At 36.0% G+C, this 72,089-nt stretch overlaps 1 protein-coding gene and 1 pseudogene across 1 annotated transcript; both read left to right on the top strand.

The window, feature by feature from the left end:
- The first annotated feature begins 24,358 nt into the window (after positions 1 to 24,358).
- LOC148566184 (uncharacterized) lies at positions 24,359 to 26,138 on the top strand (annotated as a pseudogene).
- A 1,576-nt stretch (positions 26,139 to 27,714) lies between these two features.
- Positions 27,715 to 31,657, top strand: LOC107644408 (putative lactoylglutathione lyase, chloroplastic). Its single transcript, XM_016348251.3, has 9 exons — positions 27,715 to 28,759; positions 29,069 to 29,267; positions 29,370 to 29,494; positions 29,595 to 29,659; positions 29,834 to 30,049; positions 30,142 to 30,189; positions 30,755 to 30,862; positions 31,214 to 31,354; positions 31,450 to 31,657. Exons 1-9 carry the CDS (start codon positions 28,033 to 28,035, stop codon positions 31,489 to 31,491), a joined length of 1,671 nt encoding a protein of 556 aa, XP_016203737.1. The 5' UTR covers positions 27,715 to 28,032; the 3' UTR covers positions 31,492 to 31,657.
- The last annotated feature ends 40,432 nt before the right edge of the window (positions 31,658 to 72,089 follow it).

Genomic DNA, 72,089 nt, shown 5'->3' with positions numbered 1-72,089 from the left:
GCAAACTTAAGTCTCAATTCATGTTACAATTTAGTGAGGAAGAAGCTATAGTAAAACATTACACAAGAAGAGGTTAAAAAAATATCAATACAAATGACATTGCAATAAAAAAAAATTCAATGGATAATAAAAAGACAAATCTAACCCAAAAATTGATGGTGTTTTTAAGTTTGTAGTGAAAGAAGAAGTGTATTAGTGGTTAAAACTTAAAACCTTGAGTCTAACGAATGAAGTGGGCATAATTAGAGAGAAATTGCTAGACCAATTGACGGTGTAAAAAGAGTATTTATCTTGATAAAGAAGTGGGTTAAAAGAGTAGCATTAGTAGTCCACACTTAAGAAATTGATGGAGTGGTTGTATTGAAGTAGAGGTGAAGCTCTTGGTAGAATAATCGAATGGCCTAGAGTTTGGAGGTTATATACTTATATCTAGTGTTTTGTTTTGGTCTTTAATAATTTTTTGTAATTGTTCATATGTGTCTCTTGTGTTTGTTTTTATAACGTATCGATGACCTTTAATTTTTTTCTTAATGGTTATGCCGAAAGGAATAAAATTATAGGTATTTTGATATTGCTTGTTCTCTCTTTTGAGGTCGAGATTATAACTAAAGACCTAACAAAAATTATGTTACGTCTATATAAAAAATAAGTCACCAAATTTAAGTGATTATATAAAATATACGTTAAAATATAAAATATATAAAATAATATTTATAAATAGTTTTTAATTTGGTCAATTATTTTTTTATACATATAATCTTTTTGTAATCATAATATTAGGTATCTCGGCCATTTATAATTGTAGTGTTTTAACTAATTCATAAATTGAAAGAATAATTTTAAAATAAAAAAGATAAATCCTTTAAAAATACACTTGAATTGTCTTAGTATTTATGGTTTTTTTTAGAGTAAACTACTATTTTTATTTTTAAAATTTTTAAACGCAGACAAAATTATCCACGAAACAATAAAATTAAAGTTTTGTACCCATGAAAAATGAGTTTCGTACGACAAAATTATCTAAACCATAAAAAATTACCCAAAATTTCAAATTATCTCTTTTTAGTGTAACCTAACTCATCCTAATCCCTAACCCTCAATGGCTTTATCACCACTAAAATTTTTTCTCTCCAATTCTCATCTACGTCTACTACAACCGCCAATGTCATCGTCTCCACAATTACCAGTGTCGTTGCCTCTTTCTCCTTACCACCATCATCCTCCCAACAAACAACCAGATTCAAAGGTCAAAAGTTAGATAGAACTATAACAATACCACGAACCCATAACCAAATACTAGTCACTGTCACCATCCCCATAACCACGGTCCTTGCCACTTCTATAACCGCCACCTCCATTGCCACTGTTTATGTTGTATCCACCTTCACAACGGCCACTACCGTGGCTAAATCCACCACCACCATATCCACGGTCTCTTCCACTTTTGAAGCCACTGCCATCACCTTCGCCATCGCCACGAGGCTGAGGTTTGTTGACAATGATGTTGTAACCGTCGAGGTTGGAGCCGTTAGTAAGGACAGTGCCTCTAATGGCGAGTTCTGTCGACGGTGACAGTAGGGGCGGCGGTGTCGGAACAACTCATCCTCCATTGTATCCCTCCTCTTTCTCTCTAGTTAACCTAAGAGCACCTCCAATGGTGAGTTCCTCTTTGACTTTTTTCTGACATATAGGAACTCTAACCATTGGAGGAGAGAAGGAGTGAGTTCCCGCACAAGGATCAAAGTAAGGGAGTCTCTCTAAGCAGGGACTCAAATTAACCAATAATAACTTGTCATTTGGCAAATTATTATAAAAAAATAATAATATAAAATCTGAAATAATTAAATAATTAAATAATAATTAAATTAGTAATAATTATAATAAAAATTATATTAAATAATTATATTTTTATTTAATTAATAATTTATATTAATTATTTAAATAATAATTAATTAAATAATTAATTAAATTAAATAATTAAGTTTTTATTTAATTAATAATTTATATTAATTATTTATATTATAATTAATATTGAATATTATTTATATTATTATATTAAATTATAATTAATTAAATTTACTTACATTAAAAAATAAATTTAATTTTTATACCTTATAAAATAATTTTTAGTTGAGTTGGTTATTTTTATTTTTAAAATTTAAAATGCTAATGATATTATTAAAATTAGCAGTTGTAAACACAAAACTATAAATTAGTATAATCTCGAATTATATATTGTGTATTATTATTATATATGAATTTATTTAATATTAATATTTTTTAATAATGAATTATTTTTAAATTTATAAATTTAAATAATATTATTGAAAAAAATTAATTATATTAATTTTAAGTATTTTAATTAATTAATTAAGTGGGACCACAATAGGGACTAAAGTTAGTTCCTCCTAATGAAGAAGAGATAGATGCTTTGAGTTCCTATTTATTGTTTATGATGCAAAAGCTGATGTGGAGTTACTTTTTATGACAGGTGGACCATAAACAGGAACTGGGATGAGTTCCCTACTGGAGATGGTCTAAGCTCTCCCTTTCTTCGTTTTCTGTGCCTCCAGCTACGACGGCGATGACGAAGTCCTTCTCTGGCAACAACGACAGCAAAGGAAGTTTCAGCAACGACAGCATAGCCCTTCCTTCCTCTCCTCGCGTTTTGTCGTTCTCTCTCACTCTCTGTGTCGGCCTTCTCTCTCAATCTTTCTCGCTTGTTTGATGGCAATGGCGACGGCCGCTCCTAGTCCCGCCAGCACCGCCCTTCCTTCTTCTCCTAGTCTTTGATAATTTTATAAAATTAATTGTGTTACTTACCGTATTTGAGTGGAAATAGCGAGGGGAATAAGGGTAATTTGGAGTTTTTGAATAGTTTTTTAAGGTTTAGATAATTTTGTTATACAGAACCTATTTTTTATAATTACAATCTTAATTTCATTATTTTGTAAATAGATTTATCAACTTTTAAAATTTTCATGGATAAAAATAATTTTTTTATCCATATTAACATTTAAAAATATTTTCATTATATTTTTAAAATAATTCAAACATATTTCTGGTAGTTAATCTAAAAAAAATCACAGAAAGGCTCTTACTTTTTCAGGACTATGGTTACAATGTGCAAATAAATATTACTTCTTGACAACATATTATAGGAGAAAAAATGTGACATGGCTGAAATTTTGAAGAACAATAATGCTAAAAGTATTAGATATTTGGATCCATCTTTCCGTCTTCTTTGCTGAAATAATCCATGGAATTGGAAAGTTGAGAGCAAAATAGTAGAAGAAAATAGAGAAAAAAAATAAATATATTTTTTGTTTCATTATTTTTTGGTGTGGGTTGGGGATGGTTTGTAGTACAAAATAAAGTTCGATTATATTGAGTAACTTCCACAGTAAACAATTGAAGTGGATGTTAGATCTTGTTGGTCCACGTGAAAAGAATGTTTTGACAAGATGTAAATCAGAATGAAGAAATAACAATGGTGGCAGTCAAAGATATGAATGATAAAACATGATAGTCGAACAAATTAAACAAGTGAAATAAGGTCATGATTATTAACATGTGCTTGAAATAAAATCTAATTCTGATGTACAAATACTCTGAAACATGGGGTATATTACTTGACTCGTAAGGTTGGAATAGAAAGTGGGGATATGTTCTTGAAAAACAAGGAAAGAAAAAAAGCGGGTGTGACTGCTAAAAAGGCTCTTATGAACCAATAATTTTCTCTATAAATAGGCAAAGCAAAAAATAGAAAGGAAATTTCTATTTAAACACTAAAAAATCACATCAAAATTTTGCAAGTGATGCCAGGAAAAATTATAGAGTGTAAATGCATGTGAGTATTAAAAATTAATTTTTTTTTATTTGTTTATTTCTTTTGTTTCCATCTTGTTTAGCATGTTGTTCAAGCTTTGTTTTTTTTTTTCTTTCATTTTCAGTATTTTATTATTTTATTTCTTGTGATTCCACGATTAAAGTTGTTTAGTCTTATATTGTTGTTTTCGATTCATGTTAACATCTGTTTACATTAATTTATTTTTAATAATATAAAAAATTTATTATTCCACTAATGGTAAAATTAATTTTGACATTAAAATTGATAAGTTTTTGGTCAAGCTCATTTTTTTAGAAAAGTTGTATCTATTCTCTAAATTAAAATTATTGATATAAACTTGATCAGTACATATGTCGAAATCAAACAAAAATCAACCAAAACAGTGATAAATGATATTCACATAAAATAAACGGAAATGTTTGGTAACCAAAGAAAATCAGCCAAAAACAGTCATAATTTGTCTTATTTAGTATTTATTAATTGTTGCGATAATTAATTAATGCTAAATAAGATAAATTCTGACTGTTTTTTTTGTCTATCTAACATTACCCAAAATAAAATATAACATTTTTTTAAGGAAAAGGAGAATTTGAATATCTAAACTTTTATTTTTAGCAATGTATGTGGTTGTTGTGTTATTATTAATCATCACATTTGCGAATGAGACAATAAAGTTTAAGGCATTTATTTTGTCAACAGATTCAACTAAAATTAAGTTAATGAAAACGTAAGTTAACGTAGAATTTAATCACTTTATCTTTTAAGATCTCTGATTTCACATGTTAATAATAAATTAATAATGAATGCCTACCTTATTCGAGCTAGATTGGGTAACAAACGTATAACCTTGATGCTTTTTTGTTAGAAAGTGGTATTAACTATTAAACATAAATAAATCCTCTAAGAAATTTTAATCAACCACGAATCCTTTTGACCTAAACTCAGTTTATTATACTCGATTGGAAAAATAGGAGACTCGAATCCGCAACCTCTTAATTGAGTATGGGGAGTCTATGCCATTTAAGTTTGACCACTTTTCCTGTGATCACCAAAAATATTAAAATAATCAACAAAAATAGATAATCTAGGGATTAAAATACAAAAGTTGGGATAGAAAATTAACATATATAAATAAAAAATTAGATAATAGATTTTTTTTTCACTATTCTATTTAATTAAGCTATTAATTTTTTTGACGAGCATTCGAGCAAGTTGGACACTAATAAAAATATAAAATTAACAATAACAATTTTAAATTTGACGACGATACTAAAATTTGAGAAAGAGGTATTCATTTAAGTTCATTTTAAAGTTGAAGTTTTTAAAACCGTTTTCGTAAAAGCTAAATTAGTATGAGATTATTTGCGTTTTGTCTTTAAAGTCAGAACAAAACATAGTAGAAAAGGAGAGAAGCACACAAGTCTGTATCTTGATTTAACTTCCATATGCAACGAAATTTATATTTAGTTTTCACCATAATCACAGTAAAATTTTAACTATAAGCTAATTTATTACATATACCAATACCAATGAATTACAACATAATTCATTTAATATCCACCAAATACTATTCTAACTTGGCTAAGAAGAACCCAAACTAGTTTAATAGCTACCAAATATTATCCCAACTTAACTAAAGGAAATCTAACTATATTCAACAATCATCAAGTACTATCCCAACTTAGTTAAGAGAGACTAATTCTAGTTCAATAAAATCTAAATACACATAAATTACTTTGACTTTTTTCAATTTATTTCTTTTGCCTCTTTTTACTCATGATTTTTTTTTCATTTTTCTCGCTTCACCATGATTAGCTAGCTTTTTTTTTCAATTACAGAAAGATAGACATCAGATAGTCATAATAAAGAAATTTTAAATGAAGCTTAAAAATGAAGCAAAATATTGATGAAACATGTGTATGAGATGATACTCTAATCTCACTTTATTTTTCTTGTCTTCAAATATTGTTTTGCGACCAGCTATATAATGCAAGGCTTGCACTCCAAAATGTTTCAATGCCTTTTCATTTTTTATTTTGTCCGTTGCTATAATAATTCTTGCCATGCATTGCTTTTTCATTTTGTTTCACTACTTTTTTCATGGTTGTTAACACTCTCGACCACACAAAAGTGGGAGAAAATAGTTTTAAAAAGATCTAAACAAAATAAAAAAAGTCAAAACGACCTAATAGAAGCAATAAAGAAGAACAACTTCTATAACCAAAATAACTACACCCCTGCCACATTGCCATCGGGGAGAAGCAAATTTAGTTGACAATAAGAACCAAAGAAAAGCATAGCTATTTAACACCATATAACACTATTATAGTTTTTCTTGCTACAAGTTGTTTCCATTTATCAATGAAGTTAAATTTCTTTTGTGATGCTTACACAAACTTCAAAGTCCTACTTGTTCCAACATGTTCTTCAATTTATTCTTTTGGAAGTTTAAACTTGACATGCCATTATCCTGACCTTTAGACTAATTTATTAGGAATAATTCATTAGTTTTAATCACCAGATTATGTAGAAGTGTCAAGAACTCTTCAAGAACAAATTGAACAAATATCTCAACTCCTTTCAAAAGTGCATCCAATCTTAAACTTGAACTATGAAATTCACAAATCAGCGCCACTAGTTTATTCTCAGCATCTAGGAAGTACCCTCCTATTGTCATACAAATTCTGCACCACAAATTCTGCACAAAGCCACCCAGCCACCACCGAAGATTGCTCCATAATAGTGAGGCCCTTCACGGCCACCCCATTCTTAAGAGGAATGTTCAATTTTGAATTTTTTTATAGAGTAACTCGCATTCTTTTCAACGTACTAATATCTCCTCCTAAGCAACATTTGCTTGAATACTCCTATTATCAAAAGCTTTTTTGTTCCTAACTCTCTAAGTAGTCCAAACAATTGCAAACAATAAATTCAACTATTTTCTTCTACCACATTTTACACCCTGATTACACCAAGATTCAAAAAAAATTCTCTAACACCTCTTGGCCTAACCCAACTAATCCCTCCAATCAACATTATTCTAGACCATAACATTGACACATAATTACAATGAACAAACAAATAATCTCCATCCTCCTCATCCAAACCACACAATATACAAGTCAATTGATTTTTAGCAATTATGTTAAAATTTGCTAACCTCTTTACAGTGTTTAATTTGCCAAGGACCACGATCAACTCTACCCTTGATGGTATAGCACTTTTCCAGATATTATCAAACGTATGCCTTGATTCTGCCTATCCCGGTGTCATTGCTACTGTGAAGTTAGTAAAAGATTTGATCGAGAAGGTTCTATCCTCTGAAAAGCTTTAAATGACTTTATCCTGAGTACTTACATTTAAAACCACAGTTTGAAGCAAAGTATGTAAATTTTCACAGTATTTATACTCCTACTCAAAGAAACGACAACTCTATCTCAAGTTCCAGTTCCAAGATAAACCATCCCAAAAGCCACAATTTGCAATATAGTCCAATTTTTTAGTAGAAATATCGTAGAGCCTAGGAAACTTCTCCCTCAAACTTAAATCACCAAGCCATCTATCCTCCCAAAATATAGTTTTCTCTCCATTTTTCACACACAATCTCAGCCCCTTCAAACTTACTTTCTTACAGAACCGATTCTCACATGCACCACTAAAGATATCCTTCCATAGACCATTAGATTTTGGAGCATCATGATTATGGATAGGCTTTAGGAGCGACACCCCATTACAAGATGAAACTGTTCTCTTCCACATTGGTTTATCTTCTGTTGAATACCTCCAACACCATTTGAATAATAATGTTGCGTCTTTTATTGTAATGTCGCCAACCCCTAGACCACCATACTCTTTCGGTTTTTGGATTTCACTCCAACTAACTGTAGGAAGTTTTGACCTCCCCGCTTTCTCACCCCAAAAAAACCTTGACTAAATAGATACAATCTTTTTTGCCAGAGCTTTGAGTAGCTTGAAGATGCTTAAGTAGTTCATAAGAAGGTTATTTATCACCGCTTTAATAATCGTAAGTCTACCCGCTTTAGATAACACCCTTGCTTTTCACTTGCACAACTTCTTCTCCATTTTCTCAACCATCGGCTTCCATGTATCAATCCTTTTAGGATTAGCCCCCAATGGAATCCCCAAGTAAGTAATAGACAATATCCCCATCGGACAATTCAGCTCTTCTGCCAGGAAAGTAGCTTCCTCATTGTGAACATTGATTAATATAAGTGTAGACTTTTGATAATTGATCACTAAACCAGACATCATACCAAAACATGTTAGGACCCTCCCATAGTTTCTCAGAATTCTTCTTTCTGGTGGACAGAACAGAATTGTGTCATTTGCAAACTACAAGTGTGATAAAAGCACCTTGTCTTTCCCTACCTGTAACCCATTCACCAAACCTCTATTTCTTGTTTTTATTAGCATTTGATTCAAAACTTCAGCCACTAATATAAATAAAAATAGAGACATTGGATCACCTTGGTGCGAGCCTCACTCCATGGAGAATGGTTCGATTGGAGTACCATTAACAATAATGGACATTGCCGCCGTGTTAAGCATTCCTCTTATCCATTTTCTCCATACTTCACCAAAGCTCATGCATTCCAAGATATGGTCCACAAATACCCATTTTACCGTATCGTAAGCCTTTTTGAAGTCAAACTTGACAATGACACCTTTCTTCTTACTTCCGTTTCACATGCAATCAGCGCACTATCTAAGATTTGTCAATGCTGGATAAAATTCGATTGCACCTCCCCCACCAATGTACTCATCACACTCTTCATTCTGAAACCAACACATTCGAGATTACTTTGTAGACACTCCCAATCATGCTAATTGGTCTAAAGTTCTTCATCTCTTCTAGCACATCTATCTTCGATGCTAATGTTACCCACGTCATATTTAGGATTCAACCTCTTTAATGTTTTTCTCTCGACATTTGTTTCCAATATTCTCCTTTTATTTTTCTATACCAAATTTCTAGCTGACTCGCAATAGCCTTCCTCCTACTCAGATTCACATCCACATCTCTACCCACATCTAGGTTCTCATCCACCTTCACTATCTCTTCCTCAAATTTTCTTATCCTTTCATCAATATTTTCAAACACTTCTCTATTTCATTTCGAGATGCTTTTATTTATCACCTTCATCTTATCTGGAATCGGCATATTACCTAACATACTCCATTCATTCTCAAGCATAGGGATATGATGAGTTTAGAAAACTCTAAATTAATATTTGTGATGACTAAACATTATTAAAAGTAATTAATTACAAAATTATTAATTTGATTCCCATTTAATATATATTGATTAATAATTTTGTTACAGGTTTTTAATATTGGGCCGAAAATGAAATTCTGGTGCAAGCCCAATATGCCTATGAACACTCAGCCTTGATATTAATCTAATTGTGATCATAGTGGCTGAAACAATGTTGTGTTTTATTTGGGCCAAATTGAAGCTATTATTACTACAAGCCCAAATTAATTTTGATGCTACAAGAACCAATGCTTGATCCAAAATCCATCAGAAAAGCAAATATTATCATTTGCCTCATGCTTTCCCAGGGATCCCATTTCTTTACTTTGGATGGATTTCAAATTTAATTTGCTAGCATTGGAAACATAAATGTGAGAGAGAGAAATTGATTTGATGGGTTTAGTAACTCTACACGCTACCTTATGCAAGGGAAGTTGGACTTTAATTTCACTTTATCATTACCCATTAGCTAGTGTTCGAATTTCTCTCTTCTCTTTCTCATCTTTGCTTCTCTTCTTCGGTTATTACACAGGAAACCATGAAAGCAAAACTTAGCAACCAAATTGAAGAAAGAGCAAGCTACAAGACCATCTCATTGATGGCAAGAAAACATAACAAAATAAAAGTGTGCTGTGGCTGAGATTTTCACCAAATATGGTTAGATTTGGTGAAGTATTCTTGAGCTCATCATGCTCAAAAAGAAGGAAGAAGATTCGGCCAGCAAGGAAGAGACTCTTGGAGGCGTGACTTGTCTTTGATTCTGCTCAACCACCACAGGAAGTAGCTAGAGTGGCGAAGTGATGGTAGAGGCAGAGATTGAAGCAGATGAAGTCATCATCATCATGAAGCATCAAGGTCTAGAAATCCATCTTGGAGAGCAAGCCAAGGATGGAGAGCTCGGATTGATGAAGAGTGATGACCAAAGAAGGACTAGAGGTAATTGCATGTTGGTTATTGCATGGTTATCTCTTCTCTCTCTGTGTGGCCAAACCGGATCTGTTTCTTGAAGGAAGAAGAAGTTGGCTTGGGTTTTGGCTTCAAGTGTGGAGGCTTCCCTCTTCTATAAAAAGAGAGAACAACCACTGTTTGGAGCAAGGAGTTAGAAGCAAGCAGTGAGAGTGCAAGGCACAGGATTCTCAGAGCTACCTAAGCTTACAGATTTTCTTCTTCTTCAATGTATTCTGTTTAGTATTTTTCTGTTTAATTTTGTCATGTCTTGAGTCTCATGGAAAAAGGCAAACAGTGAGGTTTGTATGAAAAAGCCATAGAGCAGAAAAAGGCAGAGAGTGCAAAATTAAAAGAAAAAGCCATAGATGTCCATAGAGTTCCTTTATTCATCTATGTTGTGTTTCATGATTCTGTGGGAATCCTCTTGTAAGTTGGGTTAGCACTTTACAGATTGTAATCAGGAAGATTATAGTGAAATTCCATCATGTTTGTGATGGAGACTGGATGTAGGTTACACTGCACTTAGCAGCTGAACCAGGATATATATGGGTGTAATTTTCTCTCCTTTCTACTACATTTCTGTTTCTACTGCACAGGAGCAAAAATAGAAAATATCTCGTGCCAAGTGACGAGACAAAAAGAAAAGTCTCGTGGTTGGAGACGAGACAAAAGAAAAAGTCTCGTGTCTAGCTACGAGATAAAAGGACAAAAGGTTTCCAAACTTGGTTTCGAAGGTCAGCAAGTATTATCAAGCAAAAATGGGGCTAAGATTCAACCCCTCCTTCTCTTAGCCACTGATTACCATCAATTGGTATCAGAGCTTGGTCTCAAAGAGATCAAGCTTTGCAGCTTGGAGTAAAGATCCTCATGGCAGAAAATAGTGGCTCAAATGTGGTGTCCTACAATCTGACCAAAGGACAATCAAGCAACAGACCTCCTCTTTTCAATGGAAAAAACTATACCTATTGGAAGGAGAGGATGAAGATATTTGTACAAGCAGTGGATTACAGACTTTGGAAGATCATATTGGAAGGGCCTCAATATCCAACCGTTACAAGTGCCGAAGGAGTTGTCTCTCTCAAACCAGAAGCAAGTTGGACGGATGAAGATAGAAAAAAGGTGGAGCTCAACGCCAAAGCCATCAATCTGCTCAACTGTGCTATCAGCTTTGAGGAGTACCGACGGGTATCACGTTGCACAACAGCAAAGGAAATCTGGGACAAACTCCTAGTTACTCATGAAGGAACAACCATTGTGAAAAAGACCAGGATTGATATGTTAAACAGAGAGTACGAAATGTTTGCAATGAAGAAAGGAGAATCCATTGATGAGATGTTTGAATGCTTCAACACCATCATTGCTGGCTTGGATGCTATGGGAATCAAGTATCCTGAATCTGTGCTAGTGAGAAGAGTGTTGAGATGTCTCACAAAAGAGTGGGAAACAAAAGCTTTAATTATTTCTGAGAGTAGTGGTCTTGACTCTATGACTTATGATGATTTGAGAGAAAATTTACTTACTTTTGAAAACACCTACTTGAAAAAAGATTCAAAAAAGAAAGGAATAGCTTTTTCATCTATCACTAACCCTCTGGATGATGAATCTAGTGATAACTCATCTGAAAATGAATTTGTTTTGTTTGCAAAAAAATTCAGGAAAATGATGAAGCTCAAAGGCAAAGGCAGCAGCTCAAGGAAAATGAAGAAAGACCTTAGCAAAGGGACTTGTTACAACTGCAAGGAAATGGGGCATTTCAAATCTGATTGTCCCAAGTTAAAAAAGGAAGAGAAGCCAAAAAGAGGAAAGAAGAAGGGACTGATGGCTTCTTGGAAAGATTTGGAAAATGACTTGGATGATGATGATGAGGAATCCAAGACCAAGTCACAACCTTGTCTCATGGCAGATCACATAGATCAGGTAGTCTTTCATAACCCTAACACTGAAGATCTTCATCTTATGATAGACCACCTTTCTGAAAAAATAAGATGCTTTTTGTTGGAAAATCAAGAACTTGAACAACAAATCACCATTCTTAAAGCTGAAAACAGTTTTCTTAAAGAAAAAGTGAGAGAGGCCGAAACTGCCTGTGATCTTGTTGAAGAAAATAAGCAGTTAAAAGCCCAAATTAAGAGCTGTGAAAGTAATCATTCCGTTCTTGCATATGTAGACTGTTTTAAAAGAAATGAAGAGTTGCTTAAAGAGGTTAAAAGGCTTAAGGAAGACTTAGCCAAGTTCACCCAAAGTTCTGAAAATCTGAATCAAATCTTGGCTAGTCAAAAACCTCTTTATGATAAGGCTGGGTTGGGGTTTTATAAATCTGCTGAAAAATCTCATTTTGAAAACCTTGCTTCATCCTCTAATGATACAAGATTTCAAGACCCCACCTACTTTAACAAAACAGCAACTCCAAGATTTTGTAGACTATGCAATCGAAATGGACACTTTCCGATTCAATGCTTTTTTGGTGAAAGAATGATTGGTGATAAAGTTTGTAAAGTTGTCTTTGATTATAATGGCTTAGGACATAAGAGATGATTTAACGTGAAAGGATCCAAGAAAATTTGGATACCTAAGGTCACTTGAGCTTGTTTTGTAGGTGTGCCTAGCATCCAAACAGAAGGAAAATATGTGGTATATGGATAGCGGATGCTCTAGGCATATGACCGGAAAGACAACCTTCTTCATAAAGCTTGATGAATATGATGGAGGACTTGTCACTTTTGGTGATGATGCAAAAGGAAAAATAGTGGCTATTGGAAAAGTTGGTAAAAACTTTTCATCGTGTATAAATGATGTCCTTCTTGTAAATGGTTTGAAACATAATTTGCTTAGTGTTAGTCAACTGTGTGATTTGGGTTTTGAAGTTATTTTTAGGAAGTTTGTATGTTTGGTTGTTTGTGAAAAAACTGGAGATATTTTATTTGAAGCTAAAAGATGCAATAATGTGTATGGATTGACTCTTGAGGACCTAAAAGAACAAAATGTGATATGCTTTACATCTTTTGATTCTGAAAAATGGCTATGGCATAGAAAGTTGGGTCATGCAAGCATGTACCAAATTTCTAAGCTAGTTAAGAAAAATCTGGTTAGAGGAATTCCAAATATCAAATTTGATAAGGATCTTACTTGTGATTCTTGCCAATTGGGCAAACAAGTAAAATCCTCTTTTAAACCTAAAGATGGAATCTCAACGAAAAGGCCATTAGAGATGTTACATATTGATCTTTTTGGACCAACAAGAACTCAAAGTTTAGGAGGTAAACACTATGGTCTTGTGGTGGTAGATGATTACTCTAGATTTGGTTGGGTACTTTTCCTTGCTCATAAAAATGATGCTTTCCATGCCTTCTCCACTCTTTGCAAGAAAATCCAAAATGAAAAGGATTTAAAAATTGCCCATTTAAGAAGTGATCATGGAAGAGAATTTAAAAACTAAAATTTTGAAAAATTCTGTGATGACTTAGGAATTTCTCATAACTTTTCATGCCCAAGAACCCCCCAACAAAATGGGGTGGTTGAGAGAAGGAATAGAAGCCTTCAAGAGATGACTAGGGCTATGCTTTGTGAAAATGAGATTCCTAAATTTTTATGGGCTGAAGCTGTAAATACAGCTTGTTACATTTTGAATAGGACAATCATTAGAAAAGGGTTGAAGAAAACCCCTTATGAGCTATGGAAAGGAACCCCTCCAAATCTTAAGTACTTTCATGTTTTTGGATGCAAATGCTTTGTACTTAACAATAAAGAAAACCTTGGAAAGTTTGATCCAAAATCCTATGAAGGAATGTTTGTTGAATATTCCACCACAAGCAAGGCCTATAGAATTTATCTCAAAGAGCATAGAACCATAGAGGAATCCATACACGTTACTTTTTGTGATTCTAACTTAATTCCCAGTGCTGTGATAGATAATGATTCAGATAGTGAAGAGGCTGGAACAAGAGAAGAAAATCCCAAATCTGCTCAAAACGATGAATCTGCCAGTCCAGTTTTGTCTCGTCAGATTGGAGGAGATAATTCCATTTTATCTCCTGAACAGACACGAGAAACTGAGACAGTGAGACCACCAGAAGCTCATCAAAGCTCAACACCACTTAGAAAGCCCAGAGAATGGAAGTCTATGAGGGGTTATCCTCATGACTTCATAATTGGTGATCCCTCTCAAGGAGTAACAACAAGATCCTCCACCAAAAGGCAATCCGAACCAAGCAATTTTGCCTTCTTGTCACAAATGGAGACCAACAATGTCAAACAAACTCTTGAAGATCCATCTTGGATCAAAGCAATGCAAGAAGAGCTTGCTCAATTCGACAAGAATGAGGTTTGGACACTAGTACCTCATCCGGATGGTAAGAAAGTTACGGGTACTAAGTGGGTGTTTAAAAATAAACTTGGTGAGGATGGACAAGTTGTTCGTAACAAGGCTAGATTAGTGGCCCAAGGTTACGATCAAGAAAAGGGTATAGATTTTGATGAGTCTTTTGCTCCAGTAGCTAGAATGGAAGCAATTAGGTTACTTCTTGCCTATGCTTCCCATAAAGGTTTCAAAATGTTTCAAATGGATGTTAAATGTGCTTTTCTTAATGGCTTTATTGATAGAGAAGTGTATGTGGCTCAACCCCCCAGTTTTGAATATAAAGAGTTTCCAAATCATGTTTTCAAACTATCGAAAGCTCTTTATGGTCTTAGACAAGCTCCAAGAGCTTGGTATGAAAGGTTTAGTGCCTTCTTGTTGGAAAACCAGTTTCAAAGGGGTACCACCGACACTACTTTATTTATTAAAGCATCTAATGATGATATACTCCTTGTTCAAGTTTATGTTGATGACATTGTTTTTGGATCGGCCAATGTATCCTTGTGTGAAGAGTTTGGAAAACTTATGACTAGTGAGTTTAAAATGAGTTTAATGGGAGAGCTTAATTTCTTTCTTGGCCTACAAATCAAACAAACTCCTAGTGGTACTTTTATTCACTAAGGAAAGTATGCAAAAGAACTTATCAAAAAATTTGGCCTAGAAAATTCCAAACCAATGGGTATACTAATGCATCCCAACACAAAACTTGAAAAGGATGATGATGGTCAAGATGTGGATGAAACAAGGTATAGAGGAATGATAGGTTCATTAATGTACCTTACCTCCTCTAGACCGGATATTGCCCAAAGTGTGGGTGTATGCTCAAGGTTTCAATCTCACCCAAAGGAATCCCATCTTACGGCCATTAAACGCATCATTAGATACATTAAGGGGACTTGCAATTTTGGATTATGGTATCCTAAATCTGAAGATTTTTGTGCAGTAGGGTTTTGTGATGCAAATTATGCAGGAGATAGAGTGGATAGACGAAGCACATCAGGCATGTGTTGCTTCCTTGGAAGCTCACTCAACATGTGGTCAAGCAAGAAGCAAGCCACAGTGACTTTATCCACAGCTGGAGCAGAATACATTTCCGCATCTGCATGTTACTCTCAATTAATTTGGTTAAAAACCCAATTAGAGGATTACAAATTAAAGATCAATAGTATACCCTTGTTCTGTGATAACATGAGTGCCATAAATATTTCAAAAAATCATGTTCTGCACTCAAGAACTAAGCACATTGAGATAAAATATCATTTTATTAGAGAACATGTGCAAAAGGGTACTATTGATATTCAATTTGTAAAATCTGAAGACCAAATTGCTGATATTTTTACAAAACCCCTCTGTGAAGATAGATTCTGTACATTGAGAAAAAGTTTGGGAATGTTTGATTTAAGCTCTATTGATAACTTGTGAATATTTGACTCTGTTCAGTTTTGTCTCGTAGGTTTGGACGAGATAAAAATGAGGGCATGATGGAAGAGCTACAATTAAGGGGGAGGCAACGCAGAATTTAAGTTTCATGGGTCCCACCAAATATCTTTTGACCCCACCATGATAGTTTTGTTAGTTCCTCATTTTTTTTGAAAAATAAAATCACAAAATTCCTTAGTTGTCTTATCAAATCTTGTTGGAAGAAGCATGTTGTCAAATCAAATCTTTCCTTTCAACTAATCCCTTGATTCAAGGAAACTCCCTTTTTCAGTTTTTGAAAAACTTCCCTGGTTAATAACCGCGCCATTAATGGTTCATAACTCCCTCCACTATCTCTCTCCACTCCACATTTATTGCACCACTAACCTCCCTTCTCCCTCACATCTTTCGGCCCTCCTCACCCTTTCATATTCAACTTCTCCACTCTCCCAACCATGAAAAAGAAAACTGCCCCCAGGAAAAGTGAAAGGATCCTATTCTCTCAAAAACCGTCCACTCCACAATCTCATACTCACATCCATATTCACTCTACATCATCATCATCACCCTCACCTCCCTCAAAGCAAACCGACACCATGAGAAGGAAGGTCATTGCCACGAAAACCTCTTCAAGAAAGAAGAAAGGAAAAGGTCCCGTGGAAGAAGAAGAAGAGTCTCACACATCACCCATTCCGTCTCCACCACCTTCACCACTGAAGAGATCCACTCCCCATGCATCCGAAAAGAGCTCTCAAAAGGCCAAGGGTTTCGTGCTTCATGAGACCAGAGAACCCACGAACCTTGGTTCAATGGATTTCAAGAATAAGTTTCACAAACCACACTCACATTTTGATCCTTCAAGGTTCTCTACGTGTGCTTTCTATGAATTCCACAAAGAGATTTTAGAAAAGCGACATCTGTGCCCCTCTTACTTAGTGAATCTCGAATCTCTGGCCTCCAAAGGAATCAATCTACAGCCCCTATTTGATAGTCTCAAATGGTCACCATTGCTCCTTATTCACAAAATGGTTTACCCAGGGTTGGTAAGACAGTTTTATGCGAATCTGAGATATATTGATGGCAGCCTTCACTCCTACGTGAAACGTGTGCACATTACTCTGAATACTGAGACCGTTGCTTCTGCCCTTGGTTATATTGATGAAGGGCCGAAGGTTTACATGAGTGATAAATGGGATTCACATGTTGGGGTTGCATACAAGCAAGTTCTTCATCAAATCTGTGAAAATCTGTCTGGCCTGGATGGAACAGTTCCTACTCACAAGGCTTTGGGTCCAACCAACTCCCTGCTGCACCGCATCATAACTCACATCCTCACCCCACAAAGTGGTTCTCATAACAGGGTAACTGTATCTGATTGCCTCATAATTTTTGCTCTTGTTACTTCATCATCTATTTCATTTAGCTATCTCATGATTAGACATATGTGGGAATCTGTAAAGAGTACAAAAAAGGCTAATTTACTTTATGGAATGTTTCTCACATGCATCTTTGAGTACTTTAAGGTAGACTTAACAAATGAGGATGTAGAGAACAAGGTCTCTATGATTAAAGGAGGCGGCGCTACAAAAAAGGGGAAGAAGTCTATGGCTTCTGATGATGATTTCGAAAGTAGGCCAAAATCCTCCAAGGCTGCCGAATCCTTCAGAAATGTTCTCACAGAATTCTCCAACATGTCCGACCTCATGGTTCAGTTTCATAAATCTGCTCGCAAGTTGTCATATGAAAATGAGTCGGCCTGGAAGAAATGTAAGGAGCGAGTTAGCCTAATGCTGGAGAGCCTTGTTGATGAAGTTGGTAGTGAAGCAGAGGCAGAGGACTTGGATTTTAATCTCTCGGATGATTAAATTTCTGTTTACTGTTTGATATTGGCACACTTTGACTCAATTAGTTACTTTATTTTGTTAGGTTGGAGACTGACAGTTGCATAACTATATGATACTCTGATGACACTTTTTGATTATGTTTTGGGATATATTTTGCATACTCTATTTTCTATGATAATCATTTCTTGCAGGTGCCCCTTTGATGACAAAAGGGGGAGAAAAGCTGAAAATTGAAATCTGAAAAACAAGGGAAACAGGGGATGAAATTTTCAGCTGAAAATTCATGATCACCCTTGTTAAAAAGATATATTTTGATGTTTGATAAAACATGTTGATAATATTGAAACTGCATTTGCTTCATTGTGACTGCTGCTACTTATGATGTTTTGGCAATGCATTTGTTTTTGATATTATGGCTGCCTGGTTGTTAATTGATTCTTGTGATAGTTTATCTTGATGAATATGCTATGCTTGCTATCAATAGATTAGGAATATTCTGATTCATCTTGATAAATATGTTTGTAGAATACTTTATTTTTGGCAGTTCCTTTAAGCATTGAGTGTGGAAATAAATGTTGAAAATTGCTGTGATCATGATGTGGTTAAAAATATTTTCCTACCATAACTATGTTGCTCTGATTTGATTGGAAAATATTTTAAACAACAATTGATTTTCAAAAGATTTTTGGTTGTTGTTTGAGCAGAAAATCAATTTATTAATAACAAATGAGTTTTGTATATCATTCAAATCTGCTCATAAATCAAGCATCTAGCATCATGTAATAAAAATGCTAAATAACATTGTTACTTGAAGCTTGATTAAACTGTTACAGGTTAGTGCTTCCCTTGGTAAAAATGACATATATTAAGGGGGAGCCATGTGACAATTTGAAAGGGGGAGAAATTCAAATTCAAAGGGAGTATTCTTTACTCAATCTTTAAATCTCTTTCCATTTCAATTTTAATAGTGTTTGTCATCAAGGGGGAGATTGATGAGTTTGAAAAACTCTAAATTAATATTTGTGATGACTAAACATTATTAAAAGTAATTAATTACAAAATTATTAATTTGATTCCCATTTAATATATATTGATTAATAATTTTGTTGCAGGTTTTTAATATTGGGCCGAAAATGAAATTCTGGTGCAAGCCCAATATGCCTATGAACACTCAGCCTTGATATTAATCTAATTATGATCATAGTGGCTGAAACAATGTTGTGTTTTATTTGGGCCAAATTGAAGCTATTATTACTACAAGCCCAAATTAATTTTGATGCTACAAGAACTAATGCTTGATCCAAAATCCATCAGGAAAGCAAATGTTATCATTTGCCTCATGCTTTCCCACGGATCCCATTTCTTTACTTTGGCTGGATTTCAAATTTAATTTGTTAGCATTGGAAACATAAATGTGAGAGAGAGAAATTGATTTGATGGGTTCAGTAACTCTACACGCTACCTTATGTAAGGGAAGTTGGACTTTAATTTCACTTTATCATTACCCATTAGCTAGTGTTCAAATTTCTCTCTCCTCTTTCTCATCTTTGCTTCTCTTCTTCGGTTATTACACAGGAAACCATGAAAGTAAAACTTAGCTACCAAATTGAAGAAAGAGCAAGCTACAAGACCATCTCAATGATGGCAAGAAAACATAACAAAATAAAAGTGTGCTATGGCTGAGATTTCACCAAATATGGTTAAATTTGGTGAAGTATTCTCGAGCTCATCATGCTCAAAAAGAAGGAAGAAGATCCGGCCAGCAAGGAAGAGACTCTTGGAGGCGTGACTTGTCTTTGATTTTGCTCAACCACCACAGGAAGTAGCTAGAGTGGCGAAGTGATGGTAGAGGCAAAGATTGAAGCAGATGAAGTCATCATCATCATGAAGCATCAAGGTCTAGAAATCCATCTTGGAGAGCAAGCCAAGGATGGAGAGCTCGGATTGATGAAGAGTGATGACCAAGGAAGGACTAGAGGTAATTGCATGTTGGTTATTGCATGGTTATCTCTTCTCTCTCTGTGTGGCCGAACCGGATCTGTTTCTTGAAGAAAGAAGAAGTTGGCTTGGGTTTTGGCTTCAAGTGTGGAGGCTTCCCTCTTCTATAAAAAGAGAGAACAACCACTGTTTGGAGCAAGGAGTTAGAAGTAAGCAGTGAGAGTGCAAGGCACAGGATTCTCAGAGCTACCTAAGCTTACAGATTTTCTTCTTCTTCAATGTATTCTATTTAGTATTTTTCTGTTTAATTTTGTCATGTCTTGAGTCTCATGGAAAAAGGCAAACAGTGAGGTTTGTATGAAAAAGCCATAGAGCGGAAAAAGGCAGAGAGTGTAAAATTAAAAGAAAAAGCCATAGATGTCCATAGAGTTCCTTTGTTCATCTATGTTGTGTTTCATGATTCTGTGGGAATCCCCTTGTAAGTTGGGTTAGCACTTTACAGATTGTAATCAGGAAGATTATAGTGAAATTCCATCATGTTTATGATGGAGACTGGATGTAGGCTGCACTGCACTTAGCAGCTGAACCAGGATATATCTGGGTGTAATTTTCTCTCCTTTCTACTCCATTTCTGTTTCTACTGCTTAGGAGCAAAAATAGAAAATATCTCGTGCCAAGTGACGAGACAAAAAGAAAAGTCTCGTGGTTGGGGACGAGACAAAAGAAAAAATCTCGTGTCTAACTACGAGATAAAAGGACAAAAAGTTTCCAAACTTGGTTTCGAAGGTCAGCAAGTATTATCAAGCAAAAAGGGGGCTAAGATTCAACCCCCTTCTCTTAGCCACTGATTACCATCAGGATAAAATTTGGATTGGAGAACTACACATCCAGGGAGCAAAATGGTCTTGGCCCCCAATTCTGCTTCTCTGCCATCAAACATAAAGGGACATGGTCAGACTTTGAACATTCAACAACCTCAATCCGAGAATCTGAAATCTTATGTAGTCAAATGGGATCCACACAAACTTTATCAAGTCTTCTGGCTTGGCTTCTTTTCCTCCAAGTATATTTTCTTCCTGGAAGGGGAAGGTCCACCAAACCCATGTTATTGATCTAGTCCCCAAATTCCTTCATACCCACCACGCTACCATTGCTACTGCTTCATTCCTCCACACCTAATACCTCATTAAAGTCTCCTACAACAATAAACAAAAACATCAGATTATTTTTCAGATTCATTAAATCATCCCAAATCACTCTCCTTCCTTTAACTGAATGCTCACCATAGACCACCGCAAAAGCAAACTCACATCTATGTTGTCTTAAGCATCCACCAATGCAAATCCATCTATAACCTTTATCTCTTCTATACACATCTAGCAATTTCTTGTCCCATATGTACAGTAGTCCCTCACCACCTCCATCAGCTCCCACATAATCCTAATCAAAATCAGTATTACCCCATATTTTTTTCACCAAATTAACTATAAAAGAATCAATTTTTGTCTCCACTAAACCAACAAACCAAGGATCACATTTTCTTATTAACTTCTTAACCGCACCTAACTTTTCCTTACTCCCCAACCCTCTACAATTCCAACATAAAATTATTGGTACAAGTTTGAAGCTCTTACCTAAGCCCTTGCTCTAGATTTTTTTCCTCTAGTTCTTGTTGAAAAACTGATTTCTTCTAATACATTGCCTTCTTTTTGGTGGATTCTGATGTAGTTTACAACCTCTTCATCATCAGAACATACCAAGTTTAGCTGCGTTCCAAGCCTCTATGTCTCCGTAGCTTCACTCTCTGAAATACTCTCTTCACTATCACTTTCGCTGGCTTCAATTAGATTGACTGCATCTTTCTTCTTCTTTGAGCAATCTCTAATTTTATGTTTTCCTGTGATATCACCCTTATTCCTCTTTTTTCTTTCTTTTACGGTTTGAGAGACCCCTATTTTTTATGCTTCCTGTATTCTCTTTTTGAGATTAATTTTTTTCTCTCTTGCTCTTTCATAAAGGGCTTTCTTTTTTAGTTTTAATTTGTTGATGGCTCTTCTTTTCAATTGGGCTTTCCTCTTTTTCTTATTAATGGACTTGAGATATTTCTTTTAACAATATCCTCAAATCCAGGAGAAAAATCAGGTACTGAATTTGATTGAGAGCCCAAGTCTATATGTGAGGTGTTTTGCATGGTCATATCTTCCTTTGTCCTCACCTTCCTTTGGGCCGTTCTTCATGCCCATTTTTGTTTCATTAATTATTTCTTCTGAATTTCTATTATCAAACAAGCACCTACACCTTATTGAAATGAGTCCTCATTGTATTTCAAATCCTCCATTAACTGCATATTTAGGTATTCACCCTCTCTTCCTTACATTCTTCTTCTCGATACATCACTACCTCGACATAACTAATTATCACTTCCTTCTCACCATTATGTTTGTTTTTTCCACTATTAGCGTCCACGTCACCAATGCCAACGCTCCCATTCAAGTTCAGAGTGTTCACACTGTCATCGGAGCCACCCTCCACCGCCGTGTCTATCTCAACGATTTTCGCCGCTTCATGCATGTTCACCAATTTTTTTTCAAGGTTGAGATCTTTTCCAGATTCATTAACAAAAAATCTTAAACTTATTACCTTCCAATTCCAACATAACCCTATCCTGGATGTATGGAGACCATGTTGTGTCAACCAGGGCCTTGACCAATGAAAGGTCCTCACTTTGAATGATCTTCAAATCTAATTTAATCACCGTCCCCCAAACATCAACAATCTTAAGAAAATTCTCTTCAGACCAACCATGTAAGGGCATTCCATGTATGTTAATCCAAACCCTTCTAGATCTATTTGTTTCTTCTTTCACCCAAGGCCTTATCTCTCCAAAATGGTTCAAAAGGAGCGGGGAGTACAAAGCTTCTTTTATACTTTCTTCCGTTTCAAACACTAGACCAACTTAAAGGACCCCAATCTTTTAACTTCAGACAAAGTATACTAAGTTTTGAAGAGATTGGGAGTTATTTCCTCATAGTTAGATAGAAAAATAGATTTCCCAATAATACTCTTCTTTAGCTTTTCTATCATTACCGGGTCCACCCTCCCTTTCATTACCCTTAACATCACTGGTTCTTTCTTGCTGAAGTTCTCCAAATTATTCATTTCATCCTCCTTTGGCTCCTCATATCCCACCAATACATTCTTGAACGTTCTAAACCGCTGATTCTGGTGATGTTTTACTACTTTCGCCCCTTCATTTTTGTTCTCCCTTATTACTTGTTGGAATACCTCTCTTTGTTGAGTTCGGTTTTGATCCATCCCACTTCCTTCATGTTGTCTATATCTTCTATATTTGGCTTCAGTGACACAAAGTGTATAGTTATCCACAACCCGTCCATGCAAGTTTTGTGTCGCACGTTGGGCATGGTTTCTAAATGCAAATCTTATCTGAGTCTTTATCCTGTTTTTTCTTGAAAGAAACACATCAACTACCTTTTCTCGTTGCTAAAAATCTCCCACAGCCACTCCATAGTAACATTCTTAGATAAATTATTGACAAACATTGAGTGAGATTTCATCTCAAGATTCTTGAAATTTTTAATTGCTTCTAGTGTTTTGAAATTGCGGTTATGGTGGCACCATAAAGATATGGCATGGCAGGTTTTGGCCCTGCCACCATATAGTGGGTGCCGCATTGAGGTTTTCACGGGGGCACCATGGCGGCCGCAATTACAGTAGCGCCATGGCAGAACGCAACTTAAATGTCAGAAATTGCAGAATTTTTCAGATTTTCCAAAAAATTTGAGGATGTTTTGGGTAATTTAGGAAATCTAAGTGATCCCACTAACCACTAACTCTAATAATCAGCCTCTCATTCAAAAACTCCCTCCTCTGCCTCATCTTCAACAAAATTCTCTCTGTCTCTATTCTCTACGATACTCTCTGCGATGCTGCTCTTTGCGCCACCCATCACCACCGCTCATTGCTCCACTGCTCGTCACCGCCGCCGCCGCTAGTGGCACCGATCATCACTACTGCTCATCACCATAGCCACTCCTTGCTACCACTGCTAACCACAGTTCCTTCTCTGTTTCGTACATCTTGTTTCAACTTCTCTGATCCTATTTTTTTTCTTTTCTCTCTTTTTACTACCCATTTTTTATAGACATTATCAATAATTAGTGTTAAACCTCTCCTCTTCCAATTTTTTTCCATTCAGTTCACTATGTCCACTTCTAGAAAAGTTTTTTATTCTAATGCTCCTACCCCTGCCTCTGCTGGTTCTGCTGCTGGCACTGTCCTTGTTGGTCCCACAGCTCCTGTCCATTCTAATAGAATTGACCCAGTTGAAAATATATTAGTATTGTAGAAGAAGAAAATACCAATGACACTGTATGTTTGTGAAAAATTATGAAAAGAGACATTACACGGGTAAAAGAGTACTTAATGATCAAGCCTGAAAACGTTGTTGGATGTAAAATGGTCCCAAAGGATGTTGTTACTGAATTATGGGAGTATTACAGTCAGAAAAAAATCGAGAAAGACAAAGTGTCACACCGGAAAGCATCAAAGAACAGAGTGTCGATGCTAAGAAACTTGATTTAGAGAGTTTGGGGTTCGAATTCTCAGAGGAAGATGCTCAAAAGATTGATGAACCTCATAATCCAACTCTAATGGCATAGCTAGAGGGGTGCAAGTAGTGCTAGAGGAGTGCAACTAGTATGAGAAGTCCAATGGACTTGTTTGTTAGAAGACCTGAAACTGCCATTGCAAGAAATAAAAGAGATAAATTGAGGCAGCAGAACATCAAAGAAGCATGTAATAAGAAAGCAGTTCGTAGAGTTCATCGATACATAGCACGGTGGTTCTACCAAGCTAGGATTCCATCGATCCCAGTAAAGTTGAAGAATTTTCAAGATATGTTGTGGGCTGTTGGAAGCTTTGGTCCCAATTTATTTGCTCTCAGATATCATACTCTAAGGATTCCGCTGCTTAATGAGGAGTTGGAATACACCAAAGAATTGTTGAAGGGTCATAAAGAATAATAGAAAAAGTATGGCTGCTCTATTATGTCAGATGCTTGGACAGATAAAAGGCAAAGGAGGATTATTAATTTTCTTGTAAACTCTCCAGCTGGGACAATGTTTTTGAATTCTATTGATGCTTTTGATTATGTGAAGACTGGTGAGAAATTATTTAAGCTTTTTGATGATGTGGAGAAAATTGGTGAGCAAAACGTTGTTCAAGTTGTAACTAATAATGGGAGCAATTATGTTCTTATCGGTAAGTTGCTTATGGAGAAAAGACCAAATTGGTTTTGGACCCCTTGTGTTGCCCACTGTTTGGATTTGATGCTTGAGGACATTGGGAAGCTACCATTAATTCATAAAACTATAGAAAGAGCTATTCCTTTGGTTAGATTCACTTCTAGTCACTCTAGCACATTGTTTATGTTGAGGCACTTCACAAATGGCAAGGAGTTGGTAAGGCATGCAGTCACCCGAGTTGCCACTTTATTTCTCTTTTTGAAAAGGCTTTATAAGGAGAAAGGAAATATGAGAAGAATGTTCACCTTGGATGAATGGACAAAGAATAAGTTGTCAAAGGAGGCAAAGAGGAGGGAGGCAACAAAGATTGTTATCATGCCCTCTTTTTGAAATCATGTCAAGTACACCCTTAAGATCATGGACACTTTTGTTCGGGTGCTTAGACTTGTTGATGGGGAGAAGAAATCACCAATGTGATATATTTATGAAGCAATAGAGAAGGCAAATGAATGCATCATGAAACATTTCTTAATGATGAGAGCAAGTACAATGATGTTTTTAAAATCATTGACAACAGATGAAATTGCCAACTTCATCTTCCATTGCATGCAGCTGGTCATTTTCTAAATCCCGAATTGTTTTATAATAACCTTCGCATTGGGCTAGATTTAGAAGTTACAAAGGGGTGGTTTGAGTGCATCACAAGATTGGTGTCAAATCAAGGTGTGCAACAGAAGATATTGGAGGAGCAAGTACTATACAAGGCCGTCTATGGACTTTTTAGATCAGATTTTGCAAAATTCCAGAGGAAAAAGATTTCACCCAGTAAAATTGTTATAAATTTTACAAAGCTTTATAAATTTTGCTCGATTAAAATCTTAGACAAATTTATTTTAATTTATAGCATTTTGGTAGCGGACATATGGACATGAAACTCCAAACATGCGAGACTTTGTTATCAAGATCTTGAGCTTGACTTGTAGTGGTTCAGGATGTGAGCGCAATTGGAGTATATTTGAGCATATTCATACTAAAAAAAATTAGGCTTGGTCATGAAAGGATGGAGAGTTTGGTCTTCATAAAGTATAACCAACAATTCATCGAGAGGTACAATCTTAAAGATGAAGTTGACCCTATTGCACTCAATGACATTAATGAGTGTAATGAGTGGTTAGTTGGAGAAATTGGGACTGCCATCTTTCGAGATGATGATAATGTGGATGATGATGCTGATTTGGTTCATTAAGATGACAAAACTTTGAGCTGAAACCTTGTGTTTGAAGCAATGGAGGACATGAGCCTACGATAAATACTAGGAGAAGATAATAAAATAGAAAAAAAAAAAGAACCTACAACTGCAAGGGGTGATGCAAAGAGTGGACCAAATGGGTCTAAGGCTTCAAAAAAAAAAAAAAGATAATAATTATGGAAGAAAAAGAAAAATCAGAATTTGAAGATGAAGAAGAATAAGAAGGGGAGATTCAATTTAATGATACTAAGTCAGAGGATAATGAAAAAACAGAGGGACACGATAATAATCATGTTAATTTGGATGAATTTAATGTGAATTTGAATTTAAATGGTTTATAATTTTTATGTTTTATATCTTCTGTTTTATGGCTTCTTTATAATTTTTAAATTATGATTTGAATTTGATGTTATATTTATTTACTAAATTTACTATTATATTTACTACATTAATTAGATACTTTATGACTAAAAAATTATCTATATAAATAAATTTTATAATTTATTATATTTATAATTTTTCTATATATTTTTTAAGTAATCTGCCATTTTTACTATTATTAACAACACCATTCGTTATAACTTTATGACAAATTTTTAGTTCACCGCCATGAGCCATCATCCACAATCAAAAACTATGATAGCTTCCAATCTTCTTGTTTCATCTATTCTATCCCTCCTTGTGGCTAATGATTATGTGACCATGGAACTTGATGATTATTGACGTATCTATTCTTATTTCTACCTCTCACCTCAACCCATTCATGCCCCTCCTCGTTCGCTCGCGCTCTTTGTTTTTCACTCTCGCTCTCGCTCGTTTTCTCTCGTTCATTTGGGGGGAACATCAATTTGTTCCACTACTTCTGTTGTCTTTATTATTACACTGCATTTTATTTTGTTCCTTTATTTGCTATTCTTTGTGCAGTGTTATTGTTGTCCTTGTATCCTTGTGCTGTCTCTCATTTTTCTTGAAGATGCCAAGTGTCCAATTTACTTTTTCTTCCTTGATCATACCATGATTTGCATAACCTTCTCTCTTCGTATCATGATTATGATTTATCTCATCATTTACATTGGACTGAAACTTTGATGTTAGAATGGTTGCTGATGCTATACAATGTTGGGCTTGTGTGTTTTCTTATTTTGGGTATGTATCCCTAATAAACTCGTTAACATACTTATTAAACTTTTAACCCAATAAAAAAGCTATCATATACTAAAATTAATTCTAGACTCAACAAAACTAATTTGATACTAAAAGAATTAGATTTATTTGATAAAATTAACTAAATATTAATATATGGGATTAGTTTTCTCAAACCAAATCAACGTTCTTAAATATGGAACACAAATATTTGATAAAATAGATTAAATTATTTTATTTTATATATTTTACATTTCTTAATTAATTATTGTTTTGAACAACTGTAATATTAGTGATAATAAATATATAATTAAAAATGTCATATAGATCAAATTATAAACGTTAATTTAAATAATATAATTTAGGTTTACATTGCCATTTAATACATAAGTGGTAATTAGTTAATTATTATTATTATTGAGATAAAATAGCGATTTTGGGAATGACATGGTGGTACTCTGAACTCACACCCGTTACTCGCATCCTCTTTTTTATTTTGGCGCGCTTTTTCTTCAACCTCCGTTCCTTTCCGATTCTCTTTCTCTCACCTTTTTCTCTGCAATTTCCTCTGAAATCACCGGTCGCCGTCGACGTCCGCTAGCAACAACAACTGCGGCGTCGCGGCGGTGCCGGCGGCGGCAACTTCACAATCCACAATAATGTATCTTCCACAACAATCATCATAACCGTCCCTTCTTTCTCACTCCATCAAGAAACAAAGAAAAAGAATGAAACCCTAAGAGAGAGAATGCCGATGCAGGAAGAGGAGCGAGTATTGGAGATCAACTTGATCTCCGCACAGGGACTCCAACCACCTTCTTCTCCGCTTCGGAAGCTCCAAACCTACGCTCTCACGTGGATCGATCCCTCAACCAAGCTACGAACCAGACTCGATAGTCTTGGCGGTCAAAACCCTACTTGGAACGACAAGTTCCTCTTCCGCGTCACGCCGGAGTTTCTCTCCGGCGACACTTCCGCCGTCTCTGTTGCCATTTACGCCGTTGGAACATTCCGCGATCACCTCATCGGCACCGTCACTTTCTTCATCGGGAACGTCCTCTCTGGCGGCGCCGGAGTGCCTTGCTTCAGCGCGTTTCAGATTCGCCGTCCCTCCGGGATGTTCCACGGCGTCATGAACATCGGAGCCATGGTCGCCGACGTCTCCGATTTTCCGGCGCTGCATAAGATATCGGCGATAGGGTACAGAGACCTGATGGGGATGAAGATGAAGGAGCAGAGGAAGAAAAAGAAGAATAAGAAGGCGCCGGAGGAGGAACTTTCGAGCGATTCTTGCGAGAATTCTTGTGCGGATTCGGTGGAGGAGGCGGATTCATCCTCATCTTCGTCGTCGCTGTCTCCGAGTGCGACGGGGGCTGGGGCGGTGTTGAAGGAGTGGAACGGGGTGAGGGAATTGGCAGGAAACAAAGGACTTGCCGCTTCTGGATTCTTGTGCTGCTTCATGGTTGCCCCCAGAAGTATCCAACTGAACTAACTTGCTATATTTGCAATTTGCAATAATAATATCGTAATTCTGAGATTTCATGATTGGCTAAATAATGTTGTGTCTCATTTCATTTGATGAGCGAAAATTTTTTCCATTTATTGTTATTATTTGAGGGATTTAATTAAAAAGCATGCTAAATGGAAAGTTTTGAAGTGTTTGACGTATACAATGTATTGAAATTTTCAAAAGCCCTTCTTTTCAATGTGAATTTTTCTTAGCAAGATCCTAATGTATATTAGACGAATAATATATTTTTTTCCTGGGTTGATATATTATGCAGCTGTTCCAGAGCACCATAGTTTTTGCACGAAACCAAGGAGGTTATTGAGGAAAGATGGTAACTCAATGCGAGAGATTGCATCTGAGGACTTGTCTCAAGGTAGTGCCACAGAGGAAAACGTGATGGATTGGGTCAAGCATGACAACCGAAGAATGCTTCATGTTGTATATCGTGTTGGGGACTTGGAAAGGACCATAAAGTACGTTGTAAACCTAAGTTGATTGCACTACCTAGTAGCATTGTATTTATGGATACTAGTATATTATTTCTCATGGGAAAACAATCTTCCTGGTGATTTCAGATTTTATACAGAGTGCTTGGGGATGTCGGTTCTCAGAATTCGCGACTTGCCGGAGCTTAGATGTGCTAATGCCTTTCTTGGCTATGGACCTGAAGATGAAAGCTTTGTTATTGAACTGACATACAGTAAGATTCATGGTTTTACTTTCTGAAGCCAATTCTAGTTACATGCTTCATCAGTTGATAACCTTCAGTTAGTGCTCATATTCCTTGGTTTCTGTTTCAGATTATGGGATTGATGAGTATGACATTGGAAATGGATTTGGCCATTTTGGTGTTTCTTTTGGTGATGTAAGTTTGCCTAACTTTTGTGTCAACTACCATGTGCTGTGATTTTTATAAACATCTTTGCCCTCCCAACCTGTATTCTCTTGGAAATGGAGATTGTTTTGATTAATAATTTGATTATCCTCTCTATTGTCTTTTGGCCAATCTATATGATGATGTCATCTCATTTGTTACTAGATTTCAAGCATAGTGGACATTGTAAGAGATAATAAGGATGGAAAAATAATTAGAGAGCCCGGTCCTGTCGAAGGAGGATGCTCCATAATTGCATTCATTGAAGATCCTGATGGTTATAAATTTGAACTTCTAGAAAGGGTTCTCTCTCATGAACCTTTATGCCGAGTAATGCTTCGAGTGGGTGATCTTAATCGATCCATCGAATTTTATGAGAAGGTAGGGGTCAATGCAATTCATGTTGGTTTATAGTCTTCTATCTTATTTTCTTTTTGGATCAATTACTTATATATGTTATTGCTTGCCATTAGGCTTGTGGTATGCAGCTACTTTATACACGAGATAATCCAGAATGCCAGGTACCATGCATTCTTTAGATTATAATTTTGGCATTGAGATCCTTTTTTCATAATTAGTACATGTTTTGAGTTTACACCAACTATGGGGCTTTTAATGCCTTACCATATCATATGGAACAATTAAGCTTGAGCAATAGTGATACAAGATACTAAAGTTAAACTGGGTCTTCTCTAGAACATTTTATTTGTGGTTTAATTGCTTTTAGATGATAATGCAACTTTCTTTGTTCGCTGTTGTCCTTCAAAATTACCTGTAAAAGATAGGATGACAAGGTCAGTAAAGTAATCTGCCGGTGAGTTCTCACCTAACAGGAGAGCACCTTGCATTGAGAATATTTTATCGTCCTTTATTATGATGAATATGTACCCCTGTCATCCTGCTTTTAAGTTTTATTTAATAATCTTTGTTTTGTCTTGGTGAGAAAGATTAACTTATTCAAAGATTAACTTATTGTGCTTTTGAATGCTAGGCTGTTCTAAGGTTCAATCTTGCTCTGGAATCAACCTGTTCTGTGTTTGCTTCACTCTGATATTTAAATGGCTTCTCTTCTTCCCTTTTTGGCAGTATACCATAGCGATCATGGGTTATGGCCCAGAAGATGAAAATGCTGTTCTGGAGTTGACATACAACTACGGAGTCACAGAATATGATAAAGGAGATGGTTATGCCCAGGTAGACATAAGCTCCCATCCTTTCTGATTATTGATATTGTTAGTCTTCTGAAGAAGATTTCATTGCTGCAGTTATCAAGAAAGGCTTTTTCTTTTTTGAATAAATGACTGGAAGTAGAGCTTGTATATGAGGAGTCATAATTCTTTATTAGGCATGATCTATCATAGTGCATATAAATGTTTATTTGACATCTCTAAGTTTGTGGGGTTTTCAATAGAAGTGTGAACTTCTCTTGTACAAGTCTTTTTGTTTTTTTCCCACTAAAATGCTTGCTAACTTGTGTTTGATTCTCTATTAAAAGTTTTATGTCTGTTAATTCCTGATACATTTCTCATATCTGTTTCTTTACAGATTGCAATAGGCACAGATGATGTGTACAGAACTGCAGAAGCAATCAAACTTGCTGGTGGAAAGATCACCCGGGAACCTGGACCGGTACCTGGCATCGGAACAAAAATAACTGCATGCTTGGACCCTGATGGTTGGAAAACGGTATGGTTCTCTGTCTGTAGACTTTCAGCAGCATTTCTGGAAATTATGCATTTCTAACTGACTTGGTTTTTGCCTGTCTTGACTCTAATGTACAGGTTTTTGTGGATAATGTCGATTTCCTTAGGGAGTTGGAGTAAATTTTGACATAGTATTTTAATATTGAAGCTGCTTGCGTCAGAGAGTATGCCATCTTCAAATCCATTTTTTTTTAGATGATTGAATAATACAACAAATGTCTTAAGCTCTGTAAATGAATCATACTTGGTGATTTTGGCAATAGTCACGAAGTAACAGATTTTCTCATGTGTTATTATTCTTATCCTTCAAAAATGTCAAAGCACCTCTATACTACCAATTTCTAAGATTTCTAAAGAAAAATCTATATCATTGAATAAAATCTTGCATAGTCGCATTGCTGTAAATCAACCACCTTGACTTATTAATTATTATTCAAAGACAAGATTACATATAAATAGGTTGGCTAAAAAGAAAAATTACAAATGAAATGTCTAATAAGGGCGGGTACAGTGTAAAGTGTAAACTCTCATTAAAGATCTTCAAGAATACTATGAATAAAAAACTAAAATAATTTTTTTGTTACCTAAATTATGGTACTAACACATTGGCTATTCTTATTTGTGAAAATTATTTGTTGTTACAATAAGGAATCTACTGTATTTTTATATGTAGACATTTGTAAATCGTAACATGATTTATACGACTTATTATTGATGGAGCTTTTTCGGTTGCTTGCAAATGTGTCAAGCTAGAAGTGAACTTTTCATGACTTCCATTTTGATACATTATTCATCTAATTTTTTTTATATTTTCATTTAATTAAACTTTTATTACCTTAAATGAGTGTTTAATTAATAAATGTAAAAGGTAATTATGTTTTCCCATATCAATATATAATTAAGCATTTGTAGACAAATTCTTGAAGTAAGAGAGCAATGACAATACCCAAAATTTTCAATTCTTCGACCACAAAACTAATTTATTTTACTGACGTTTCGGATTATTAGTTAAATTTGTCAAATTTTAGTTTTACCAATGATATTCTCACCACATTTTTTTACGAACAGTTTGACAGTTAGTAAAAATGATTATGGATGTCTTAGCTGTCGATAAAGTCATCAATAATAATCAATTGTTTTTTAGGGATAAGCAGATAGGCTGATGCAAATAAGCTGATAAGACATATAGATAATTATTTTAAATTTTTCTTAGATACAAAGAAACTGTGTATATATAAGATAAAAAAATTATAAAATATGTTAGATAGTTTTTGTATTAACAATCAATAATACATATTTTTTCTAAACTCGTTCTAACAATACAAGGCAACAATAAGATTTTTGAAATATTATCTGAAGTTGAGTCCTAACTGCACTGTATTCATAGTGTCAAAAATTCTTTTCTGATTTTTTTTAATAATAATTTTTTTTATTCCTTGAACAATACAATCTTCAAAATTCAAATGCATAAGAAGAAAATTATAAAAATAAAATTTCAAACTCCCCTCAAACACACGCTGACTGGATGAGAAACTTTAACGGTCCACAATAACTGATTACTAACTAACTACCAACTGAAAACCCTTTATATTCAGAAATCAGAAGCAAATAACTAACTTTGTTACTTGCACTTCAAGCAATTCTTTGTTTATGCAACAATGGCAGAAAGAAGAGACTTTGACCTGAATCAGCTCTCATTTCAGGATTCATCAGAAAGTGAAACTGAAAGTGAAGGTGGAAGCGAATCTGAATCTGAATCTGAATCAGGAGCTGAAAGCGAAAGTGAAAGAGGAAAAGGATGAGAAGAAGGATCGACTCGTTAGAATTAGGCAATATGGCAATTTCAGAGGATACTATAACAAACGAGTATTCATCAATTTTCTTTGTTTTTGCTTTCTTCTTTTCATTAATGTCAACTAAAAGATTCAAACTTTACAATGCCCATTTGGTTTTGATGATTCCAGAATGCAGGGACTCCTGAAAAGGATTCACGTTTAGAATTCTTGAGAAAGGAATGGTTTGAAGACAAGGAGTGTCTTGATATTGGTTCCAACGAGGGCACATTAATTATCTCCATTGATATTTTCATTGTCCCTCTAAAGATTCAATCTTTCCTTATTCATACTATTGGAATCTTAGAAATTTATGTTTTCTTGGTGTGCAAGTTAACTAATGACAAAATGGCACTGGGTTTATTAGATTGTTCTTCTGCTAGCTGTTATTTCTAGGTGCTGATTCTTTGTTCTTTTCCGCAGCGAAAATGTTCCGGTGCGAGAGCATTCTTGCAATTGACATTGATCCTGGTATAATTGCATATAAAGGTCAGAAAGGTTACGGCTCACACAAGAGTAAAGGTCATATAATTGCATGAAAGCCCAATATAATCCACCAAATAGCTTGAAGAATACATAGACTGCTTATATATATATATATATATATATATATATATATATATACTCTAGGACTTCTAATATCAGGTTACGGCTCACACAAGAGTCACCCTATTTTAAAACTTGTTTAGCTTATATAGCTATATATAGAATACTAGTCCTCTAAAAAGTCTATATAAGACGAGGGCAAGGATTCCTATTACTACTAGCCATGGATTATTGATGGCTGACGGAACAAGAAACATTGTGTTGAGGCAGAAGGAGTTGCTCTAACACGCAGGCGTGGGGTCCCTGTGTTGTCCAAATGTGGGTACCCAGAGAATATTGTGCTTGTCCCATCTCCAGTGAGGACTGTGGAAATAAAACTATAAAAGGGTGAGAACCTAAGCGGTATTACACAGAAAACCTTAAGGGTCCGAAATTTAAGTCTAAGCGTTTGCAAGATTACGGCGGCGAGTCACACAAATAATTACAAGTACAGAAATAACAATCACAATTACAAAAACAATCACAAATACAGAAAAATACAGCAACTAAGTATAATGTCTGTCTAGTTCTATGGAGACTATGAGTTCACTATGGGTTTACATTCCACAACCCAACATTACCTAAAAACTAGTCCTAGATATGATTTTTCCAATTGTATCGGTCTATGCATATGTGTCAATGTAGTTAAAATACAATCGTTACAGAACTTGACGCTATGATATACCTACATTGGAAAATAGTGATCTTCTGTCTGTGAACGTTCCCGATATCATTATTTAATCAGCCGTGGATTTCAACATAAAATGGACATCTCCACATCTTATGTTTCAGGTTCTAACTAACTTGTTTTGCATGTCTTGACTCTAATGTACAGGTTTAACTTTTATGGATAATGTCGACTTCATTAGGTAGTTGGAGTAAATTTTGACATAGTATTTTTATATTAAAGCTGCTTACGTCAGAGAATATGTCATCTTCAAATTCATTTTTTTAGATGATTGAATAATATAACAAAAAAGAGTGTTAGGAGCCAGTAGAATTTGTGATGTTTAACCATCAATTAGCTATCATCAATATTTTTAATGGTGTGAGATGTCATTTAATAGTATAAAATTAATTATTTTTTTTATAATTAATTATTGGCCAGATTTTAACAAAAGTACTGACCCTTAGACTTTTTCTATAACAAATGTCTTCCAGCTCTGTAAATGAATTATATTTGGTTATTTTGGCAATAGTCACGAAGTAACAGCTTTTCTCGTGTTATTATTCTTATGGTTTCAAAAATGCAAAAGCACCTCGCTGAACCAGCAATTTCTTAGATTTCTAAAGAAAAATCTATACCATTGAATAAAGTCTTGCATAGTTGCATTGCTCTATATCGACCATCTTGACTTATTAACTATTATTGAAGAGAAAGTATAGATTACATATAAACAGGGTGGCTAAAAAGAAAAACGAGTAAAATGTCGTTTTTATCTTTAACATTATGGGGAAATTTAAATCGTCCTATTTAAGTCCTAATGTTTTAAAATTGGCTTAATGTTGTCCTGCCGTTAGGAATCTATTAACAGAATTGATGACAGAACAAAATTGAGACGATTTTAAAACGTTAGGGACTTAAATAGGATGAAAACGTTAGAGACAAAAGCGATACATAGAAATAAATTTTAATTTTATCCTTCACTAATATTAATCTTTTACGGTACATAATTATTCAATTATTTTTTAATCACATCTAAATAAATTACACTTAATCACATTACTTTGATTTTAAATAAATTTATTTTTTTATAATTTTACTCTTAAAAATTTTACTCATCATAAAATGTTTGTGGAATGATTATAATCACATTACTTTATTGTATATGTATAATTTTTTTTTCCACAAATTTATGTAGTAGTCATTTTACAAATATTTTATGATGAGTAAAAATTTTTAAGAGTAAAATTATAAAAAAATAAATTTATTTAGAACAAAAGCAATGTGATTAAATATAATTTACTTAGATATGATTAAAAAATAATTGAATAACTATATACCGTAAAAAATTGATATCATTGACGAATAAAATTAAAATTTATTTCTATGTATCATTTTTGTCCCCAACGTTTTCGTCCTATTTAAGTCCCTAACGTTTCAAAATCGTCTCAATTTTATCCGCCGTCAATTTTATTAACAGATACCTAACGGTAGGACAACATTAAGTCAATTTTAAAACGTTAGGGATTTAAATAGAACCATTTAAATGTTAGTGACAACTTTAAAACTTATATAAGTTACATTGAAGACAAAAAGCGATACTTTACTCCCAAAAAAACTACAAATGTGATGTCTAATAAAGGCGGTTACAATGTAAACTCATTACAAATCTCTAAGTATGACTAAAAGCTAAAATAATTTTTTCTGTTAGCTGAATTATGTTACTTAACACATTGTTTATTCTTATTTGTGAAAATTTAATTTCAATTTGTTGTTCTAATAAGGAATGTAGTTAAGTAATAAATGTAAAAAATAATTATATTTTTATATCATCATATAGGTCAGTTTTAATAGGTTTATAAGTTTTTTTTTTTAATTTTTAACTTATGAAAAATTATAATATTAATATTTGGTACTATTTTTAAAATTAAATTATAATTTTTTAAAAAATTATTTAAATATTTATAAAAAAATAAAAAAAGACTTAATTTATAATATTTTTTTATTATTTTTTTTGAATAAGTATTTTTAAGATTAAAAAATTAAATACAAAATAATTTATTTTTAAATTATTTTTAATATAAATATTTATTATTTATTTTTTAAAAAAATGTAATTAAATTATTTACTCAAACTGAAATTTTATATAGTATTGGTCTCGGTAGAGAATTAGAGATTATTAGACCATCTCCAGTAGGAACTCATCCCAGTTCCTGTTTATGACCCACCTGTCATAAAAAGTAACTCCACAGCTTTTGCGTCATAAACAATAAATAGGAACTCAAAGCATCTATCTCTTCTCCATTAGGAGGAACTAACTTTAGTCCCTATTGTGGTCTCACTTAATTAATTAATTAAAATACTTAAAATTAATATAATTAAATTTTTTCAATAATATTATTTAAATTTATAAATTTAAAAATAATTTATTATTAAAAGATATTAATATTAAATAAATTCATATATAATAATAATAATACACAATATATAATTCGAGATTATACTAATTTATAGTTTTGTATTTACAACTGCTAATTTTAATAATATCATTAGCATTTTAAATTTTAAAAATAAAAATAACCAACTCAACTAAAAATTATTTTATAAGGTATAAAAATTAAATTTATTTTTTAATGTAAGTAAATTTAATTAATTATAATTTAATATAATAATATAAATAATATTCAATATTAATTATAATATAAATAATTAATATAAATTATTAATTAAATAAAAATATAATTATTTAATATAATTTTTATTATAATTATTACTAATTTAATTATTATTTAATTATTTAATTATTTCAGATTTTATATTATTATTTTTTTATAATAACTTGCCAAATGGCAAGTTATTATTGGTTAATTTGAGTCCCTGCTTAGAGGGACTCCCTTACTTTGATCCTTGTGCGGGAACTCACTCCTTCTCTCCTCCAATGGTTAGAGTTCCTATATGTCAGAAAAAAGTCAAAGAGAAACTCACCATTGGAGGTACTCTTAGACCATCTCCAGTAGGGAACTCATCCCAGTTCCTGTTTATGGCCCACCTGTCATAAAAAGTAGCTCCACATCAGCTTTTGCGTTATAAACAATAAATAGGAACTCAAAGCATCTCTCTTCTCCATTAGGAGGAACTAACTTTAGTCCCTGTTGTGGTCCCACTTAATTAATTAATTAAAATACTTAAAATTAATATAATTAAATTTTTTTAATAATATTATTTAAATTTATAAATTTAAAAATAATTCATTATTAAAAGATATTAATATTAAATAAATTCATATATAATAATAATACACAATATATAATTTGAGATTATACTAATTTATAGTTTTGTGTTTACAACGGCTAATTTTAATAATATCATTAGCATTTTAAATTTTAAAAATAAAAATAACCAACTCAACTAAAAATTATTTTATAAGATATAAAAAATAAATTTATTTTTTAATGTAAGTAAATTTAATTAATTATAATTTAATATAATAATATAAATAATATTCAATATTAATTATAATATAAATAATTAATATAAATTATTAATTAAATAAAAACTTAATTATTTAATTTAATAAAAATATAATTATTTAATATAATTTTTATTATAATTATTACTAATTTAATTATTATTTAATTATTTAATTATTTTAGATTTTATATTATTATTTTTTTATAATAATTTGCCAAATGACAAGTTATTATTGGTTAATTTGAGTCCCTACTTAGAGGGACTCCCTTACTTTGATTCTTGTGCAGGAACTCACTCATTTTCTCCTCCAATGGTTAGAGTTCCTATATGTTAAAAAAAAGTCAAAGAAGAACTCACCATTGGAGGTGCTCTTATATTTCAAAAAGAGATCAGCAACATCGAAATTCTTCGTTATCTGCGAATATTAAAAGGAGTGAGGTGAGTAATCATGCATAAAAAATTAATTAGAAGTTGAACAAGTAAAAACATGAAAGGAGAAACAATTATTTAAACGTAACAAAAATAAAAAAAATACACATATTAAAAATATGTGATAAAATAAATTTTAATATATATTTGAAATTTAAATTATTTTATTTTTTGGAATTTAAAACAAAGCGAGTCATTAAATTAAGAGTAAGACTAGGTAATATGGAAGAGAAAAATGAAACTGAAAGCGAAGGAAGAGGAAAAGGATCAGAAGGAACGACTCGTTAGAATTAGGCAATATGGCAATTTCAAAGGATACTATAATAAACGAGTATTTATCTTTTTTTTTTTCTTTTTCTTTTCATTAGTTTCAGCAACAATACTTTGTTTATGCTATTAAACTGTATTAAACTGTCTGTTCTTATCTTATCTTTTATTATATTTATTTGTTATTATCTTATCTTTTATCTTTATTTATTTTTATCTTTCGTATACAATGGGATATATATATTTAGTTTTACCTTTTCAATCAACCATCAATTTCAATCGATCAAGAAATACAAAACACACCATTCTTTCCTTTTTTCATTCTTTCATAATTTTATTATATTCAACAATGGCAGAAATAAGAGACTTTGACCTGAATCAGCTCCCAGAAAGTGAAACTGAAAGTGAAGGCGGAAGTGAGTCTGAATCTGAATCTGGAGCTGAAAGTGAAAGCGAAAGCGAAAGTGAAAGCGAAAGCCAAAAGGAAGAGGAAAAGGATGAGAAGAAGGATCGACTCGTTAGAATTAGGCAATATGGCAATTTCAGAGGATACTATAACAAACGAGTATTCATACATTTTCTTTGTTTTTGCTTTCTTCTTTTCATTAATGTCAACTAAAAGATTCAAACTTTACAATGTCCATTTGGTTTTGATGATTCCAGAATGCAGGGACTCCTGAAAAGGATTCACGTTTAGAATTCTTGAGAAAGGAATGGTTTGAAGACAAGGAGTGTCTTGATATTGGTTCCAACGATGGCACATTAATTATCTCCATTGGTATTTTCATTGGCCCTCCAAAGATTCAATCTTTCCTTATTCATACTATCGGAATCTTTGAAATTTATGTTTTCTTGCTGTGCAAGTTAACTAATGACAAAATGGCACTGGGTTTATTAGATTGTTCTTCTGCTAGCTGTTATTTCTAAGTGCTGATCCTTTGTTCTTTTATGCAGCGAAAATGTTCCGGTGCGAGAGCATTCTTGCAATTGACATTGATCCTGGTATGATCAGGTCTTGCTTTGAACTTAGAATAGAAAAGTGTTTTGTTCCTTCTTGATTGATTGTTGTTGTGGGCAATTTGCAGAACTTGTTGAGAGAGCAAATAAGAATTTGAGAAAAGCTGCTGAAAGTGAAATGCAAATTGGTGAGTCCTCTAAGAATCTGATTGATGTGGTCACATTCAAACAAGAGAATTTTGTGGAGAGCCAGCATCCAGAACTCTATCATACTGTTACTTGGTAAACTTTTATTTCGTATCATACATTATTATGTCCAAAATGTTCTTTAAAATTGTTGGATTGCATGAAATTAAATATATTTCACCTTGTGCAATAATGCAGTTTTAGTGTAACTCAATGGATACATTTGAATTATGGAGATCCAGGCTTAATCAAATTCTTTTACAAGATATGGGAGGTGCTTCGACCAGTAAGTATTGTTTACCTTCATTTATGTGTGTAACTATCTCTCTTTTGGCAGTTAAGCATGTATTATGTCAATATATGGATAGATCAATATGTTTAAAACAATTGGACTTCAAAATTACACGCAGCATTTGAAAATTGTTTACATCTCGGTTTTATACATTATTACGTAAACCGCTATAGATTATAGAATTTTCAAAATACACATAAAATTGTATAACTCATCGCACATTATAAAAATTTACATTAAAGCATAAACCGTTACAGGTTATAGTGTTTTATGCATAAAAATGAAGCTATGTGCTTACACTAATAAGAGAAAGTTTAAGAGGTAAGCACTTTTATAAAAAAAAAAAAAGTGAGGAATTTTAGACTATTGAATTTAATTTCACACTATTAAAAACACTAATGATAACTAATTGATAACTACAAATCACAAAATTTGCTGACCCTAACACTCCTCCACTAATAATAAAGCAAGACAAGGTTCTCTAAAATGCTCTTCAGTATTGTAATTAGCAAGATTTTTGAAGACTACACCATATGTACAGTTATGAAAAATTTTCTTTTAATGTTTATTTTCTCTTCCTAACTAAAGTATTATATATCATCATATTTTGGTTTAAAAAAAATTTTCGTCTAAAATTTTACCAAATTTTAATTTGCCGTGGTCACCTAGTAATTAATAGTGTGAAATTGAGCTCGTAAACTGCTATGGACTACGCAGGATTATCTGATTTATCTCAAACTATCACTTCATAAACGTTATTTTTCTATGTCGATTCATTTTATTATTTTGTACATCATTTTTGTATAGTATTTTGTGCAGCTTCATTTTTTGTGCATAAATCGCTGTAATCTATAACGATTTATACTTTAACATAAATTTTTCATAATCCGTAATAGGTTATAGAGTTGTGTGTATATTTTGAAAACCCTGTAACCTATAGCGATTTACATAAGACATATGATGGATCGGAAATGTTACTTTTGTATAATTTTAAAATCCAATTATTTAAACATGTGATCTGCCCAATATATACACACCCGCTTGTGTTATATCCTACTTCTGTGTTATTTGTTTATTTATTTTTTCTTGTTATATTACCAGGGTGGCGTTCTTATATTGGAACCTCAAGCATGGAAGTCATATGTAATAAAGCATGATGTATCACCTGTAATAATACCACCTTTGATCTCTCTCTCTCTCTTATCATTCATTTATATTATATGATTTCAACTACTGTTAGATTATAATCATTTATTATGAATCTCTCTAGTATATCATTTATATTATATGATTTCAACTGTTAAATTATAATAATTTATTATGAACTATTTGTACAAAATTTTAAATATGGATAAGATTATATTCTTAAAGAACTCATATTTTCAACGTATATATTCATATTTTCCCTATACATTTTTAAGTTTTTGTGTTCTTTTTTTTTTGGATCCCATGCATACTATATTTTTTAATGGATCTCTATATACAATTGAGTGTGTATTTACTACTTTAATCAATTTTGTTTAGATTCCTTTGAGTTTTGGCAGTTAATGGGATCAATTTTGGGGGGGGGGGGGTGGGGCATCTTGGCATAACAAAGCATTATCAACTTGTTAATATTTTAATTATGAGGCTACATAATTATATTACTTTCTGTCTTTCTTTTTAATTATATTTTTTCTTTTTTTTTAATTTTATTGTGCAGATTACTGCTGAGAAGTTTAAAGAGATTAAATTTCGTCCAAAAAATTTCCAGAAGATACTATTAAATAGGGTTTGTGTTATTTTTATTTCTTTGGTGAACTGTATATCAAAATGTGATGTTTGTTCAATAATAACAAGCATTCAGGCTGCTTATATTTGTTGTGCAATTTTATCATTATATTCTTGACGCCTGACGTTTTTTTTGACTTTTTTTTTTTTTTTTTACCTTTTTAGATTGGCTTTAAAAGTGTAGAACATATCAATCCAAGTTGGTTAAAGGCCAAGCTTCGTTACAATAGACCTATTTTGGTTTTTAACAAATGAGACAAAGTACAATAATGTAATCCAATTTGGATTCATTCTTTTGTATAGCTTGACATTTAGATTCACAGGTTGCTCGTGGTCATAGATAGCATAAACAGTAATTAGCAATTTTTCTTAATTTTTATTTTTTATGATGACTTTCATTTGCATAAAAAATGAGTTGAAGGATATACCCCTAAATCAGATACACTCACTCTTTTCTCTTACAGCATAGTGTTTCAATTTAATTTGTATCCAGCAAAATTAATAGCTTTGAAGTAATGAAAGTGTCTTGTGACTTTTGTTGATAGGATTAGGTTATTGGTATTTTATTAAAACATCGTTTTACAATAAATAAATAAATAAACAATTTATAATTAAAGATGAATTTGTTTCTAAGGATAAAAGTGAGTCAAATCAACTCGTAAACTTAGTTCGAACTAAACTCGTTAACAGCTCGATAAGTTAAGTTTTTGGGCGTACGAGTCAAACTTAAATTTAAATTTGAATAAGTTCAGCTCATTAACACATAAGCTAACTCGATTATATACAAAGTTATAACTATATATTACTTATTATAGTTATTTATATTAATACATTTATTATATATTTTATATTTTACATTTTTAATTTATAATAATGATATATAATTTTACATACAAGCACATATATAATTGATAGAATTTTACATAAGTGATAATTTATTTATTTATATATATTCAAATTATTTAAACTAACTCGTGAGCTAAAGCTGACTCATGAACTTTTAGTGAGTCGAATTTAATATTCGTGAGATAACTTACCTCGCTCAACTTAACTCATTTTACTTTCATCCTACACTATTATTTTTATCAAATAATTTATAACAAAAACTTTTTAAAAGAAATTTCAAAAGCACATTTTGATTTTGAAAGAAATTTTTCTTGTTAATTAATTAGTGTTAGAAGTTCAAAACTACCTTAACTTTATCCAACAGAAAAATTCACAGGTGAGTCGACTTGGTTTCGGGTGGGATTAATTAACGAAGTAACTCAATTCAGTAAACCTAAAATGCAACTAAGAGAAATGCGAGATTGCAAAATTTTAAATAAACAGTAGTTTTTATCATACCTTTCGCAGTCTCTTTTCTTGTTTTCATTTGTTTTTTTTCTTCCTTTCGAAATCTTCTCGCGATTCTTTTCCAATAGCGGTTTTCGCAGAGAACACGAGTGAAGTTTGAGAGAGATTCGAAGTTCTCTAATAGCGGTTTCAATGTTAAAGAAGGAATGTTGTTTCATATTTAAGGTGCGAATGAATATGTTAACATTTCGGTGCTCTGGTCGCGTGTATACACGCTCATTTAATGGTATTGGATTTTTTTGGTATTGGGCCAACTTGGATGGACTTGGATAAAAAATTATATGGATGTGTAGTGTGACTATAATTATTATAGGCTAGTTATATGGTACAGAGTTAGACATACAGATTCAAAGAGCCGCTGACAAGTGTGCAAGATGGTGGATGCAGGGAACAGACTTGGCAGAGCTCTTTAAGCTTGTCTGGCATGGTTGTTGAAGGGGGATCCGGCTAATTGAATAAGCCAGTGAGGAGCCAATGTCTAGGAGGTGGGCTGGGCCTTTGATTTCATTTTTTGGTTTTGGTCTTCAGTGGTAGACTTGTTTAAGATAGTTGGGCTTATGCATGTTATAGGCTTCTTCATTCTGTTATGGGGGTCATCTTCTTTGTTTATGTAGGTCCACAGCATAGCAAACAAAAAGAAGATCAAGTAGAAAACAACCACAAAAACAACATCTGAATGTCATTGAGATAAGAAAAGATCCACATCCAACACCACTACCACCAACACCAACAAAGCGTTCTAGATATTGCCTGATCATCATCACCCCTGCTATTGCTCCCTCGGTTTGGGTCTGTCTAGTGAGAGAAACACCACCACAAACCTAATCAAGATGTGTCCTTCTCTTTCCCTGATGAGTCGAAAAGGATCAGGGTAACCGTGTTCGGGTCGTCCGCATCTCGACCGGGTCTTGGAAGCGGCACAACTTGCAGAGGCCGCATCATCATCTCCGGAGGATCTTGTTGCCCAGATGTCGCTGGTGGAGAGACCTGTTAGGGCCAGGTCAAAGGAATCAAATCTTGACTCTAGACCTGATCATCAATTGGAGGTAGGAGCTGCGATGGTTGAGTGGCGGTAGCCATGGAAGGAGGCTGCTCTTTGCGGCGGCTTAATGGTAACAGGACGATGAGATGGGGGTTGGGCCGTGTTGGCTGGGTGTCGATTCGGGTAGGATTCTTTGGGCCTACCCGAACATAAAAAACGCAACAAAGGGTGAGTCGAGAAGGTTATGGTCACGGGTTAAAAATGAGAAAAACCCTAATACCCTAACTCAACACAATTAGTCCCAGTGTCGTTGATCCCTTCTTTCCTATCACACGATCGGTTGTTCCTTGTATTTCCTCACAATGGGCTAAATCTTTGGTTTATGAATAAATTGAACATCACCTATACTATGCAGAATAACCAACCATCTGGATACCAGGGATAATAAACATCTCATGTTATAAAAAGCTAATTTTGGGTTCACCAAGGTTCGAACTCTTGACCTTCCAGATCTGAAACTCTAATACCATGTCCTGAAACCACTCATCCCAAAAGCGTAACCTGACAGGACAATGTAACACTAATAATCATATCTCTAATACTTTCTAAACCTTCATTGTACGCTTAGGTCATTGGCTCCCTATACTTTCTCTTTATTGTTTGATTGATTGTGAAATCAGGTTGGCAGTGGCTAAGAGACAAGGCCACCCATTGTCCGGAAACACCTTCGGGTAAAGTGGATGCGACCGTGATTGATGATGACGGTGAATACCCTTCGTGTCTGCACGAAGGACTTCTGAAGGTGGCATACACGTAGATTGAAAAACATGTAAGCTTAACCACCAATATTTGTACAGGGTGGTATTTTAATTTTGGTCATGAAGGAGGTTATCAGTTTCTCCAATTCATATTTTTATGTTGTTTTATTTATTTTTGTCTATTATAGGTTGTTCTTAGACTGTACGGGATGACTGAAGCAGTCGCGTAACCAATGTTGTTCTGCTCGTGCAAAGACAACTCTGTTCGTATGTCTATCTATGCCGACGTAAGTGACCATGAAGCTTGCATCGGGTTGTCTTGCTTACTCAAAGATATTAGATTGTGCATACGATAGTAATTGTTGTTGGATTACCAAATAAACTATAAAATCATTATATTAGATTGTGCATATGATAGTATCTTGTTGTAGCATGGTTGTTAATATATCTAATTGCCTTGATGAAAGCCATATTCAGTGTTTTATAACTGCTCTGTCTCTTTGGGATTTCAGAATATCTTGATAAAGCAATGGGTCTTGACTGTAAACATGAATATGAATTACCAATAAGTAACTTGTTATTCTTTTTCACCTGCAATAATATGGTCAATAATCTCTGTCGGAAGGGATTTCACAATCTGGAATCAACACCTGCACTAGAGGAGCAGTTGTTTCTTATTTACCATGATTCTTGCATGAGGATTTCTGCAGAAAATTTCATTTCACATAATGAATGTGCTTTGTTTTGGTGAATTCTTTTCACATACTGTGGAAGTTAATTTGACTAATTAACTTGACCAGAAGGAAAGTGTGAAAAAATTACTGGTGAATATCTAATACTTTTTTGAATCCATTGTATGAACCTGTATTGCTAATTAAATATGTGGCAAAAAATTGGGGAAATCACACATGAAAGCTTCATTTGGTCATTTTCCTAAGTGAAAATCGTAACAGAATTACACAGAAGCAGATAAGTGGATAAATTGGAGTCTTATGTGTGTTAGGTGAAGGTTAAGAAGTCTGATTTCCGAATAAATGTGAGTCTTATATCTAATCGAAGGTGTTTTCGTCCCTTGCTTTCCAGGCCCCACTGATGCCGCCGCACCTCGCTTTCTGGTCCCTCTGCACTGTTATGGTTCGCCTCCACCCCAGCAAGAATGACGCAAGGAGCAAGTTAAAATGGAGTTACAGATCCAAATTTTTAATGTGCGACGCCTTATAACCTTCGCCCACTCCTCCTGAATCGGTTCGTACTATTATAATTAGCGTTGTGTATGCCGTTATTACGAATATGAATATTTTTTCGATGTGAAATTCTATTTATTAGTTGGTTCAGTGAAAAGGGGATAAGCACTCGGAATGAATGTGACTTTGATTCATTCCTGTTGAAAATAAGATGTTAACATTTTGTCGAGAGATTACAAAATAATAGTGTATTTTTTTATTTTTTTTTTCTTGTGGCGCCTGTTAACGATTAATTTAGTGGGTGTAGTCGAGTACAACAAGTAGCATGACTTAAATTTTCAATAAATACTGGAAAGGACTTTTAAATCTGATATCGTTGGAGCTACCAACCGGGGATGGAATAAACACGAAAGAGAGCAAGAACAAAGATGTTAGTGTTTGTTTGAATGAAGTTTGGTAAAGAGTTCTCGAGTTATTGGGGTTAAAGCATGGGTGTTTTGTAGTTTTTACGTGTTACGGTAAAGCCAAATTTAAATTCGTTGCGATCCATTCGATTGACTCAGAGATTGATTATTCGAGTTTGAGAAGTTTCTATGACGATCACAACCATGTGGAAAATAATTTTCCGATTCATATGGGGGTGATCATTATGAAAACTTCTCAAACTTGAATAATCAATCTCTAAAGTACTCGGATGAATCACCATGGATTTGAATTTGGATTCACCGTTATGGTTAAAAACCACAAAATACTGATGCTTTAATCCCAATAGCTCAAGTGATCTGTACCAACCTTCATTCAACCAAACACTATCATCTTTTTTCTTGCTCTCTTTCACTTTTATTCCATCCCCTATTGGTAGCTCCAACGATATCGGATTTAAAAGTCGTCTCCAAGGTTTCTTAAAAATAAAACTATAGTCGGCTACAAGGCATAAATTAAAGTTTAGCAAGTGACCAAGAAAAATTTTGTCAATAATATTATTCAGTATTCTCTCGAGAAATTTTTATCGTTTTGCAGGGAGAACAGGAATGCATCAAATTTACACGGATGCTACTCCTGAATAATTTGTTATTCAGCTAGTTGCTAAAGAGAAATTTACACCGAAAATAATAACTATATTAACACATTTTCAACTCAATTCACGAGGAGGAGGAAGAGGCGGAAGAAGCCAAAGCTGGGTGAGCACGTTTGGTTAAAGAAGATGTCGAATTTAACTAGGAAGATTTGCCATACTATTAGAGGTCTGAGCTACATTAAGAAGTCAGTAATGTGGTGCTATTCGTAGTGCCTACCGATGCCTTTGTAAAGCGGGTTCATGGGAAGGCATCAACGCCATGTCCTACGGGGTTTGTCATTGGCGAAGAAATATATATGCGTTTACATGTCTGCTTGTGTTCAAATTTCCCTCACCATAAACCTGTCCATGTTTGATGCGTTTTACACCTTTAGTTTGATGTGATGTTTTGATATGCTTAGGTGGAGCCTTCGGCGCGTTTTTCTTGAAGAGGAGAGCTCATCAAGGACTCCTACAACATTGCAATCGGTATATGCATAAGGACGAATGTCATGAGCTATTGGCTGCACAGCCTCTTCTATAGGTATGCAGTTGAGTTGTTAATACCATCATAATTCTTGCTTGTCCCATCCTTTGCTGCAGCATAAGTTCTTGGTATAAACAAAAGGTTAGGTGGTTATTCCGTTAATAATTCGAAATCTAAACGCGGTCATAGATGTTTGTAGCAAGTCATGGGGAAGGGTCTAGGTTAACCATTTTTTCAGTTCCTCTTCAGGCTATATGTGATTAATCCATTGTAAAATGAAATCCCCAATTGCCAAAGGGTTTAAAAGGGAACTCGGTTGGCGCAGGATGTAACCTTATGCTGTATATGTTATCAAGTCTTGTTAGTTACCATTGAATTTCATCTAATATTGTGATTTAGGTGTTTCGTACTTTACAACATGTGTTGATGGTGACTTATAATCATGCCGGTATATGCCCTCAACTGTAAGGCAAGATCAGTTGTCGGAAGAAAGTTTGTACCGGTGCGTACCTAAAATCGAGCTTTAAATTCGTTTTATCATGGTTGCCAGCCTTATGGTTCCACCCTTTTCTTTTCCTGTTACTTAGCTATTGTGAGTTTAACCTTGTAACACTCTTTCTGAACTCCACAGGATGTAATTTGATCGATGTGGTTGGACTAGTCGAAATACCCATAACTTGCAGTTTCCTGGCCTCATAGAAGCTATGGCGTCCATTTAGTGATGCATGATCTGTATGCCAGAGGGAGTGTAGAGGCATTGGCAGCAGGCTTCCATAGGGTAAAATTGGATTCTCAATCTGTCGCTCCGCATATGAAATGATGAACATGTAATGGATCTGCAAAATTTACTGTGTTTCAAAATAAGTCTCTGTTTGAGATGACAATCTTAGTTGTAACCTACTTTACACTTCTTTTTCAGTTTGTTTAATGACATTTTGTTTTTAGCCTCATTCAACTGTATCAAGCAGGATGAAATGTGTCCTATGCTGTAAAATTAATTCGAAGGGGATGCCTTCTACCTTGAATGCATATGCGAAACTTTATGAAATCGTAATTGTTATCAATATTTTCACTTATGACAGAGTTTTGGTCAGCCACCGTTACCGCAGTCCGAATTTTTAAGTTCGTTTTACGGTTAAAAAGATTCACTTAGCAGTCGCAATGAAAGGTTTTTTCTATGGGATATGCTATTGTATGTGATCCTTCTCTACAAGGTATGTTTGCTTCGTGGGGTTGCAAGAATTGCGATCCTCCACAGTTATTCTTTGCGTAAACTGCCTTCTTGAACACCCTCTGAAACTCAGGTTCTTTCACCTGCAACACAATTTTTTTCCAAGTGCCAAGCGCATAGGCGATGCCTGGATGAAGGCAACACTTTGGCTATTGCTGCCCGCATAGCTTTATCCCCATCGGTCACCACAACGGAAGGCGTCTTGTTATCCATGACATCGAGAAGGTTCAACAAAACCCACCTATATGTACGCACCTCCTCTTTCTCCAGCAATGCAAACCCGAATATCATCGTTAGCTTGTGGTGGTTTGTTCCAAAGAAAACTACTAGTGGCTTCTTGTACTTGTTGGACTGGTATGTTGCGTCAAATGCAAGCACGTCACCGAACAACTTGTAATCTACCATCATCTGCCCATCAGCCCAGAAGAGGCTACCAAGTCGATCATCCACTGTCTTGGTATATCTGGCAACCATCATCATGTCGGCGTTGGCCTTGCCCTCCAAATAACTTATCATCGCTGCTGTGTCTCCGTCGTTTATTTGAGCTAGTTTTTGGCTGTGAACGTAGTTATATAAATCCCTCTTCGTAAATCGAAGCATGCCATATCCCCCTGACTGCCCGGCCATGTAAGCCATAATCTTTGATGTGGCAATACCGAACTTCTTCAGACTATCAACTTAAGCCTTGTCACTCTCACTCAGCTTACAATGACTAGGAAGAAGATGACTAAACATAGTTTCAGCAAGAGGGTGGTTATCGCTGTTGTCGATCCTCCTAACTTTCCAAACCTAGTCTTGCGCATCAAAGTAATTTTCAACTTTGCCATACAACCCGTGCAACTCTCCAACTTCTCTTCCTGCACTCATTCTTGATAATCGTAGTGTTTCTCATGCCTTGCACCTTGCCGGTGATAAAAAAAGGTCTCGCCGTACCAAGACACTCGAGCCACGTCACCCTTCCTTACACCGAACCCCCTTAGCCGGGCAAATTGTTTGTAAGCCACATAAGCCTCTTCCTCGGTATTAAACACTTTGTCCATGAAATCCTCCGCGGACCTAAACCCTGGAGCATCACCCTCACATGTGACTAAGTCTGCGCCATTTCCATTCCCGTGGACCTGGTCACCCGTTTCACCCAACTCAGAGTTATTCCCAGATGAGTCGTCGTCGTCGTCCTTCCCACTCGAACTAGAGACACCGAAATACTCTTCTTCACTTAGCCGATCTGAGTCATCCTCTCCACCACTGAGTTGAGGGCTCAGGTCCATCTTCAAATTAACAGGGCCTCAATCACCTGGAAAACATTAGCCGGTAACATGCTACAAACAAGGCGGACGTAAGTGAAGAAAATTGTACAACTGATAAAAAAGTTATCACACCCTAAGCATATGTAAAAATCTAAGCCAGAATTTAACAACAACAGATGGTCATCATCCATCCCCTTGCACACCCGACCTAATGCAATGCCTAGTCCCAGCCGGGAAAGATGCTGAAATAATCTCAACTCGAATACAGAGGCACAACCAGCAAATTGTTACACAGTTAAACACATATCAAATCACAGTTCTTAACTACTACTCCATATTTAAAGCACACTAAATAACCGGTGAACTCATCAAGAATGTCACAACAAAAACAAACTTACGTATAGTAGTATTCGATCCAGGAACAGTGTCGGGCGACCATGAATAAGCATCAATTTCTGTGTGTTCCTTCAATACTGCCTCTCTTTCTGTCTTGTCTTCCTGAATGAATGGTTAAGTTGTGCAGTTTAGCAAAACTCCATAACGTCAAAAAATAATAACGAACAGTAACAACAACTTATTATAATTGACATTATTATAAGAATCGATATGAACACGAATGGCAGCCATAATCTATATATTTGTTAGCATCCTTGTTGATCTTATTAGTTCCATGAATGACTACATGTATTCTATACAATAACTATCTATGCTATGGAAAGATGACTTCAACGTTAAACATAAAAGGAGAAAGATACAAGCGAATTTCACAAACACAGATGTGGATAACCCAGCTACTCATGCTACCACATACAAAATCAGTTTCAAAGCAATCATCGAATCCTCATTAAAACTAATGGGTCCGGAAAACAACCAAACTCTACCGATTTTTCATAATTTTATCAACAAAGTGTTTAATATGAGGCCTGAAAGGGCTGACTACTGACATGGCGGAAATTGGCTAATTAAGAATTAGTATAAGTTGTGCGTTGCAAGTATAGTTCTTAACCAACCAGAGATCCGCTTATCAATTTAGAAGGTTGTCACAAGAATTAAAATTAAAATACTGGGAGTATGAATCCCAGGTCGTCTCCCAACGAGTTGCAGAAAGGTGTGCTATTTTATTAATCAGATGTTTTCAAAAGAGTTGAGTTGGGTAAACAGGAAATTAAATTGGAGAAATTAAGTAATTTAAATAAAAGCCTTGACTGGGAGTAGATTAGTTGGAAGCCCTATTCTTGTTGCAGTACTCTCAAGATTAATTGATAATTGAAGGTTGTTCTGTTTAGTTATCCCTTACTAGGTAAGGGAAAGTCAAACAAGTTGGAATGCGATTTCTATTCACAAGTCCCAATCCACTCAATTAAAAGGGATTGGAGTCAACGACTAGAGGGCAATCCAAAAATAAACCCAATTACAATTTCTCCTTTGAGCATTCCAACTCAAGGGTTCCCTTCAATCAACTCCCCATCAAGTTAGGGAACTACTCGCTCATTGTAAATGTGAAATTCATAACATAGAAAAGAGAATTAAAGAAAGACATGATAAATAAGGCTTAAATGAATCAACTAGAAATAAAGGTAATTCTTATATTAATAAATTCTAAAATAATCCAATGGTAAAGTTTGAGTAAATTAAAGGACATGGAAGAGTAAAGCCAAGTAAAGAAAACGAACTAGAATGACGAAGTCTTGATGAGGTAATAACTCTTCTCAATATCCCAATGCAAAAAGCAAAAGAAAATAAAATCCTAAGAACTATGAATGTGTAGAGAGAAAACCTAGAGGAGGAGTGAAACTAGATCTAAAAACTAAAAATTGTGTAGAATGAATGTTGTTTTGGTTTCTGCAAGTTCTCTGGCTCTAGTCTGCTTTTCTGGGCCGAAAACTGGGTCAAAGCAGAGCCCAAAATCGCTCCCAGCGAATTCTGCAGATTATGCAGATCGCGCACGTCACGCGATCGCGTCATTCATGCAGACGCGTCATTCGGCGTTTTGCTTTGCCACGCGGGCGCGTCGTCCACGCCTCCGCGTCACTCGTGTTATTCCAATCCGCGCGGTCGCGTGAGCCATGCGGCCGCGTCACTGCAATTTCCTCTCTTTCGCACGGTCGCATGAGCCATGCGGCCGCGTCACTTCTCGCTGGTCATCTCCTTAATTTCTTGTGTTCCTTCCAAATTTTGCAAGCTTCCTTTCCAATCTCCAACTCATTCATGCCCTATAAAGCCTGAAACACTTAACACACAGATCACGGCATCGAATGAAATAAAAGAGAATTAAAATACATAATTAAAAGTCTCTAGGAAGCAAGTTTTCAACCATAAAGCATTCTTAGGAAGGAATTATAAATTCATGCTTATTTAATGAATAAGTGGGTGAAGATCATGATAAAATCACACAATTAAACACAATATAAACCATAAAATAGTGGTTTATCAACCTCCCCACACTTAAACATTAGCATGTCCTCATGCTTAGTTGAAGGAGATAAAATAAATGAGTAAGAACACGTAAAACTCATGCAATGCAATGCAACCTATATATGTGAATGCAACTATATGATTCTTGTCCACTTGATCAAAAGTAAATAAGCTCTTCAAAACAATTACAAATCAAATTCCGCTAATTCAATTCTCATACAGCAAAGACAGATAAAAATGCAAGAAGATAGCTCATGAAAGCAGGGAACATAGAATTTTAAGCATTGAACCCTCACAGATAATGTATGTACGCTCTAATCTCTCTAGTGTATAGGGCAATCATTCTATCCTTCTCTAATCATGCTCTCTAATTTTTGTTCTTCTCCAAATCAATCAACAACATTTAATATACCAATGCAAACATCATGAGGTCTTTTCAAGGTTGTAATAGGGCCAGGGTAAGGGTAAGGATACATATATGGTTAAGTAAGCTTATAAACTGAATCTTTAATTAACCCAAGCCGTAACATAACCTATATATGTTCTATATAACTTTAGAATTCATACCTAGCTACCCAGAATTTTCCTTCACATTCCATACTCATGTATCAACTATCTATTTTAATTGTATCATACATGCATTGATTTTTGGAATTCTTTAACTTAACATTGGGGTAATTTTGTCCCCTTATTTATTTATTGAATATTTTTGGTTTTTTTTTTTTTTGCATAAACATAAAGATAAACATAGCTTATCAATGCACATAGATTTTTAATTCTTATAGTTTCACATGAGTAGGTATCCAAATTCCCATTATATTAGCATGACACATTCCCTTATTATCTTTTGTTCCCACGATTTCCCATACTTAATTAGCACACATACAATTCTATCTTAAGCTAACCAAAAATTCAGTTTGGGGTATATAATTATTTTTCCGCTTAAGGCTAGTGGTGTGGTAGAATATAGAACAAATGGGATTTAAAGGCTCAAAGTGGCTAACAAAAGTAATTGAAAGGGTAGGCTTAATTTGGATAAGTGAGCTAAACAATTAATGGCCTCAATCATATGCAAACATATAAATATAATAAACATTGGACATATAGGATGGAACAAAATATAAATTACAATCATAGAGAAGTAAACACACAAGAATAAAATAATTATGGTTAAATAATGTAACCATGCATAAAGGCTCAAATCTCACAAGTTGTGTGTTCTTTTAGCTCAAAAATCATGTTCCAAATACAACTTCAAGCAAATTTAACATAAAAGTTTTAATTAAAATTAGTGAAATTTTGTTCCAAAGATAGAGTCTTAGAAGAAACTTATTGTCTTTTCAATCAAGTAGAACATGCATGCAACTAATCTATCACTATCCAATTTATCCTATTCTATAAAAGAAAATCTAACTAAATATCCTAATTTATTGGTGTTTAGGGAAGAGAAATTACCTCCAAAAGTCAGGTACTGACCGACCTCCCCACACTTAAGGCTTTGCACCGTCCTCGGTGCCATCTGTCAGGAACAAAGGTGGGCTGGTAGCAGTATCTCCACAGTCGGGACCATCATAGCTATCCGTGCTGGTAAAGGAAGTGGAGTCTGGGGTGTCTGAGTCCTTGAATTTTCCCATAATCAGCTCCTTGAGGTATGTGAATCGGCGCTTGTTATAGCGCTCTCTTATCTTTGCTTTGTATTCCTGTCGATCCAACCTTTCGAGTATCTGACGGAGCAGTTGGTCTATTATAGGTGCTTGTGGTGTTGAAGAAGGAATATCTTCAACCAGTTCAGTAGGATGGCTTGTAGTGGTTGTTGAAAGTCTTATGTATTTCCCGTTAGGGACATACTGATCATCCCGGGGAAGCATGGCTTTGGTGTCCCCAGCTCTGTAGGAGACTCCGGCGGCTGAGACAAGATCTGAGACCAAGGCGGGAAAAGGTAAGTTGCCCACAATTTGTACGTGTCCCATGGCATTCCGGATGTGTCTTGGTAGGTTTAGAGGCTGGTCTGTAAGGATGCACCATAGTAGAACGACCATGTCTGCAGTGAAGGAGGACTCGTGAGTGCTCGGAAAGACGTAATGGGACATGATCTGTGCCCATACGCGAGCCTCCAAGGTAAGTGCTGAAGCCGATATACCCTTAGGGCGGGTACGATGGTATCCGTAGATCCAACGGCTACCAGGTAGTGTGATAACTCTGAGAACGGTGTCCCAGTCAAATTGGTACATCTGGCGCTTGAGTGCGGCTTCTTGAAAGGCGTCCAATCCTTCTGGAATAGGGGGAAGACCTAGAGCTCTTTGAATGGCCTCTTCTGTAATGGGGACTTGCCTCTAACGTACAAAGACAGATTGCAGGGTTGGCAGGTGGAAGTTGGAGTAGAACTCGACTACCCAAGAAAGATTGACCTGCCTCGGCTGTCTCTGTAGGAAACCCCATTGTCTTTGTGCAATTTGTGGCTCAACAAAGGTAGCAATATTGGGCGGGAGGAGGAAAAGGTATTCGTTGTTGTAGCTCCTTTCAGCCAGGATGGGGAACATCTGCTCACAGTAGCGATTGGGGAATCGCGCAGCGTCCTTTGTTGGGAAGGCTTTTTCCTTATCATCAACCTTTATGATCCTCTTAATTTTCTTTGTTGAGGGCTTTACTGCAGTGGAAGAGGGTTCTGCCACTAATGCTCTCTTTGTTCCTCTCCTTGCTGTTGGTTTGGGAGTAGCTTTCTCTTTGCCCCTTTTTGGTGGCCATTCTGAAAAAGGGAAGAGAAAGTAAATTAAATTCAAAAAGATAGAGCAAGGAAGAGAACGGAGAAGAAAGGTTATAAATGCACATTAAAAGGTAAATGATGTTAACACATGGTCATGACTACATGTGAAAAGTTCATCAATGGAAAAATAGCAAGTGTAGTTGAGGACAAATAAATGCAAGGGGTTTATTGGCATGCAGGCAAAGGCATGAGTAGCATAGATCAAGCATTTAATTAGTCAAATTTTTTGTCACTCGTAACAAACTACCATCACGTTTGTATTGACAATTAAATTCAATTAATACAATAGTAAAGGAAATTTGTGAAAAGCGGGCATTTAATAGTAGAATAGAATAACGTAGAAAAGTGCATAATGCCATATTGGCATTTTCACAAACACATAGCATGCATGGTGAAATAATGTATGGAAAGTGTTAAATTGAACATGCAAGCAACCCTTTAAAAAGTAATATATAATTGCCAAACAAATTTAGAACAATCCACAAGCATATAATGAGAAATAATAACTCAAATAAATTTCTAACACCAAGTAAAAAGGAAAAAGAAAGAAAAAGAAAATATGAAAAATGAAAGTAAAAAGAAAAGAAAAGAAGATAACATATAAAAATAAGATGAATAATAGAAAAGTAAGGAGAGAAAAAGAAAAAGAAAAACCTTGTTAATGGGGGTGAGAGAGAGAGAGTGTATAGAAAGTGAGAAAGAAAGAAGAAGGAAGAAAGAAGAAAGAAGGGGGGAAAAGAGAAAATAGGATTTGGGGGGGGGGGGGGAGGGGGGAAGAAAGATAAGATAATTGGCAAATCAGGGAAGTTGTGTGGCGCAAGCGACGCGATCGCGTGGGGCACGCGGTCGCGCGACTTGCGCTGATACTGATTGACGCGGTCGCGTGATCCGTTCCATGCTACTGGCGCGAGGGTAGCCTCGCACTCGCACAACTCTCTGTTCAGAATCAGTAATTGCCAAAATATTGGATGACGCGATCGCGTGGGGCATGCGATCGCGTGAGTGGCCATGATGAGGATATGACGCGGTCGCGTCGGTCATGCGGCCGCGTGGAAAGGATTGTGCGTTCAGCACGAATCCGGCACCACTCTAGCACAACTCTTGGTCGTGCACCCTTTTTACGTCGAAATCCAGAGCACGCGGCCGCGTGGGTCACGCGGTCGCGTGGGGTGATTTGTGCCATTGGCACGCCTCTAGCCCTGCTCCTGCGTAACTCTCTGTTCATATTATTATTGTCTCCCATCTCCTTGTGACGCGGACGCGTCAATGAGGCGGTCGCGTCGCGTAAATTTTTTTTTTTTTTGAAATAAAAATATGTAAATGCAGATGCACGGAATGTACTAATAAAGAGAAGAGTTATTGAATAGGAAAATTAAGAATAAAGAAAAGAACGATCATACCATGGTGGGTTGTCTCCCACTTAGCACTTTGCTTTAACGTTCGCAAGTTGGACGCTCCACTAGCTCAGGCCTCAGCTATGTGGGGATCTTCCAAGAGGAAGATCTCGAGCTCCTTGTTTTTCTTCAGCTGCTCGCCATGGTACAATTTTAAACGATATCCATTAACTTTGATAAGTTCAGAGCTTGAAGGATGGCTTAGGTGATAAACTCCGTATGGTTCGGCCTTCGCTACTCTGTATGGACCTTCCCATCTTGATCTCAACTTGCCTGGCATGAGCCTCAGTCGAGATTTGTAAAGGAGGACTAAGTCCCCAGGTTGGAACTCTTTTCTCTTGATGTGCTGATCATGTACAGCCTTCATCTTCTCCTTGTATAGTCTTGAGTTCTCATAAGCTTCTAGGCGAAGGCTTTCCAGTTCTTGCAGTTGCAATTTCCTTTCAGCTCCGGCTTTTTCAATTCCCATGTTGCACTCCTTTACTGCCCAAAAGGCTTTGTGCTCTACTTCAACAGGGAGATGACAAGCTTTTCCATATACCAAACGGAAAGGACTCATCCCGATGGGTGTTTTGTATGCTGTTCTGTATGCCCAGAGTGCATCTTGTAGCCTGGTGCTCCAGTCTCTTCTATGAGGTTTGACTATCTTTTGCAAGATGCGCTTTATCTCTCTGTTTGACACCTCAGCTTGCCCATTAGTCTGAGGATGGTATGCTGTTGCAACCTTATGAATTATCACATGCTTCTTCATTAATCCTATTAGTCTCTTGTTACAAAAATGGGTGCCTTGATTGCTCACGATTGCTCGTGGTGATCCAAAGCGACAAATAATGTGGTTTCTCACAAAGGAAACAATAGTTTTAGCATCATCAGTGCGGGTAGGAATTGCTTCCACCCATTTGGAAACGTAATCCACAGCTAACAATATATAAAAATAACCATTAGAATTTGGAAATGGACCCATGAAGTCAATGCCCCAAACATAAAAAATTTCACAGAAAAGTATAATTTGTTGAGGCATCTCATCCCTCCTGGATATATTACCAAATTTTTGACATGGGAAACAAGATCTACAAAATTTAGCAGCGTCTCTAAAAAGAGTAGGCCACCAGAATCCACAGTCTAGGATTTTTCTAGCTGTTCTTTGAGGGCCAAAATGTCCTCCACTCTCAGATGAGTGACAGGCCTCTAAGATGGACTGGAATTCTGATTGAGGCACACATCGTCTAATTACCTGGTCAGCGCCACATCTCCATAAATATGGGTCATCCCATATATAATATTTAGACTCGCTTTTCAGCTTGTCTCTCTGATGCTTAGAAAAGTTTGGAGGAAAGGTGCGGCTAACTAGATAATTAGCTACAGGTGCATACCAAGGGACTACTTCAGATACTGCTTGCAGGTTATCAAATGGAAAATTATCAGCTATAGGAGTGGGGTCATCTGTAATGTGCTCAAGGCGACTCAAGTGGTCTGCCACTAAATTCTGGTTACCACTCCTATCCTTAATTTCTGAATCAAATTCTTGTAATAGCAGTATCCAACGTATGAGCCTTGGTTTAGATTCCTTTTTAGATAATAGATACTTTAGAGCTGCGTGGTCTGAGTACACTACTACCTTCGTACCAAGTAAGTAGGCTCGGAATTTATCCAGAGCAAAAACAATAGCAAGAAGCTCTTTCTCAGTAGTAGTGTAATTGGACTGAGAAGCATCTAAAGTTTTAGACGCATAAGCAATAACAAAAGGATCCTTACCTTCACGCTGAGCCAGTGCTGCTCCTACTGCATGGTTGGAGGCGTCGCACATTATTTCAAATGGTTGGCTCCAATCTGGTCCTCTCACAATTGGGGCTTGAGTCAGGGCGGTCTTCAGCTTATCAAACGCTTGTTTGCAATTCTCACTGAACTCGAACTCAATATCCTTCTGCAGTAGTCTGGATAAGGGAAGTTCTACCTTACTGAAGTCCTTAATGAATCTCCTGTAAAAACCTGCATGGCCAAGGAACGAACGGACTTCCCTCACAGAAGAGGGGTAAGGTAAACTAGAAATAACATTCACCTTTGCTGGATCTACAGCAATGCCAGTATTAGACACAACATGTCCTAGTACAATGCCTTGTTTTTACCATAAAGTGACATTTTTCAAAATTTAATACAAGGTTTGTACTGACACATCTATCTAATACTCTAGATAATCCATCTAAGCAAAGGCTAAAAGAATCGCCATAAACACTAAAATCATCCATAAAAACTTCCATACAGTCCTCAATATGATCAGAGAAAAGACTCATCATGAACCTTTGGAAAGTAGATGGTGCATTGCACAAGCCAAAGGGCATTCTCTTGTAGGCATAAGTCCCAAAAGGACATGTAAAAGTGGTCTTTTCCTGATCCGCAGGAGCTATATGAATCTGGAAATAACCTATGTAACCATCTAAGAAACAATAATGTGATTTACCTGACAGGCGATCCAGCATTTGATCAATGAATGGAAGAGGATAGTGATCCTTACGGGTGGCTTGGTTGAGACGCCTGTAATTAATACAGACCCTCCAAGCGTTCTGTACTCTGGTTGCTATGAGCTCTCCATGCTCATTCTTCACTGTAGTGACGCCAGACTTCTTGGGCACCACTTGTACTGGGCTCACCCATTCACTGTCTGAGATGGGATATATGATGTCTGCCTCCAATAGTCTGGTCACTTCCTTCTTGACAACCTCTAAGATAGTGGGGTTCAGTCTTCTCTGAGGTTGACGGACGGGTCTTGCTCCCTCTTCTAAAAATATTCTGTGCTCACATACTTGAGGGTTGATGCCTACTATATCCGCCAAACTCCACCCAATTGCCTTCTTATGCCTCCTCAGCACACTAAGTAACTGCTCTTCTTGTTGAGAAGTGAGTTTCCTTGCAATGATAACTGGACACTTTTGCTTGTCCTCAAGGTAAGCATATTTGAGGTGTGGAGGAAGGGGTTTCAATTCTAACTTCTGCTCATGGTCAGGCTCTGGGTTGTCTGGAGTTGGCAACAATGGTAAAGCACTGTCATTGTCCTCTGAGAATGTCCCTACACTTGGACCCTGTCCTATGTACCTATCTTCAAATTCCTCCTGGTGAACTTCAGCCACGGTTTCATCTATAATGTCACACTAGAGGATAGAATGATCCTCCGGAGGATGCTTCATAACTCCATTCAGATTGAAGATTACTGCTTGGCCATCTATTTCAAAAGAGTATGTTTCTGAAAAAGCATCCAATTTGAACTTTGATGTCTTCAGGAATGGTCTTCCAAGTAGGATTGATGACGGCTTCTCTGAGTCATTTTGGGGCATCTCCAGGATATAAAAATCAGTGGAAAACGTGAGCCCCTTAATACCCACTAATACATCTTCAGCAACTCCAGCCACTGTAATAATGCTTTTATCTGCTAACACAAAATGAGCTGTCGACCTTTTTAAGGGAGGGAGCCTCAAATATCATATATAGACAAAGGCATTATACTCACACATGCTCCTAAATCACACATGCAATCAGAAATTATCACACCACCAATAGTACAATTAACCATACAAGGACCTGGGTCACTACATTTTTCAGGTAAACCACCCATTAAAGCAGATATGGAACTACCTAAAGGAATAGTTTCTAATTCATTAATTTTGTCTTTATGTATACATAAATCTTTCAGAAACTTTGCATATTTAGGTACCTGTTGAATAACATCAAAAAGAGGAATAGTTACCTCAACCTTTTTGAATATCTCTACCATTTTGGGATCATGTTCCAGCTGCCTCTTGGGCTTCCTTGCAAGTTATGGAAATGGAATGGGAGTGGTGTCTTCTGTAGTATCTGTGCCCTGTGGTGCTTCCTCCTGTGGTTGAACTTCTTCTTTTTCAGCTATGTCCTGTATGTCCTCTTCCTCTTCAACATCTTCTATGTCCACTACCTCTTCAGCTGAGGCGTGTTCTGGTGGGCTTGGCTCCTCCTGGTTCCTCTCCTGCAGTGTGGTTCCGGACCTTAGGGTGATGGCATTAATGCCACCCTTTGGATTGGGTAATGGTTGAGAGGAAATTCTACTGGAGCTCAAAGGTTGGTTATTAGAGTTATTCATTGATCCAATCTGTGAGACAAGAGCTTGTAAAGTAGCGTTCAGACCATATAGAGTGGCATTAATGTTATTTTCCATGGTCTGTTGCCTCCGATCAATAGATTATAATAAGTCATCATTAGCAGATGAAGAAGGATAGGTAATTTGAGAGGTCTGCTGTTGGATATTCTGTGGTCCTTGGGATTGTCTCAGGTGAGGTGCTCTGTAAGGCTGCTACTGGTTCTGTTGCCTGTTGTTGTTATTATTCCACCTCTGATTTCCCTGATTGTCTCTGCCTCCTCTGTTGTTGTTGTCCCTCCAATTCTGGTTAGAATTGTCCTGCCATCCATGATTATAATTGCCACCTTGATTGTACCCTTGGTTGGGGCGGTCATAGAAGTTATGAGTGGCTGCCACGGTGTTGTCTTCCTGCTGGAGCTGCGGGCATTCATCAGTATAATGGCTATAATCAGCACAGATTCCGCAAACTCTCTGTGGGACTAACTGTTAACTCTGTTGTAGTGGAGAAGGTTGAGCTTGCTGAACTTGTTGTTGGTTCAATTGCATCTGCTTCAGCAAGTTGGTCATTTCACAGATACTCTGAGTTAGAGCAGCAGTCTCTCTGCTAGAGGATACTTCTGCAACGGCTTTTGAACGGCCTTATTTCTGCCTGTGATTCCGAGTAGACTCAGCTAAGTCACTGATCAATCGCCATGCCTCATTAGTGGTCTTGTACTTTTTCATAGACCCATTGCTAGCACCTTCCAATGTGGTCTTATCTTGGGATCTCATGCCCTGTGTGACGTAACCGAGTAACACTATCTTGTCAATCATATGATAGGGGCATACTTCCAGAAGATTATTGAAGTGCTCCTAGTATTCATAGAGAGTCTCGGATTCGTCCTGAACAATCATGGAAATGTCTTTCCTCAGGTTATCAGTAACTTCAGCTGGAAAGAACTTTTCCAAGAATTCTCTTCTCAGTGTATCCCAGTTGGATACAGTTGCTGCGGGTTGAGTGTAGTACCACTCTCTCGCCTTTTCCTCAAGAGAAAACGGGAAGGCTTTCAACAAAATTGAAGTTTCATCTGCACCATCACGCCTGACAGTAGAACAGGCTGCTTGAAAGTCTCTCAGGTGCTTGATAGGCTCTTGAGCAGGTAAGCCATGAAACTTGGGTATCAAATTTAGCAGGGCAGTCTTTATTTCAAAGTCTGTAGCCACCGCTGGGTGATGCACTTGAAACGGTTACATTGTAAATTCAGGGGCTCCAGCCTCCTGGATAGTAACTCTCCTAGGTGCTGCCATGTCACCTTCACGTGAATCAACCGAATCAGTAGAACGAGGGCTGGTTTCTTCCTCAAATGACGTTTCAGATCTGCCCTCAGAGAGGACTAACCGACGCCGAGCTTGCCTTATTCGTGAAATAGTTCTTTCAATCTCAGGATCGAATACTGGCAAGCTTGGATCAGGAAGTGAACGCGTCATCTAATGAAAGAAACAAGCAGCTCATAGTATAAAGATAAAATAAAATGCAAATAAATAAATTCCAATTAATAACTTTAGCACTCTATTGCAACTCCCCAGCAACGGCGCCAAAAATTGACGTGGCAGAAATTGGCTAATTAAGAATTAGTATAAGTTGTGCGTTGCAAGTATAGTTCTTAACCAACCAGAGATCCGCTTATCAATTTAGAAGGTTGTCACAAGAATTAAAATTAAAATACTGGGAGTATGAATCCCAGGTCGTCTCCCAACGAGTTGCAGAAAAGTGTGCTATTTTATTAATCAGATGTTTTCAAAAGAGTTGAGTTGGGTAAACAGGAAATTAAATTGGGAAAATTAAATAATTTAAATAAAAGCCTTGACTGGGAGTAGATTAGTTGGAAGCCCTATTCTTGTTGCAGTACTCTCAAGATTAATTGATAATTGAAGGTTGTTCTGTTTAGTTATCCCTTACTCGGTAAGGGAAAGTCAAACAAGTTGGAATGCGATTTCTATTCACAAGTCCCAATCCACTCAATTAAAAGGGATTGGAGTCAGCGACTAGAGGGCAATCCAACAATAAACCCAATTACAATTTCTCATTTGAGCATTCCAACTCAAGGGTTCCCTTCAATCAACTCCCCATCAAGTTAGGGAACTACTCGCTCATTGTAAATGTGGAATTCATAACATAGAAAAGAGAATTAAAGAAAGACATGATAAATAAGGCTTAAAGGAATCAACTAGAAATAAAGGTAATTCTTATATTAATAAATTCTAAAATAATCCAATGGTAAAGTTTGAGTAAATTAAAGGACATGGAAAAGTAAAGCCAAGTAAAGAAACAAACTAGAATGACGAAGTCTTGATGAGGTAATAACTCTTCTCAATATCCCAATGCAAAAAGCAATAGAAAATAAAATCCTAAGAACTATGAATGTGTAGAGAGAAAACCTAGAGGAAGAGTGAAACTAGATCTAAAAACTAAAAATTGTGTAGAATGAATGTTGTTTTGGTTTCTGCATGTTCTCTGGCTCTAGTCTGCTTTTCTGGGCCGAAAACTGGGTCAAAGCAGAGCCCAAAATCGCCCCCAGCGAATTCTGCAGATTATGCAGATCGCGCACATCACGCGATCGCGTCATTCATGCGGACGCATCATTCAGCGTTTTGCTTTGCCACGCGGGCGCGTCGTTCACGCCTCCGCGTCACTCGTGTTATTCCAATTCACGCGGTCGCGTGAGCCATGCGGCTGCGTCACTGCGATTTCCTCTCTTTCGCGCGGTCGCGTGAGCCATGCGGCCGCGTCACTTCTCGCTGGTCATCTCCTTAATTTCTTGTGTTCCTTCCAAATTTTGCAAGCTTCCCTTCCAATCTCCAACTCATTCATGCCCTATAAAGCCTGAAACACTTAACACACAGATCACGGTATCGAATGGAATAAAAGAGAATTAAAATACATAATTAAAAGTCTCTAGGAAGCAAGTTTTCAACCATAAAGCATTCTTAGGAAGGAATTATAAATGCATGCTTATTTAATGAATAAGTGGGTGAAGATCATGATAAAACCACACAATTAAATACAATATAAACCATAAAATAGTGGTTTATCAACTACCTTGTTCATCATAAACAATTACAAAGTTCTAGATCGAGGTTCATTGATGACAAATTTGAGGCATGACTCACGTGAAACCAGGTCTCATAGGGCATCTTCAAATAGCAAAATACCCTGCACCCCTTTTTCCAAGTTTACTAGAATATAAGAAGCAATATTTGACCCCCAAAAAAGGTTTCCACCTTCGCCCAAAGCACCGAAACATTCCTAACATTTAGAGAAGACCAAACAGCACCTTTCAAGAGAAAGAAATGATTCCAACAGGCAACGGCCAATGGCAATGATCAGTTACATAAAAAATACAAACTTCTCCGCACAGGCACCAATTTTTCGTTAATTTCACCCCACGTCCTTATAGCCATTACCTCCTACGTTTGTCCTTGAACAATTTTTCAAAAAAAAAAAAAAAACCAGAAAATAATACATGCCTACAGAATTGAATTAACACTCAAATCCACATGATTCATTTTCACCCCCCAATCACATAAAATTTTCAAACTTTGGTATGAAATAAACGATGGGTGCATGATGAAAAACTTCAATACTCATCGGCGACCATAATCTAAAATTGCTAATGTTGCGGGGTTGAACCATAGGAAATACACCCTGTGGTTGATTGACACAGCCCCTAGAGACAAGTGAAACGAAAGGGTATAGTGTGACAGTCCCTTTGACGTGTGTCTAATAAGAGAAGCTTGTGAATACAGTATAATCCAACATAGCGAAAACAACCGATTTCATACCTTCGACGATGATCGAACTCCAACAGTAGTAACTTACGATCAATTCGGTAGCGGAAGCGTCTACGGCCACACGTAGCCAACACCGGATACGAGACGAACCCTATAGTAACTGGTTTCCAGCCCTGAACCTCCACCGCTGCGGGACCTTCAGTGGCTGTATCCATGTCCCTCAAACCTAGGGTTTCATTTTTGGGGATAATGTCTTCCTTAGTGCTTCGCCCTCCATGGATGCATCAGGATATGCGTTTCTGTTTTCCTCCTCCCATTCACAAAGGAAAAAAAAAATAAACCCTTCATTGTTAGATACCCAATTTTTTTGTTTGCCAAAGCCCAACTCAAACAGTCCACCAACAGATACCCAACCAAAAAAAAATTGCTAACGGCTCAGCCAACCCCTGCCATCAACCAGGAGACAAGCCCTGCAACAACATAGCAACGTGTCAACCTCATGCTCATTCAGGCAGAAAATCTGTAAATCTATATCAATTTGAATCTATACCATAGATTAACCCATTATTATATGACGAAGTATGTATAGTATATAATACTATCAAGAACATTTTTAGGTAGCTAGGTATATCGGACTCTGTTTAACGATTGCTAAAATTTATATTTTGTTATAATGAAAAGTTTTTGGATTTTATAATGAAAACTTTTTATTAGATATACTGGACTCTTGTTTATCATGTACGGTTTTGGTTGTTTTGTTTTGACTCGACCAAGAGTGGATGGTTCTTTTTGCGTTGTTGGTTACTTTCTGGTCTTTGTTTGGGTGATTCAGATGTTCCTTTTAAGGTATGAACTAACAAGAACTCATAATGTTGATATATGAGTGTAAGAGAAGGCAAAGTCATAATGAAAAGCTAACAAGAACAAATGGCCTCACGTAAAAAAAACATCATCAAAGTGTGGTTTACATATAAGTGTTCATATTTAATAGCCTATAACCAACTTCCATCTTCCTCCTTCAATAGGGTGGGTTGCCTACTTGCTGCAAGAACCTTGTTCGGATTCCATGAGAACAGTTGTGTCTCGAGAATCAACAATGATGCCCAAGGATTTAACAAGAAAATCAACTCAGCTACAAAAAATCTCCAAAAGCAACTTCCTGATCTTTGATATTTACAAGCCTCTCTATGACCTTGTTCAATTCCCTTCAAAATTTGGTAAGACTGGAATACAATAATCTCATACATGGCATTCATGTCTTGCTGAAAAGTCATGTTGTCTAATCTTGTAATTAACCTGTCTGATTTAAAATGTCCAACATAGGTTTTGCAGAGGCAAGGAAAGGCTGTTGTGGTACCGGGATAGTTGAGACAACATCCTTATTGTGCAATCCAAAATCACTAGGAGCTTGCTCCAATGCAACTCTGTTTCAGATTATGGGATTAATGAGTATGACATTGGAAATGGATTTGGCCATTTTGGTGTTTCTTTTGGTGATGTAAGTTTGCCTAAATTTTGTGTCAACTACCATGTGCTGTGATTTTTATAAACATCTTCGTCCTCCCAATTTGTATTCTCTTGGAAATGGAGATTGTTCTGATTAATAAGATGATTATCCTCTCTATTGTCTTTTGGTCAATCTATAGGATGACGTCATCTCATTTGTTACTAGATTTCAAGCATAGTGAACATTGTAAGAGATAATAAGGATGGAAAAATAATTAGAGAGCCCGGTCCTGCCGAAGGAGGATGCTCCATAATTGCATTCATTGAAGATCCTGATGGTTATAAATTTGACCTTCTGGAAAGGGTTCTCTCTCATGAACCTTTGTGCTAAGTAATGCTTCGAGTGGGTGATCTTATGTATTTCTGGTTGGAAAATGGTATGGTTCTTTGTTTGGAGACTGATGGTAATCAATGGCTAAGAGAAGGGGGTTGAATCTTAGCCACTTTTTACTATGTGTAAATTGCTGCCTTGTCAAAGAACTTTAGGAGATATTTCTGTTTGTGTCTTGTAACTAGTCAAGAGACATTTTCATTTTGTCTCGTAACCGGTTAAGAGATATTTTTCAATTTTGTCTCCTATGCAACAGAATCAGAAATAGAGTAGAAGAGAAAGAGAGAATCACACTCAGAAGTATCCTGGTTCAGTTGCGAAGTGCAATGCAGCCTACATCCAGTCTCCATCACAATAGTGACGGAATTTCACTATAATCAACTAATTACATACACCAATTCTTCTCTAGGAACTATCCATTCCTATCCGGGACAAGTTCAGAATCTATTCCCAAAACTGAACTTGACTTGGTCACCTACCAAGCTTTCAACTGCAAAGTGCTAACCCAACTTGCAAGGGAATTGTAACAGCCCAGACCACCCGCTAGCACGATATTGTCCGCTTTGGCACACAAGACCTCACGATTTTTCCTTTGACGATAGGGATGTTAGCCGAAGCCCCCCACACTCACTCGTCAAAACGCGTCATGCTAGGGAGAGGTATCCACACCCTTATAAGGCATGTTTGTTCCTCTCCCCAACCGATGTGGGACCTTACAAAAATCCCCACAGGATCATGAAACACAACACAGATGTACAAAAGAACTCTTAGACATCTATGATTTTTTCTTTAATTTTTCACTCTCTGCCTTTTTTCTCTCACTGCTTTTTCTTACAAACCTCACTCTGTTTGCCTTTTTCACCATGAGACTCAGACAGACAAAACTACAGAAAAGAATACAAAATAAAACTTATTGAAGGAGAAGAACTCTGTTAGCTTAGAGTAGCTATGAGAACTCTGTGCTTTCTCTCCTTGCTTCAACCCTTGGCCGTTCACCCTTATTATAGAAGGGGAAGCTTCCAATGTTAAAACTGGTTCAACCAAGCCACCAACATCTTCTCCATCACATAAGGCTGGTTCGGACAGAGAGAAGAGAGAGGGAAACCGAAAGTAAATCAATATGCATGTATCTCTCTCTCATCCCTTCTCATCAAGCTTCATCAATCTGAGCCTCCCATCTTGACTTTGTCCTCAAGAAAGAATTCTGACCCTTGATGAACTCTTGATCCTTGACAGCTCCATCTGTTCCATTTTTGCTTCTTCCTCCATGTAGTTGCAGTAGCTACCTTCTGTCTTTGATGAACAAAAGCGGAAACGAGCTTCACCAGAGAGATCTTCTCTGGCCGAGCCGATTACTTCTACTTTTGGTATGAAGATCTTGAAGTTTCTTCTTCACACCTTGCCTTTAGTGGGAACAATCTTGCCACAGCCATGCTTTAGATCTTCTTTTCTCAAGGCCATCATCATCCTAGCCTCTTTCCTCCTTCATAGCTTCACTGCTTTTCTGATAACTTCTTCTTTCTTCCTTTCTGTATGACATGACCGAATGCAAAGAGAGAGAAGAGAGAGAAGAGAGGAAAAAGCTTTGGATGTAATGAATGGAATTAAAAATTAAATCCCACTTTCATTCCCCTATGCATAGTAACGTGTGGAGCATTGATAGCCATCAAATGAATTTGAATTTTCTCTTTCCTGTTACCAATGCATTCATTTAATTTAATGAGACTTTGAATTCCATAACCCATAGAGAAAGATAATTGTGGGAAGCATGCTCCACTACTTTCTTTCTTCTTTCAATTTCGAACCAAGGCTTGTTGGTCTCATAACAAAAAATTAATTTGGACTACTCACATGATACTTGGCTCAAGTAACATTTGCAAAAATAATTCAGCCACAATTCTTAGAATTCTTTTTTTTTTTGTACAAAGGCTGAGTATACCCTTATCACATTGGGCTTGTGTAACTTTTAGCTCAATAACAAAAATCTGCACATTAACAAAATTATTAATCAACCAATAAGAATCAAAAATCAAATTCATAACTTTATAATTAATATTTTTAATAATGTTTGACCATCATCATATTTTAAGTTTTCCAAACTCAACAGAGACTTTTTCAGCAGCATTTCTGGAAATTATGCATTTCTAACTAACTTTGTTTGCCTGTCTTGATTCTAATTTATAGGTTTTTATGGATAACGTCAACTTCCTTAGGGAGTTGGAGTAAATTTTGACATAGTATTCTTGCATTGAAGCTGCTTGCGTTAGAGAATATGCCATCTTCAAATCTTTTTTTTTAGATGATTGAATACAACAAATGTCTTCAAAAATGTCTTACAACAAATGTGTTCAGCTCTATAAATGAATCATACTTGGTGATTTTGGCAATAGTCACGAAGTAACATCTTTTCTCATGTGTTATTATTCTTATCCTTTAAAAAATGTCAAATTATGAATTCTTTGATCTTTTGTAACTCAATTTAATCCTTGAACACAGCAATTCTTTTTTCTGGTGCTTTGTACCTTGAGCCTAGCCGTGACTTTAAATATTTTGTCTCAAGCTTTAATTGACACAAAAACACCACAAGCACTTAACTGGGGAACTCTCTTTAAGTTGTAACTATTATTATTGTTGTTATTTTTTTTAGTTACTCTCAGACAGTGGTGCTCAAAGCCTTTGGCGTACTTTGCAATTGGTCTCGACTCTAAATGTTTTGTCTCAAGGATTACTCGACACAAGAACACCACAAGCATGTGACTAGGGAAACAACTCTTTGAGCTTTTAATCATGTCTGACCTCCCTAGTCATTGATGCTCAGAGCCTTGGACCTTGCTCTTATTTTTCTTTTGCTGTTTCTTTTACTTCAAGGATTAAACTTTCATTAAATTAAGAGAAATCATAATAATTCTCTAAATTCCCGTTTCTTGTACATCAACATTCTTTGATTCAAATTTAAATTTGCACTATTCATGTCATGCATTCAAAATCACAGAAAATACCACCACATCTAAGTAAATAAGACTATTCTTCAATATAAACTCATTTTCTCATACAATACATCACTTCTGTATTTTTTATTTGAATTCAAGCTCAATGAGTAATACATGAGACATCTTTTTAGAATTAAAGCAATTAAGAGAAAACTAAACTAGACCTAGGATTCTAACTAATAAAGGATCATGCAACAAACAAAGCAAAATAGTAAAAAATCGGAACATAATATAGTAAAAGCAGGAAGGAATATAGAATGAAAGGAACTCAACCACCTTAGTTATCCTAGTGGTCATTTTATTCTTCAGGTTGTGCTCCTCCGTGAAGATGATTCGCCTCCCTTGGGTATCATAAAATCAGACAGCAAAGCTCTAAGCGAAGCATCAACACCAAACTTAAAGGTTTGCTTGTCCTCAAGCAAAGAAGAACTGAAAACAAAAACAAATAGTAAGATGAAGGAAAAATAAAAGGATAAAAGAACAAGAGAGAATTAGGAATTGGGATAGAGGAAAAGAAAATTAAAACTGGGCGGCGAACTAGTGTAGTTGTGCGGCGCAGGCGACGCGTACGCGTGAATCACGCGTACGCGTGGGTCGCGAGATTTTCTTAATGACGCATAAGCGTCAGGCACGTGTACGCGTGCCATTGGATTTGCGCGAATCGCGCGAAGGCAGCCGCGCGCATGCACAACTCTCTGTTTGCGTGGCTTGGGAACCAACATTTTCAATCGATGCGTGCGCGTCATGCACGCGCATGCGTGGTTGGTCATTTGTGCAAATGACGCGCACGCGTCATGGATGCGTTCATGTGAACAAGTTTTGTGCTTCTAGCGCACTTCCAGCCCCAAACCAGCACAACTCTCTGCCCAAACACTCATTGACACCGATTTCCAAGGTCACGCGTACGTGTGGGGTACGCGTACGCGTGGAGTGCCAAAATCACGAATGACGCGCACGCGTGGGGTACGCGTACGCGTGGGCTTGCTTGTGCGAAAGGCGTCATTACTGCACCACTCCCGCGCAACTCTATGTTCATTTTTATTTTTCACGCATACCCTTCTGACGCGTACGCGTCAGCGAAGCTTGCGCGTCGTGTGTCCCGCCCCCCCCCCCCTTTTTTTATAGTGTCTGGCTCCTGTTCGAAGATAGCGGCATGATCTAAAAAACAGTAAAAACTTAGTAAAAATCAAATAAGGAAGGAAACTACTACTACGAAAAATAGCTAACGATACGGAATTATCGGGTTGCCTCCCGACAAGCGCTTCTTTAACGTCACTAGCTTGACGGTCAGTTTTGCTAATTCAACAGATGAGTGGACCTCTGGCGATCAATCTCGCCTCCAAGATAGTGCTTCAGCCTCTAGCCATTCACTGTAAATTTCTTGTCAGAATTCTCTTCATGTATTTCCACATGACCATATGGTGAAGCTCTGGTAACCACAAACGGTCCTGACCATCGGGATTTTAGCTTCCCGAGAAAGAATTTGAGCCTTGAATTATATAGAAGCACTCTTTGTCCTGGCTCAAAGAATCTGATGTCAATCTTCTTGTCATGCAATAGCTTGGTTTTCTCCTTATAGAGCTTGGCATTTTCATAAGCTGAATATCTAAATCAAGATTCAGATACCTGATTGCCCAGTAAGCCTTGTGCTCCAGCTCAACTGGCAAGTGACAGGCTTTGCCATAGACCAACTGGTACGGGAACATGCCAATGGGAGTCTTATATGCTGTCCCGTATGTCCAGAGAGCATCATCAAGCTTCCTAGACCAGTCCTTTCTTGAAACACTAACGGTTTTCTCTAGAATCCTCTTAAGTTCCCTGTTGGAAACTTCAACCTGTCCATTTGTCTGAGGGTGATAGGAGGTTGCCACTTTATGACGGACTCCATACCTCTGTAGAAGAGAGTCCAGCTGTCTGTTACAGAAGTGACTTCCTCCATCACTAATTAGTGTCCTTGGGACACCAAACCGGCTAAAGATATATCTCTAAAAAAAGCTCATTACCACCTTGGCATCATTGGCGGGTAAAGCTACAACTTCCACCCACTTGGACACATAACCAACTGCCACTAGAATATAGTTGTTTGAATGTGAGGGTGGGAAAGGTCCCATAAATCAATACCCCACACATCAAATAACTCAACCTCAAGAATCCCCTGTTGTGGCATTTCATGGTTGGAAGGGAGATTCGTGGCTTTTGCACATCTATCACAGTGCTTCACAAATCCTCTTAAATCTCTGAAGAGAGTCGGCCAGTAAAACCCGCTCTAAAGGACCTTTGTAGCTGTCCTTTCACCACCAAAGTGGCCTCCATAATCAGAACCATGACAGTGCCAAAGAATTTGCTGTGTTTCTTCATCTGGGACACATCTCCTGATTATACCATCTGAACACCTTTTAAAAAGGTATGGTTCCTCCCAAATATAGTACTTGGCATCAGTCAATAGCTTCTTTACTTGTTGCCTGTTGTACTCCCTTGGGATAAAATTCATGGCCTTATAATTTGCAATGTCTGCAAACCATGGAGCCTGCCGAATGAGGAACAATTGCTCATCCAGAAATGTCTCAGTCACAGCTGTGGGTGGTTGTAATCCTGCTTCAGGCTCAATTCTGGAGAGATGGTCAGCTACTTGATTTCCTGATCCTTTCCTGTCTTTTATCTCTATATCAAACTCCTGAAGGAGCAACACC

The sequence above is a fragment of the Arachis ipaensis genome, chromosome B5 (assembly GCF_059453495.1).
Source record: "Arachis ipaensis isolate K30076 ecotype BB chromosome B5, ASM5945349v1, whole genome shotgun sequence".
Lineage (NCBI taxonomy): Eukaryota > Viridiplantae > Streptophyta > Magnoliopsida > Fabales > Fabaceae > Arachis > Arachis ipaensis.
This window is presented reverse-complemented; position numbering and strand designations above follow the sequence as displayed.

Bases quoted from the DNA above. Each gene is read 5' to 3' on its own strand.
- LOC107644408 (XM_016348251.3), top strand. From the start codon at position 28,033: ATGCCGATGCAGGAAGAGGAGCGAGTATTGGAGATCAACTTGATCTCC. The intron at 30,050-30,141 runs GTAGGGGTCAAT...GCTTGCCATTAG, and splicing joins CCATCGAATTTTATGAGAAG to GCTTGTGGTATGCAGCTACT. The intron at 30,863-31,213 runs GTAGACATAAGC...GTTTCTTTACAG, and splicing joins AAGGAGATGGTTATGCCCAG to ATTGCAATAGGCACAGATGA.